The 71,351-nt window shown below is 43.5% G+C and overlaps 2 protein-coding genes across 3 annotated transcripts in view; one reads left to right on the top strand and one right to left on the bottom strand.

Moving 5' to 3' along the window:
• Window positions 1–26,506: 26,506 nt before the first annotated feature.
• HAP1 (huntingtin associated protein 1) lies at window positions 26,507–56,785 on the top strand. 2 transcript variants are annotated; one of them, XM_063300714.1, is made up of 15 exons: window positions 26,507–26,768; window positions 35,072–35,148; window positions 35,490–35,606; window positions 36,542–36,642; window positions 37,881–37,989; window positions 39,819–39,897; window positions 43,359–43,489; window positions 44,998–45,072; window positions 45,952–46,086; window positions 46,996–47,066; window positions 47,447–47,668; window positions 48,680–48,978; window positions 50,634–50,852; window positions 51,601–51,703; window positions 53,876–54,711. In XM_063300714.1, exons 1-15 carry the CDS (start codon window positions 26,630–26,632, stop codon window positions 54,045–54,047), a joined length of 2,049 nt encoding a protein of 682 aa, XP_063156784.1. In that variant the 5' UTR covers window positions 26,507–26,629; the 3' UTR covers window positions 54,048–54,711. The 2 variants fall into 2 exon arrangements, with proteins under 2 accessions (XP_063156784.1, XP_063156783.1); XM_063300713.1 differs by lacking the exon at window positions 53,876–54,711 and adding an exon at window positions 54,855–56,785 and having other exon boundaries at window positions 26,519–26,768.
• Window positions 56,786–68,246: 11,461 nt separating this feature from the next.
• Window positions 68,247–71,351, bottom strand: part of LOC134496334 (serine/arginine repetitive matrix protein 1-like) — a 5,548-nt gene continuing 2,443 nt past the window's right edge. The window contains exons 2-6 of the mRNA XM_063302066.1: window positions 71,182–71,351; window positions 70,373–70,625; window positions 69,738–70,045; window positions 68,740–68,789; window positions 68,247–68,445 (exon numbers count right to left, since the gene is read on the bottom strand). The exon at window positions 71,182–71,351 is cut by the window's right edge and continues 67 nt beyond it. Coding sequence (XP_063158136.1) covers window positions 68,351–68,445; window positions 68,740–68,789; window positions 69,738–70,045; window positions 70,373–70,625; window positions 71,182–71,351 — 876 coding nt within the window. The 3' untranslated portion in view covers window positions 68,247–68,350. The remainder of the gene's footprint in view (window positions 68,446–68,739; window positions 68,790–69,737; window positions 70,046–70,372; window positions 70,626–71,181) is intronic.

Genomic DNA, 71,351 nt, shown 5'->3' on the forward strand with positions numbered 1-71,351 from the left:
CACACCCTTGAGATCTGGTGACCAAGGGAACAAAGTTCATCTCCCTTCCGCCTGGCCAGCTGGTGTGAACAAGCTGGTACGTGTTGTTTTATACATTGCATCAATCTTTAGGCACACGTGATACTACAGTGAGGAGTCCCTGGGTTTCCATTCCACGTTTCAAATGAAACGAGTGACATGAGGGTGGAGGGAATAAGATCTAAGTAAGTGGTGAGAGAGACTTGATTCTTCAGGCTTCCTGGATCCAGCTGTGGACCAGAAATGGGGTCTTAGAGATATTACTTGCCAAGACATTTTGTTGTCTGGCACAGAGCAGCAAATTGTGCCCAGCCCCCATCAATATTTATAGTATAAAGCCAGTGATTTACTTTGGCATGTAGGAGAGAACATCCCACAAGTCTTTCTTCTCCAACTCCAGCAGTAAAAATATGGTAATATCAAATAATTCCTTGCTGCCCTTCATTTAAGAGCAGCTGCCTGAGCCAGCTACTTCATTCTGCCTCATGCTTCTACTTGTGAAGTAGGGCAAGGAGAACAAACCAACTAGAAATCAAGGCTTTTAAGATTTGGAGCTTTGTTATTTAGAACAGGATTATTTAGTTCTTATTCTGCTTCTGATAGGAATGCCTGCTTTTTTCCCCCCAGGTGTGGTGCAGAGTTTGAATCCTGCTCCATTCAAGGCCCAGTGCTGTGTTTTCTGCATGATAGCTACATCGTCCCTGTGACACCTGCCAAGCTGGACACAGCAGGACCAGAACAGGCACACGCAGGCTGGAGCCCTTCTAACAGCAGCCATTCCCTCTTTCTTCTCCAGAAAGAGCCAGCTACATCTCCCTCAACCTCCAGCAAGTTTCAGAAACAGCATGATGCCACCACTCTCACTGGTGAGTATTACTCTACTACCTGAAGACCAAGTTCAGCTGTATCTCCTGAATACCTGTCTAAACTGTAGAACAATGGGGTTTGGTAGTGATTTCCTCTCCTTAGAAAATACTGGGAGCCGTAGTCCAGCAAAAGGGGATCTGACTTTTAGTAAACTCCCAAGAATTCCCAAGATGGCTTAGAAGATACTGTGGAGAATTAAACTCTGCAAGGTCAATAGCAAGCTGTGGTGTGTAGAAGTGCCCTAAAACAGGAATGATGAATCTGTGAACCTCCATATGTTGCTGAACATTTCTTAGGAGTCCCAGCCAGAATGAAGACCGCTGAAAGTAGTTTAGCAATATTTAGAGGGCCGCAAGCCCCCTATTCCTACTTTTACAGATGTTACTATTTACATCTGAATTATGTAAAATCAGAATTGACTCCTTGTGAATTTATATTTGACTCCACAATCCTATACTGTTTATAATGCTCTAATGATTTCAGAGGTTAATTTCCAGGTAAGAGTATGTAGGAGCCTTCCCCATCATGACATTGTCTAGATGTGATGGGAAAAATAATGTATAGGAATGATTTAATTGTTATCAGAAATCAAAGTGGCTCTGATAATCCTGTTTTGAAGTTTCAAAGATCTGTCCAGTTACTTCTTGTTGATTTTTAGTATAGAATGTCCATAGACAAACCATGAATCAGCAATTAAAAGCAAGAATGTATGCAAATAAAACCATCTTTAATACAGCAGAATAGCAAAAAAAACAAACACACAAGCAAATCCCAAACCACAACCCATCCTCTGATGGAAGAGCTACAAATGTTTGAAGGTTATGGTTTAAAAAAAAATCTGGTAAAATAAATAAAAAACGCCTAATATTAAAATTGAAAAAAAAAAAAAAAAGGCAGTGTTCTAAAGCTAAGATTGCATCTCCATCAAAAAGGTTCAAAACATGGCCAAGTTACTGCCAGGATAAAAGGCTCATCTTATGTAGCTGGTTTGGGTTACAATGGATGAAAAGCAAATTATTAATTATTAATTTTACTGCATTTTTAATCCCACTTACGAGACTGCCTGCTTTAGGTAGAGAAATGCTAATGGGTAGCAAAAAAGGCAGATGTACTTAAGTTCTGTTTGGATTTCAGTCTTTTCCAGCAAAAAGAAATGTGTTCCATCAGGCAATTGTGGAAACCTGACTGAGACTAATAGCCTAATGCTCAGGGAATGTCTGTTGTATTTTAATGAGCTTAAAACTCCAAGTCCAGCTGAACTGTGTTCAAGGACAGTGAGGAAAATAGGTCATAGTCTAGTTGAATGTTTCGGTATTACTTTGAGAAATCCTGAAGAATTGTCACAGTGTCAATTGGCTCTATATTCAAACCAGTCAGTTTGACTTCAGTACCTAGGATCATCCTAGAGCACTTTGAAATTAATACAGTGATTACCAAGAAGCAATGAATTTATCAAGGAATGTCCCCAACTAAATATTTAGCTATCTAGTAACTTGTTTAGTAGATTGTAGGAAGGTTATAGTTGCTATATATCTCAATTTCTAACACATTTGACAAAGTACCCCATGGTATTCTGATTTGCGAGCTAGTTAAGTATGTGCTAGATGTCATGACAATAAAGTAGGTATATAGCTGACTAGATAATCTTACTCCAAAAATGTTTATCAATTGTTCTTCCTCAAACTGGAGTGAAATGTCGAATGACATTCCCTAAGGTTCAGTCCTTGGCCTTTTACTCTTCAAACAGGTTGAAAGAAAAGGAATGTTTATCAACTATGCAGATGGTATAAAAAAGAATGCATAACTAATACCCTAGAAATAAAATTAAAAATAATCCCGATAGGTTAAAGCAACGGAACAAATAAAAGTTAACAGAGGCAAAGTTAAGGCACTGAAATTAAATATACAAATAAAATACAAATAAAAACAAATAAAAGTTAACAGAGGCAAACTTAAGGCACTGAAATTAAATATACAAGTATGGAATGGCTTGATAATAGTACTTTTGAAAGACAACTTGGCATAGTAATTGATTGGAAACTGAATATAAGCCAGCAGTGTGATGCCACTTCAAAAAGTTGAGTGGAATTTTAAGTTGGATCAATATAAATATAATTCCCTAATTATGGGACGCAAATGTTCCGCTTTATTCTGCTTTGGTCAGACTCTGCATATTGTGTTCAGTGCTGGGTACCACACTTCAGGAAGGATTCAGACAAACTGGAACAGAGTCTGGGAAAAACAGTGAAGATGACCAGAAGACTTGACCAAAGCCCTACAAAGAGAGATTGAAGTAATTGGAATAATTTGTTGGCAGATTGCTGGGAAAGCCTTTAGCCCAGGAGAGATCAGAAAAGTCACACACACCAGGCATTTCTATAAAAATAATTTTATTTACAGAAAGCAAAACATATTTAAAGGACTTAGCTCTCATTGAGAGCAAGCCTGGCTGACTACATGCTGGCAGACAAGAGAAAGAGGAACTGAAACAAGTCCGGGCAGGTTTCTTCCCCCAGGGGCAATAATTAACATTCAAAAAGGGGGCAGTTGATTCAACCTCTGTATAGCACCTTAATCTGTTAGTAGGAAAACCATTACCACTCCCCTTTTTATACTATAGATTAAGATGCAAACCAATCTTCTTTGACAACTCTTTGTGTCTTGGTACAGGAAGAGGTTTGGTTAAAATATCAGTAATCATGTCTTGATTCACAATATTTTAACATTATTTCTCCTTTGCTTATCATATCTTTGATATATTGATATCTAATATCGATATGTTTTGTTCTATTTCTGCAGGCTTCAGATTTTGCCATAGCAATGCAAGCTTGATTATCCTCATAAACAGTTATAGGCTGGTTCACTTCCATGCCTATGTCTTTTAACAAATGTTTAAACCATGTAACCTCATTACAGGTTTGTGTTAGAGAATAAAACTCTGCTTCTGCAGTGCAAAGAGCAACAAGTGTTTGTTTTCTAGAATGCCAGCCTAAGCTAGATCCAGCAAATTGAATTAAAATCCCAGAAGTGGATTTTCTGTCACTGACATCTGCTCCCCAGTCAGAATTGGCAAAAGCCTGCAATTTCTCGGTTCCAGAGGCATTTAGCTTCAGGCAATAATTCTTTGTTCCTTGCAAATACCTCATTAACCTCTTCAATGCTGCTTTTCCAGTAGATGTAGGCTTCTCTACCTGTCTACTTAAAATGGCCACAGAATTTGAGATATCTGGGCGAGAATGATTTGCAATGTACAGTAAACTTCCAATTGCAGATCTATATTTCTCTGCCTCAGTTAATTGAGTTTCTCCTATATCTTTCTGAAAATCTGTTATCATCGGAGTAGAGACTGGTTTACAGTCTTGTATATTAAAATCCTCTAGGAGCTTTTGAATTTTACTACGTTGGTTTAACAGAAAGCTACCATCCTTCTCCCTGTGTACTTCCAGACCTAGGTAATTTGTCACAACTCCAAGGCTTTTTAATATGAAATGGCTTTTCATGCAGGCTTCAAAATCAAGCCTTTGTTTTTCTGTTGATGTGAACAGCAGCAAATCATCAACATAAATGCACAGATACATACAGCCTTGTTTGTCTTTCTTCATATATACACATGGATCTGCTTTTCCTTTTTCAAAACCAAAACTCTGCAGTTTTTCATCTACTTTTTGGTTCCAGGATCTAGCAGCTTGTTTTAACCCATAGATTGACTTCTGCAGTTCACAGACTAGATTCTCCCCTTTTTCATAGCCAGGGAGTTGCTGCATGTATAATCTGTGGTCTAAATCACCATAGAGAAATGCAGTCTGAATGTCATAGTGGTTAACTGACATTCCTTTGACTGCAGCAACTTTTAACAGTAATCTAATTGATTCACCTTTAGTAACTGGTGCAAAAGTCTTGTCAAAGTCTAAATCTTTCCTTTGAGTGAACCCTTTTGCAACTAACCTTGCTTTATATTTTTGGATTTTGCCATCAGCATCCCTTTTCAGTTTGAAAACCCACCTACAACCCAGACAGCGTTCATTGGGAGGTAGATTTACCAGTTTCCATGTTTTATTTTCTTTCAAGGATGCTAATTCCTGTTGCATGGCAGAATGCCAATTTTGTGCAATCTCAGGTGGTAAAGCATTCACTTGTTCTAAAGACTCAGGTTCCGTGAATATGTGAAAAGCCTTTACTGTTTCAGCCTGAAAACGTGATGGAGGAACGCCTTTATTACTTCTCTGAGATCTGCGAGGTAATACAGGGCTTAAATTTTGACTCCTATCACTTTCCTGAGAAGCATCTGTCTCATCAGACAGATCTTCAGTTTGCTTTTCTGGCTGAATGTCCTCATCAGGCAAAAGATCACCATCAGCAAGTCCTTGCTGTTCTCTTGTGGTGGTCAGATCAACTGGAGAGCTAGAATTTAATCTCCCCCAGTTTTGTTCAGCAAAAGAAGCGCTTTTGCTAATTATTAATTTCTCTCCCATTATGAACCTGTAGCTCCTTTGGCTTTGTTCATAGCCAACAAAGATGGCTTTCTTTGTTGTGGGGCCTCCTTTCCTTCTCTGCTGTTTTGGAATGTGAACCCATGCAGTGCTACCAAACACTCTAAGATGGTTTACCTTTGGTTTCACACCATAAAACAAATGGAATGGAGTGTCCTGAATCACAGAGTTATACAATCTGTTTTGTACATAACAAACAGTTGATAAGGCCTCTGCCCAATAATTAAAACATAATTGTGAATCTTTTAGCATGCATTTCGTTGCATTTTGCAAGGTTCTGCCCTTTCTTTCAGCAACACCATTTTGCTGAGGGGTGTACGGGTTAGAAAGAATTTGTTCTATCCCCTTTTCCACTAGGAACCTTCTGAATTTGTGAGAAAGGTATTCTCCTCCTCTATCACATTGGAGTGCAGATACAGGCCTAGGGAATTTTCCATTTGCCCATGTCACAAAACTTTTAAATTTCTCAAATGCCTCATCTTTATGTTTTAAGATGTAGATAAATGTGTATCTTGAGAAATCATCAGTGATGGTCATTGCATACCTTGCATGTCCAAGACTTGGAGCAAAAGGACCAATAATGTCAGAGTGTACAATTTCCAAAGGTCTAGTTGTAACTCTGTCACTGTGCTTACAGGAGCTTTTAGTGTTTTGCATTCTTTGCAAACTACACAATCTAAGTATTTGTCACAGGGTTTTATCTTTAGGTCAGCACACAGCTGTGGCATTTGTGCTATATACTTGAAATTAGCATGACCAAATCTCCTGTGCGTCAGGTGTACACATTGGTCATGATATGGAGTGTTGCCAACTGCAGCCTTGCAGCTTGGCTTCCTTGCATTTTGCACAATATACAAGGAGTCTTTTAACATACCAGTAGCACACAATTTCCCATTTTTTTCGTATCTCACAACCATTTTTCTTAAATGTTATGATATACCCTGTTGCAGCCAATTGTGCCACAGATAAAAGGTTTGATTGTAAATTTGGCACATACAACACACCTTTTACAGTTTCTCCTAAGCAGGATAAATACAAGTCACCTTGTCCCATAATTTTGGTCACAGACCCATCAGCCAAAGATACACTTTGTCTTTCCGTTTTAGACAGTGACACAAAAGAGCTTTTACAATTACATAAATGACAATTGGCCCCAGAATCTAACACCCATACATCAGAATTACCCTTCTCAGCAACCTGTGCAATTTGGGTTGTCTGAAGAGCCTTCTTCTGTGTTGCCCTTGTGTTCTTCTTCTCTGTCTTTCTACTCTTGGGTCTCATGGCACAGTCTCTTTGCAAATGTCCAGCTGAACCACAAGTGAAGCATCGCTGGCTGGCTAGCGCTGTGGCCTCAGGTTCCTTTCCCTTCTTTTCCCTCGTTTTCTGGTATTGCAGCTTTCCAGAAGAGATGGGGGGGGGATCTTTCCTCTCTCTTCTCCCATTCAGCGCTGTGTAACATACGATGGGGTGAGGTCTGCTTCAGGCATAGCCTCCAGGGTACAAATCAGTGTGTCCCACGTTTCATTCAGTGAGGACAGGAGGATATATGATTTTGTGAGAGGTGTAAATTCCATTCCTCTCTTCTGCAACTCAACAAACAGCTGCTGAATATAATGCAGGTGCTCAGGAAGGCTATCTCCTTCTGCAAGGTAGGCTCTGTACAGCTTTTTTGTCAGGGTAACTTTACTCCCTGCTGTTGCCTTTACATATAAGTCTCTCAAAGCATCCCAAAGTTGCTTTGCAGACTGCATGCCTCGCACGTGGACTAGCTGATTGTCCTCAACTCCCAGGATAATGGTGGCTCTAGCCCGCTCATCCTGTCTCAGCCATTCAGCACTGGGATTTGGGGGGTTTTGCTCACCAATTGGCAGCCAAAGATTCTCTCTGCGAAGATACATCTCCATCTTCAGGGCCCAATTCAAATAGTTGGTCTCTGATAGGCGCTCCAGAGGCATCGCTGAGGGCTGGGAGGTAGCCATGGCTTCTTCCTTCTTTTGCAAGTCACCTCAGCTGGCTTCTTTGTCCTGTAGACCGGCAGTTGCTGGAAAAACTCCAGGCGGCTCCAAAGAAAATCTTCACAGGTCTTTGCTACTTGCCTTTAAATTGTGCATGAGGTGTGGAGCTGATCTCTCTTTTCTCTCTGGGTTTTACTGGGCTTACTGGGCTGCTCACTGGGCCCATAACCTGTTGGCAGATTGCTGGGAAAGCCTTTAGCCCAGGAGAGATCAGAAAAGTCACACACACCAGGCATTTCTATAAAAATAATTGTATTTACAGAAAGCAAAACATATTTAAAGGACTTAGCTCTCATTGAGAGCAAGCCTGGCTGACTACATGCTGGCAGACAAGAGAAAGAGAAACTGAAACAAGTCCGGGCAGGTTTCTTCCCCCAGGGGCAATAATTAACATTCAAAAAGGGGGCAGTTGAATTCAACCTCTGTACCCGGCCAAAATGATTAGAGACAATAGCACCTTAATCTGTTAGTAGGAAAACCATGAACATAATTAGCCTTGAAAAGAGAAAGCGGGGGGGGGGGGGGCGATATGATAGCACTCTTCAGATGCCGGAAAGAATGTCACACCGGAAAGGGGCAGGACCTGTTCTTCTTATTCCAGGTTGCTGGATATAGGATAATGAATTTAAGCCACAGGAAAGCAGATTCTAGTTGAACGTTCGGAAAAATTCTTTCTAATAACAAGAGTAGCTGAAAATGAAACCAATTATCCAGAGAGTGGGAGGCTCTCCTTCAGTGACTGTGGTCAGGCAGAGGCTAGAGAGCAATCTGCTGGAGATACTTTTAATTAGGATTCTTGCACTGAACAGGTGTTGAGTTGGTGGCCCAAATGATCCCTTCCAATTCTCTGATTGGAGATCACAAAGGAACTTGAACACCCTTCAGTACTGTGGATTGTAATGGTGGAGGGAGAACATCTGTATTCCAAACACTAAAATGTTTTGAGTGTACCCTGTTCTAGATCACCTCTGAAGCGAGGGAGAGACTTAAAGGAGGTCCTCCAGAGATGATCCATAATGGACAGCTGTGAAAGGCTTTATCTATTTATGCTATTTGGGTGTGACGGGGGTGCATTTTGGCCCCCGCTTCATTCAACTTTTATGTCACTCTATGGTTGAACTCCTGGACACCCCAGATTTCATGCACCTAAGATTGTGAGTTGCAAAATCCCCATATTATTTTATGTAGACGATGCTGCCGTTATCTCTTGTACAGCTGTTGGGCTTAAAACAGGCTGGACATAAATTACCAGAAATCGTATCTCATGGCTTTTGCCAAGAAACCAAAACAACAAATCTGGATAATTGAGCAGAACAGGATTGAACAGGTACACTCCTTTAAATATCTAGGAGTAGTCTTTTCCATGACAGGGGATCCTGGAAACCTCATCATGAATATATCAAGCAAATGGCATTCAGATCTCCACAGACTATCAAAAGGTTTTTTTACTTCAAAGGAGGCAAACTGCTACCTCCAGTGTTAAAGCTTTTTGAAGCTAAAACACTAGCCCAAATACTTTATGTAGCTCAAGCTGGCCTATATATGAAATAAGACACTGTAGAGGTGATACCATACAAGTTTTTAAGGTCTTCATTTGCTGTACCCCAGGCAACCCCAATGCACTAGTCAGGCTTGAGTCTGGGGTGCCCAGGATATGAAGGTCATCAGCAGGATACTAGTTTAAACTTTTTTCCTACAGGGTTGCTACCACTAGTCTTAAGGTAAAGGTAAAGGTTTCCCTTGACATTAAGTCCAGTCGTGTTCGACTCTAGGGGGCGGTGCTCATCTCCGTTTCAAAGCCGAAGAGCCGGCGTTTGTCCGTAGACACTTCCGTGGTCATGTGGCCGGCATGACTAAACAGAATGCTGTTACCTGCCTGCCGAAGCGGTACCTATTAATCTACTCACATTTGCATGTTTTCGAACTGCTAGGTTGGCAGGAGCTGGGACTAGCAATGGGAGCTCACCCAGTCACGCAGATTCAAACTGCTGACCTTCCGATCGGCAAGCTCAGCAGCTCAGCGGTTTAACCCGCAGCGCCACCGGATCCCTCCTACCACTAGTCTTACCTGACAATTATCTTTTACTATGGACAAAAGTAGAAGAACAAAAATTAAGAACATCTGGAATGTCTGAAAATTCCTTATTAAGGAATAAGGCCAAGAAGCTGGTGTTGCAAAGATGGACGACATTGAATACCAGGCTGAAGTCAGTTCACTCTCTCAGAGCCCCAGAAGTGTGCTAGACACAAGCTCTGGGGATCCATATTTGTACCCACTTACTTCCTCTAGCTTGAGGAAGGATATTTTCAGAGCACAGCATCCTTCCATCCAAGCTATTATTGGGCAGGTATGCCAATGTTCCCATATATCAGCGCACATTTTATACCCACTGTTTGCTTTCAGACTCAAACCACAAAACCACCTACAGAGTAGCCGAAGTTATTGTTGCAGCAGCTAAAACAAGGCAACAATTAACATCAAACATAGCTTCATAATTGTTTCTCATTCGTTTTCATTCAACTGTTTGATTTGATGTAGTTGTTTCTATTGCCAATCTTTGATTGTAAATAACAAATTTGATTGATTTTTGCTATTCATATGCCACCCATTCCCAAAGTCTTTTGGTTGCTAGGGGCCAAGGTTTATATTTTGAAGCATGCCTAACAAGGCAAGGATCCTTCTTTTGGGGGGCTGAAAAGTAAAAAAAGACTGAAAAGAAGGAAGGACAATTTGGGGCCAAACCAATGGCAGCAATCCTTTTCAAATACTTATTTTACTACTTAGCACCTCACTAGTGTTTATTAATGTTTATCAAGTTAAAAATAGTCAAGACCTGCTCTGTCAATTGTGCAAATTAGGGACTGAGATAAGAATAATTTGCTTAACGTTTGCGTTAGAGCTGCAGCCTCGGTCAGGGATTTCCTGGTTCACAGTTTATTTAGCCTTTATGCTGCATCATCCTTTGAGGATACTGTGTTAACTACCAATAAGGAAATGAAATAGTACGTTATTTTATAGAGATACTGTACAACCTTTCTGTCACAGTAAGGGCAACTGTCAGTATAGCTCTCTGCCATCTTTACCCTAGATCCTTTTTTTCTTGGGCTCAAAATCAATACCTATTATATATTATACACACACACACAGACACACACAGTGACCGGGCTGGTAGGGTTTTGTTAGCTGGACAGGGGGTTGCAATGGTTTTAGTGTGTGGTGGAGGTTAGAGTCGGTTCTGGATGACTGGAAGTTGTTTGGTCTTTTTTGGAAGGCCCCCTGATTATCTCACTGGGACTCTGATGGCTGTGGCTTTGGTACTGGTGGTTTGGAGTTCCTGGCAAAGTTGGGCTGCTGGGACCCTCGATTGGCTTCCCAGCTGCTTTCAACTGTCAGGACTGCCCTTGGTGCTGGTGCCAATGGTCAGGCTTTTGAGGAAAGATGGCTAAGGTGGAGCTGGGGTGGACTGGGCTGGTGGTCAAGCAGTGCTGCAAGTAGAACTGCCCTTCAGTTGAGGACTCCTGCAGCTGCCGATCAGCTGTTTGGCAGAGTGTTCCCGGTGGTGGTGCTGTGACAGCAACTCCATCAGTCTGCCTTGGGAGGTGAGTACACAATGGAGATTGGAGCAGCAGCAACCATGGTGGGGCTGGTTGTGTGATGTCAACCTTTTAGGTGGACCAGACTTGGAAACCAAAGTTATGAATACTAAAACTACTGTTATTCTGTTAGAGTAACAGAACCTTGCAAGTCTGAAAGCACTTCCCCCTCTCTGCTTTTATCTGTGAGAGAACTAGGGAGGGTCAAGTCTGGGATGCTTTTTCAAATTACATTTCTGCTTTGGACTCAGATTTCTCTTATCTGTTGTCTTGGTTGTGGCTCTTCCTCTTCTTCCTCAAGGTTATTCTCACAGCCCATTACATGCAGAAGAAGCAACAGTGGTGTGTGTGGAGTTGCTGGCTGGCCACTGGGGAAATTATCCTCTTGGCTGCTTGGTGGTACACCTGTCATGGTGGCCTCAAAGAAGATTCTCCTCTGTGCATCTGTCCTGTTGCCCAACTTTAGGCAATCCTCTCCCACGTTGTTTGGTGGCTGAACAAGCCGGCTGGTCTCATCTAGTCTTTGGATGCCTGGAAGGCTGAGCATGAGGAATGAGGATGGCATCAGTTTGTGTTTGGAGACTATGAAGGTGTGGGTGAGAAAAAACAAGTTGGAGCTTAACCCTGCTGAGACTGAGTGGCTATGTGTTCTAGGTCTCCTTGATCTGGGAATTGGAGTGTTTCCACAATTGGTTCCGGATGGGGTGGAACTGGCCTGTCCTGACTTAGTGAGCAATCTGAGGGTCTTCCTGAATTCAGAGCTCTTGCTTGAAAAGTAGGTGGCAGTTGTGGCCAGGTGGGTCTTTGCACCACTGCGTCTTGTGCTCCAGTTGCGCCCATTCCTGGACCAGGAGGCCTTGCGTGTGGTCACCCACACCTTAGTGACTTCCTGATGGGACTGTTGCAACATACTCTACATGGGACTGCCCTTGAGGACCATCCAGGAGCTTCAGTTGGTCCACAGTGCAGCAGTGTGGATAGTTATGGGTTTATCTCCCCGCTGATATACGACGGGCCCCAACTCTGCTTATCTTTAGAAAAGCCGGTAAGACCTGGCTTTTTCCTCAGGCATCGATAAAAGGTAATTAACCTGTTTGATTGCCTTTTTGTATTTCAGGTTGCTTTTGTAATGCTGTGTAATAATTTTTTCTGTTTATTGTTTTTGTTGTATGTGTATACCACCTAGAGTCACATTATTTGAGTTGGGCAGCCCTATAAATTGGTTAAATAAATAAATACCCTTGAAGCAGTTCCCATTCACTTGAAAAGAAGGGGGTGTTGCCAACTAGTAAGAACTATCCCCCCCCCCTCCATCTTGATCTGAGCCCTTTGCAGCATCTATTGAATGTATTTGGTGGAAGGGGTTGGCTGAAAAGTTGCCAATCCCCACTGCGGAATGAAAGCCAGCCAAGCAACGAGCTAAAAATCAATTTTTTAAAAAAACTGTAAACCCAGCCAATTTAAGGACTTACTTGTCACATTAATTGAAAAACAGCTAAGCCCCAGGACCATATTCCTGCACAACTGAATGCCTTTTGATTTATTTCTGAATCATAATGCGCAGGATTGCACTGTAAATTTGGTTCATCCACACTGTTGGTTTTTAATGGAGTCTGGGAAACAATAATGGGTGGAGTTTCAAAATGCATTAAGCAGGACCACTGCCAGCTCTGCAAAGGCTGATATACAGTAACAAGGGTTCAGGGGCAGCTACACAATGCAAACATTTTCTTGGGGATAATATACAATTTCTGAGAATCTTGCCATTTGTTTTGCCCATGTTGGGTGAAGCAGAGGAGATGTTTAATCCATCTGGAAGGAGAGCCAGTTTTAAAAGCCTGGACGATGCCTGTGGGATTCCCCAAACCCAAAGCAATCTAAACAAAACTTCTGGCATTTCACTGCTTGGTGCAGTTCCTTTTCTTTATGGATACTAACTGACTTGAAGTCTGAAAGCATGGACTATTTGTAGGAAGAGAATAATTACAGCATTACTATTCACTAACATCCGCTGGTGAAAATAAATCGAAGCCACACAGAATCTTGTGGCGTATCAAAAACAGTTACGTAATGGCATAAGCTTTCTGGACAGCAGATGCTAGGCATTTTATGGATTGTAATCCACAAAAGCTTATGCTGTAATGAAGTTGTATTTAGGATGCTATAAAATTCTTTATTATTTTTTCAGTAATTATGGCTACTGCTCTGGTAACCCCTCCCACCCAAAAAAGCTGCCAAATGCAAAAATTATTTGCTCCTCTCCTTCTCCTTCTTTCCTTGAATATTATTTTTATTTCATTCTTAATTATCTGCCAACAAGCAGGGGTTGATTCCTGGTGACTGCACAGTGCCCAAGCAACTTTATAATTTCAGCCTCCTACGATGTGGTGTGTGTCTTTGTGTGCACAGCTGTTGTTGTTTATATCCCTACTAGCTCCCCCAAAGCAGAAATTTCACAGGCTGTTCTCCCTCTGCAGAGAAATTCAGTAATGGGGAGATTTCATCTATCACATTTCTGCCTCTCATGTATCCATTGGCAAATAATGGAGCTTTGTCAAAATAAAAGGAAAAAAAAAGAGTGGGCAAGCTGGTCTAAAGGCATGGAATTCACTCAAGGGTATTCCAGAAACTAAGTTCTAGTAAGACATTGTAAGACAAGTCAGTGTGGACCATTCCCTTTCACAAAGAAGTTACTCTAGATCACTGTTTTTCAATCTTGGCAACTTTAAGATGTGTGGGCTTCAACTCCCAGGATTCCCCAGGCAGAATTCTGGGAATGGTCCACACATCTTAAAGTTGCCAAGGTTGGAAAACACTGATCTAGATGTTGAGCGCAATCTTTGCAAGCACAGGCTTGCAGTTCTCCAGGAGATTGCAGGGTGCCACTCCCAGGAAACTGTTTAATAGCCAACTTTGAATTGAAATGAAGTATCTTGCAGCTGAGTGTCGCGGATTACAAAATCTTTCTGATTGCCCCTGTGGTTAATGCTGGATGGCATCATTGTAAGTTGAACTGACCTTGCATTTGCTTCTAGCAAGGGGTGGGTAACCATGGCTGGTAGTGTCCCAGCAACTACTTGTTCCTCCTTTTTGTCCTAATCTTCTGCAGCTCCAATTATGTGGGTAGCTCCAATCATAATATAATATCGAACAACAGAATGGGATCTTGGAAGCTATCTACTCCAACTCCCATGCTGCAAGAAATGCAGAAGCTGTCTCAGCTCTGTCTGAAGCCTTCTGGTGGGGGAAGATCTCACCTCTGCTGCTTACATTCTTTTCTCCAGGGCCCAGGCAGAATGCAGATTTCTTCCATTTTCCCCATAGGATTTGTTTTTTGTATCCTTTGATCATTTCCTTCCTTTCTTCAGATTTCCAAGGAATATAGAGGACTCTTTGATAACCTCTTATTCTTTACATCAAATCCTCAGTAGAACAGGAAGTGTTTCATATCTTCACCACCAGGAACATGATCTTACGAACTTATTGACCTGCCAATGCTGGCTGGAAAGTTGGTCTAACATAACTGGGGGATGCCAGGCAGGGAAGGCTCTCTTGAAGTCAAAATGTTAGGCTGTTTACTTTCTCTCTTGGGAGCTGAGTAATCTTTAAGAGAGTTGGAAACTGTTTGAAAGATGCTTGGTGTATGTTTCTTTTGTCCTGCTGCTGTTTCTGCCACTCTTTTTAAAAGATTACCAAATTCTGCAAACCCAGTTTACTGGAAATGAAGTATACACATGCAGTAACTCCTTATTCAAACCGAGAAAACCTCTATTTCTTGCTAAGCTTATTTGCCCATGAAAACCCACAAGGGGGCAGCAGAGTTCTTCCTTTGCAAGCATTGCCTAGACCAGTGTTTCTCACCCTTGGCAAGGCTAAGATGTGTGGACTTGAACTTCCAGAATTCCCCAGGCAGCATGGGAGTTGAAGTCCACATATCTTAGTGTTGCCAAGGTTGAGAGCCACTGGTCTAGACTGCTTGATGATAGTCGTGGGATGAGCAGAGAAACAAAAGTGAATTCTCTTTGTAGATTAAGTTAATTTTTTTTAAAGTATAACTTAATATTTTAACTGTTAAGTTAAACTGTTTGCATACAAGCCACCCCTTTGGTTTTGAGTAAATTTCCACTGATCTGAGCTTAACTTCTAGTGATTTCAGATCCATATCTATATAGTTCTCATGGTAACAATATAAAAGAACCTTCCTGGGTTTTCTTTTTAATTTTCCCAGGCCTGGTATTTCCTTGAGTTCTTATCAAAAGTGGGCAGATACAATTATCTGAAAAATACTAAAATTAATAATAATGGGCAAATATAGTAGTTCAAATCACTTTGTTGTAAGCCACACTGATTTTCTTTACAGAGGTTACAAATGATTCAAATGCCTAAGAGATAAATAAGCAAATCACAAATTTTAAGAGATCTTGCTTTTGATATTCCATTATAATGTTTTGCAAATGTCTTTTCAAATAATCAAGTTGGAGTTGCGTAGTGTTGTGGCCAAACCCTGGCTCATCTAAAGTAACCAAATCACTTTGAAGATACAACATAATTTTACTAGGGATGCAAACAATACAGCGTACACTGGGTTCCCAGAAAAGCATTGACAATTTGCTGGGCAGTCCTGATCAAAAGCAGAACCACAACCTACTACATTTCAAAGATAAGACAAAGAAAAAGGCAGACACAGTATAAATTACAGCATGATATTGGAATGTTTTTGATAAACCTGTCTGTATGACCTTATTATTTAGCGCTTGCTAGCTATACTATCTCTGAGGTATGGCCAGTGAATGTAAACAATTTGGTTTACTGGGCCACAGATTCCTGACCTTCTTCGCTAGCTTGCTGTGAATATTTCATTACAACGTCACCTTAAGGCATTCACATGTAATTGTGGAGGGGGGGGGATTTCATAAGTTTTGTAGGGAATGTAGCTCACGTGTGTGGAGGGATACCTTTTACCACCACACTAGATTGTCATCTACTGTTAATCTCTGGTTTGCTCACCTTTCGTGTATTACAAAATATCAAATTGGCTTCGTTTCATTCAAATCATGGTATAAATAGCACACTGGATGAATTAGTGCAACATAGTAAGCTGAAATCAAGAAAATCCTGTGATGTTCTATGGCCAGGCACATCTCAGAGGCAATTCAGCTGCTTGAGACCAAAGGCCTTGCCTCACTTTCCCCTTTGCTGACCAAACCATCTCTCCTTGTGTCTCCCCATCCTTCCTCATCAGAGCTCTGTAACAGCACCAATGTGCCTGAGGTGGAAATCATCAGCCTCCTGGGGGAACAACTGCCATTGTATCAGCTCCGGGCAGACACAGTGTTTGGATACGACCATGGCGACTGGATTCACACACCTCTGGTCACCTCTGATGCTGCTAGTTGCCTCACACCCAAGCAGATTGCAGAGACCCTGGAGTATTTCTGTAAGTAACCTTCTGGGAGAAGTCAAACCGGTCTGTAACAATAATTCTTAGCTTTTAAGGAACACTTTTTCTGAGTCTATGTACCTGTTCTTTTGGACAGCTACAGCTACTATATGAGGTAGGCTATTATTATCAGTGTGGTGCAAAAGGAAGAGAAGCTGGGTGTCAGCTGTGAGATAGTGATTTGCCTACAGTTGTGTCCAAGAAACTCACAGAGAACTGAGATGAGGCTTCAGCAGAGCATTGCCCACTTCCTAACATCTATCCTCTTATGCTACTCAGAGAGGCATACCTCTAGGGGAGTGTTTCTCAACCCGGGCAACTTTAAGACGTGTGGACTTCAACTCCCAGGATTCCCCAGCCAGCACGCTGGCTGGGTAATTCTGGGAGTTGAAGTCCACAGGTTGTAAAGTTGCCTGGGTTGAGAAACACTGCTCTAGGGCAATTGCAAAACTCAACTGCTGGGCTTTTTGACTTTCTGGATCCCTGGCATGGCTTATCTTTCTTGTTTGTGTTTTATTCGTTCAGTTGCTTCCGACTCTTCGTGACTTCATGGACCTGTCCATGCCAGAGCTTCCTGTTGGTCGTCACCACCCCCAGCTTCCCCAGGGACGAGTCTGTCTAGAATATCATCCATCCATCTTGCCCTTGGTCGGCCCCTCTTCCTTTTGCCCTCCACTCTCCCTAGCATCAGCATCTTCTCCAGGGTGTCCTGTCTTCTCATTATGTGGCCAAAGTATTTCAGTTTTGCCTTTAATATCATTCCCTCAAGTGAGCAGTCTGGTTTAATTTCCTGGAGGATGGGCTGGTTTGATCTTCTTGCAGTCCAAGGCACTCTCAGAATTTTCCTCCAACACCACAGTTCCAAAGCATCGATCTTCCTTCTCACAGCCTTCCTTATGGTCCAGCTCTCGCATCCATATGTTACTATGGGGAACACCATTGCTTTAACTATGCGGACCTTTGTTGTCAGTGTGATGTCTCTGCTCTTAGCTATTTTATCAAGATTTGTCATTGCTCTTCTCCCAAGGATTAAGCGTCTTCTGATTTCCTGACTGCAGTCAGCATCTTTGTAATCTTTGGATTACAAAGTCTTTCACTGCCTCTACATTTTCTCCCTCTATTTGCCAGTTATCAATCAAGCTGGTTGCCATAATCTTGGTTTTTTTGAGGTTTAGCTGCAAGCCAGCTTTTGCACTTTCTTCTTTCACCTTCATCATAAGGCTCCTCAGTTCCTCTCCGCTTTCAGCCATCAAAGTGGTATCATCTGCATATCTGAGATTGTTAATGTTTCTTCCAGAGATTTTAACTCCAGCCTTGGATTCCTCAAGCCCAGCATGTCGCATGATGTGTTCTGCATACAAGTTGAATAGGTAGGGTGAGAGTATGCAGCCCTGCTGTACTCCTTTCCCAATGTTAAACCAGTCCGTTGTTCCGTGGTCTGTTCTTACTGTTGCTACTTGGTCGTTATACAAATTCTTCAGGAGGCAGACAAGATGACTTGGTATCCCCATACCGCTAAGAACTTGCCACAATTTGTTATGGTCCACACAGTCAAAGGCTTTAGAATAGTCAATAAAACAGAAATAGATGTTTTTCTGAAACTCCCTGGCTTTTTCCATTATCCAGCGGATATTGGCAATTTGGTCTCTAGTTCCTCTGCCTTTTCTAAACCCAGCTTGTACATCTGGCAATTCTCGCTCCATGAACTGCTGAAGTCTACCTTGCAGGATCTTGAGCATTACCTTACTGGCATGTGAAATGAGTGCCACTGTTCGATAGTTTGAACATTCTTTAGTGTTTCCCTTTTTTGGTATGGGGATATAAGTTGATTTTTTCCAATCTGATGGCCATTCTTGTGTTTTCCAAATTTGCTGGCATATAGCATGCATTACCTTGACAGCATCATCTTGCAAGATTTTGAACAGTTCAGCTGGGATGCCATCGTCTCCTGCTGCCTTGTTATTAGCAATGCTTGTTAAGGCCCATTCAACCTCACTCTTCAGGATGTCTGGTTCTAGCTCACTAACCAAAGCTATCCCCGATATTGTTATCCTTCCTATACAGGTCCTCTGTATATTCTTGCCACCTTTTCTTGATCTCTTCTTCTTCTGTTAGGTCCTTGCCATCTTTGTTTTTGATCATACCCATTTTTGCCTGGAATTTACCTCCAATGTTTCTAATTTTCTGGAAGAGGTCTCTTGTCCTTCCTATTCTATTGTCTTCTTCCACTTCCGCGCATTGCTTGTTTAAAAATAATTCCTTATCTCTTCTGGCTAACCTCTGGAATTTTGCATTTAATTGGGCATATCTCCCCCTATCACTGTTGCCTTTTGCTTTCCTTCTTTCTTGGGCTACTTCTAGTGTCTCAGCAGACAGCCATTTTGCCTTCTTGGTTTTCTCTTTCTTTGGGATGTATTTTGTTGCCGCCTCCTGAACAATGCTGTGAACTTCTGTCCAGAGTTCTTCCGGGACCCTGTCTACTAAGTCCAGTCCCTTAAATCTATTCTTCACCTCCACTGCATATTCCTTAGGAATATTAGTGAGCTCATATCTAGCTGATCTGTGGGTCTTCCCTAATCTCTTTAGTCTGATCCTAAATTGTGCAAGAAGAAGTTCGTGATCGGAACTACAGTCAGCTCCAGGCCTTGTTTTTACCGACGGTACAGATGTCCGCCACCTTTGGCTGCAAAGGATGTAGTCAATCTGATTTCGGTGTTGTCCATCTGGTGAAGTCCACGTATAAAGCCGTCTCTTAGGTTGTTGGAAGAGAGTGTTTGTTATGCAGAGTGAATTGTCTTGGCAAAATTCTATCAGCCTATGTCCTGCTTCGTTTTGTTCTCCCAGGCCATGCTTACCTGTAATTCCAGGTGTCATTTGACTGCCCACCTTAGCATTCCAGTCTCCTGTGATGAAAATAACATCTCTTTTAGGCGTGTTGTCCAGTAGGTGCTGCAGATCCTCATAGAACTGCTCTACCTCAGCTTCTTCAGCATCTGTGGTTGGGGCGTATATTTGGATCCCTGTGATGTTAGATGGCTTGCCCTGAATTCGAATTGAGATCATTCTATCGTTTTTTGGATTGTATCCAAGCACTTCTTTAGCCACTTTACTATTAATTATGAAGGCTACTCCATTTCTTCTGTGATCCTCTTGTCCACAGTAGTAGATCTGGTGGTCATTTGATGTGAAGTGGCCCATTCCAGTCCATTTCAGTTCACTGATGCCCAAAATGTCTATCTTTAACCTTGACATCTCACCAATAACCACATCCAATTTGCCCTGGCTCATAGATCTTACATTCCAGGTTCCAATGGTGTGTTGATCCTTAAAACATCGGATTCGCCGTTCGCCACCAGCACCGTCGGCCGCTAGCCATCCTTTCGGCCTTGAGCTAGCTGCATCATCACGTCTGGGGCTAGTTGAACTCATCCTCTGTTCCTCCCCAGTAGCATTTTGACCATCTTCCGACCTGGGAGTCTCATCTTCCGATGGTATACCAACATATCTCTGGTTGTACTGATCCATTTAGTTTTCACGGCAAGAATACTGGGGTGGGTTGCCATTACCTTCCCCAGGGATTGCATTTAATCTGACCTCTCTGTCATGACCTTCCCGTCTTGGGTGGCCCTTCATGGTTTAGCTCATGGCATCATTGAGGTGCTCAAGCTCCAGCACCACAGCAAGGTAACGATCCATATTTAAGCATTTTTGCAGTACTCAGAAGACTAGCTCCTTGCCAAACCTTTTTTATTTAATTAAGCTATTTTTAAAAAAAAATAGTATTGTGATTAAGGAATGGGAAATGCTTCCCATGATTTTAATTAATGATTGGAAGTCTGTTAAAAGAACAAGAGTAAGGCCTGATTTTTCACAAGGGAAAGTGAGACTGATACCACTGCATTATATATGTTTCTGTGGAAATAACTCCGTGTCCAAGAGGATTTAGGAAGTGGTCTTGGTTCCTAAGTCATCCTTAGAACTCAGTTTTCACATTATGCTAGTCTAGAAACCATGGTTACAAAACCCAACCAGCACAGTCAGGTTGGAAAGACTCATCAACAGTGAGCCCTGTAAAATTTCAGGCAGCCTTTACTAGCCTTACTCCAAGGCAGCCTTTCTCACCCTTTTGACCCTGGAGGAACCCTTGAAATATGTTTCAGGCCTCGGGGAACCCCTGCACATTCAGGCTCAAATATAGGCCAGAAGTTACAAAATTATTATATTCGTTCATGGGTAGGCCTGTATTACAGGCATTCACACTGTTCTTAACATAAAGATTGAAACTTACCTCTTTAATGTCAAGTTGCCCAAATCTGAAATAATTTTTTAAATAAATTGTGATCTCCCAGGGAACCCCTAGTGACCTCTTGTGGAACTGTAGGATTTCATGGAACCCTGGTTGAGAAACCCTGCTCCAAGGTGTTGTGGACCTTTATGAGGCAAAGACTGTCACGAGGACCTATTAATCTCCTTCACTTGGTTCTGAATTGCCCATTTGCTGAGCCTGCATAATAAGTTGAATCTTAAGGAAACTAAACACACTAGGTTTGTATTATACCCGAAGCCACCCCCCCCAAAAAAAATTTGTGGTATTTGTGATGTGGCTTGTAAACCATCCCAGCCACCTCTGCCCTGCTGCTTTGTGAACTTTTTACATGGTTTGTTTTGATTTCAACCTCTGAGTGCTAAGTAAACCTATGAAGATGCTTTCTAGTGAATTGAACCATTGAACTGTTTTTTAGTCCAGGCTGATCTTCTGTGGGGAATAAAGAGGCTGGGGCCTTTTCTAACTCGCATTATTTGAAATTTTCCAACTCCTTCAGAGGTGAAAATGTTATGCCATACATTGTTTTTACAGTGCTTTAAATTCTTTTGTATTTTAGTGTGTGTGTGTGTGTGTGTGTGTGTAGTGTGTACACACTAGTGTACACACACACACATCCTGTAATGACAATAACATCTGGAAACTGTTACCCCCATGCACGGCATCTGCTCTGCTGTCTTTAAGCCTAGCACCACTGGTCTCTTGTCTCTCTTCCATAAAGAACAGCAGCAAAGCTAATTTTTCTTTCATTCCATTTTTTCAAAACTCAGTTTTAAAAACCTGGGCAAAACCTTTCCATCTGCCCTCTGATATATTTTTTTAAAGTGTTGGTTTCATTTGCCAATTTAAAAGCAAGGAAAAATTTCTACATTTCTTTCCCCCTTGAGGACTGAATGCTACTGTACTTATTTATTCATTACCTCTCCTCCCTCCTCACCTGTTGGAGTCTCTGGGCTGTGAAGGAGGAATTGTAGGAAAAGGGTATCTTGGAATCCGAGGCTGTAAGTCCCCGCAATGACAATCACGAAGAAACCGAAGTAGTAGGGTGCTCTGGCTTTCAAATTGGCCTGCCAGCTCCCATTGTGGACTATTTATTTATTTAAGTCTGTTAGCTGCCCAATGGACTACCTGCAGTGAAGGTGCAAGTCAGTCAAGTTATTCTCACACCATATCAGGCAACAGGCTTTTCCTCACAGTACGTGGGCTCTTGTGCCCAAAATGTATTGACGGTTCATAAAACCTCCCATCTCCTGCCTGACACAGCACTCTGTACTGACATTAACAACATTAATTTTGGAAGCATCACTTTATTTCGTGCAATAAATCCAAGATGCCCCACTTGGGTTTTTCCCCCCTTACCTACATTTCCTGCCCTGGGTCACTTTTGGGAATTCTGGCAGGTGAGCCTGACTTCTGGAATAACTGAGTTTGGGGACAAGGACATTTTCTGCAACAGTGAATTTTTAGCACTGAAGGAGACTTTGGCCTGTCTCCCTCCATTACCTCTTTGCATCTGTGGGAGCTCCTTTGGCACCCACTTGGCAGGCTGTCTAATTTCTATGTTTTCAGAATTATATTAACTGGAATTACTTCTAAATGGCAAGGAATGTACTGTTTCTGTTCTTCCCCCACCACCATCCAGTGTGCCCCTTGTTTATCACTCTCTTTTGTGTTCACTGTTATACAGTACTGTATATCTAAATCATTGTTTCTCAACCTTGGCAACTTTAAGAAGTGTGGACTTCAACTCCCACGATTCCCTAGCCAGCATGCTGGCTGGGGAATTGTGGGAGTTGAAGTCCACACTTCTTAAAGTTGCCAAGGTTGAGAAACACTGACCTAAATACTGTGTGGTGTGGTGATGAAGGTGTGGGACTGACACTGGGGACACCTAGGTTCAGGGCCACACTCAGCTATGGAAGTTCACTGGGTGACTTTGGGCTGCTTGTTCTCTCTCAGCCCAACCTATATCACAAGGTTGTTGTTGCTGTGGGAAAAAAATCTGAGGAGGGAGTGCTACGTACGCTGCCTTGAGCTCCTAAATGAAAGGTGAGATCTAATTCTAACAAATGAATAAAAATGTCTTGACTTAAGATGTTGAAATTTCTCTTCCTTCCTCACCAATCAGATGCCTTCCTTGCCAGCTCTGCTGGCCCTCAACCAATATCCTTATTTCTCTTCTCTCCTCCTATGCTCAAAGGTCTTTGCGAGTTAATCTCATTTTAACAGATCAACTCAGGAGATTTCTAGACCTCTGTAGAATATACTTGTATCTGAACACCACTGTCTTCTTACTGCCCTATTTATGCCCCTTTCTGTGTTTCCTCACTGGAAGACCTGAAGGACCAGGTTAGGGACAGATCGCCATGGAGAAAATCTATGTGGTCGCTAAGAGTCAAAAATGACTTCTTGGTATGTAATCAGTCGATCTGTGTTCCCTGCTTCTATAAGTGACTCTTGTAATGAAGGAGGCAGCTTCATCCTTAAGGACAGTTTGACAAACAACCCTGTCCTTCTCAAGTGTCTTCAAAAGTAACTTTTGAACTAGAAAGAGGGAGCCATATCCATAGTCATACTGTTGGTTTGGGAAGGATGGCCTGATTCCCAATGAAATTAAAAAAAAATTATCTGGTCTATGTCACTTTAGATAGCAAGTAGACGTGCATATGATTAAAGATTGATTGTGTGCCATCAAGTTATTGTCGACTCCTGGTGACCACAGTGATAGATTTTCTCCATGACAATCTGTCCCTAACCTGGTCCTTCAGGTCTTCCAATGGTGCACCCATTGCCACTATAACTGAGTCCATCCACCTTGCTGCTGGTCATCCTCTTCTTCTCTGTCCTTCCACCTCTTCCAGCATTAGATCCTTCTCCAGAGAGCTTGGTCTTCGCATAAGATGTCCACAGTAGGATAATTTGAGCCTCATGATTGAAGGTTACTGCATTGAAATAAAAATTAATAAAGTCCTTACTTATAATAACGTAGTATGTCAGAATTCTTCTTCCTGACCTCAAGATTTCTATGTGCAGGGGCCTCTTTTTATATAATGTTTATATGAGGACTTCTGGGGGGAAGATGGTAGAGTCTGATGTCTATTCTGTCACAGCAGTTCTGCTTACCTGCTGTTTGAAGTTACTTCACTAGATGTAGCTGCAACCCTAGGAATGCTTGTGTTTGTATCACTCCCTAGATTGTGAAGACAGTCTTTCCCAACCTTTGGTCCTTCAGATATGTTAGGACCTCAGCTCTAGCCAGGGTTCAGCCCAGTTGAAAGAACAGCCTTTCAGTCCTGTATTTGGGTCAGCATGAGTAATTGTGATCAGAGCTGCTACAGTCAAAATTGGCCACAGCTTCCAACCTTGTGATTGAAAGTTTCTAAAAAAAAGGCCTAATACTGGGCCAACTCTACTTTTATTGCCACCTATTGATCACTCTCTCCTTTGAGCTGCATCCAGCTGCCATCCTCTAGTCTATCCTCTTCATTCCCGTTTTGTGCTTTTTGCAATTCCTTGGTGTGGAAGGGCAAGAGCCTTGCCCAGAGGGCAGATGTCCTAGATACCCCTACACAGAGAGACCCCCATCTGAAATACACTTCAGGGTTTATTCAATGAATCAATTGTCTTTATTCAAGGCACTTAAACAAATAAGTTAAAAACACCATTCCAGGAGTTCTTTTAGTTCTTTGAATTTTCCCACACACTCCTATTTTCTAGGCCAGAGTTTCTCAACCTTAGCAACTTTAAGATGTGAGGACTTCAACTCCCAGAATTCCCCAGCCAGCAAGTCTATGTAAACAACCCAGCAAGCTGGCTAGGGAATTCTGGGAATTGAAGTCCAAACATCTTAAAGTTGATAAGGTTGAGAAACACTGTATTAGGCCATTGACAACTATGGATAAAAAAATTCATAGGATACAATAGAGGAAACATTGGAGGACGGGCCAAAATTGTCATTTTGCTCTCAGGCCTCCATTTTATAAATATGTCCTGGGGAGGACTAGAATGTGGAAGGATGGTGTTCAACAGTGTAAATATGTGTTTGGTCATGACCCCTTTCCTAAACTATCTTTCTTGAGATCCTCTGGCAGGATAAACAGATTATGCTGAGGGAGACCCAAACAAAACAGCTAATTTTGGAAGGCCAATGTGGTGCTATTGTAGAGGGTAGAGGGAATGGCCTTGAAGGACAGGAGGAAGAGCTGCTACCAAGACAACCGTCAGATAAGCAGGGCTTAAATCTGTGTCAGGAAACTAATTTGAGAAAACATCTTAGGCAAGCCTCCCCCTTGTTCACAGCAGTATTGAAAGATTCTGTTACTACAGCTGTTTATGACAGAAGTAATCCTGACCTACATGGCATTGGTTTCTTAGTCCAATCTACCTTGTAGGGCTGACAGCTGTAGAAGACTTTCCTTATTTACTCAAAGCCAGCTTGACAATACATGTCAGGATTACAATCAATCTAATATACTTCTGAGTCTCCTGCTGAGGGTCTCTGACCCAAAGGCAGCCCAGCTGTGTAGCAAGAAGCCAAAGCTGGGGGTAGTGGGCTTCGGATGCTATTCAAGGCAGGGGAATGAGAAACAAAAATCTGGCTACTTATTTGTTTGTTTTTTATTAAAGTTAGCAGACCAACAATTTACAATAAATCATAAAACCCAAATTAAAATCAGACACCTGTTTAAAAAAGATGCGATTTTTAGGAGCTCTGTCCTTGAAGTTCCCTGTGCAAATTCCTGAAATGAGTAAAAGCATCAATAACCATGACAGTTGAAGTTCATGGTGGATTGAATTTTGCAGATTAGACCACCACCCCATTAGGGTTTTCTGCTTCTGCCACTAACACATCTTACATTACCCTTTGTCCAGCATGTATAACAGATCTTACCAGCCTCTCCCAGTTATTCACAGCCCTCTCAAAACCTAGGGTGCCCCATAAATGGCAAACACTGGTTGTGCTGACTGCCTTGCCTTTTGTTAGCAAAACCTCTCTTTTCACCAAAACGTCCTCCCATTATTAAAACCCAAATGTAATTCATGTGCAGCTGCCTTTAAACGTTTTTCATATTGCCTGATATGTCATGACTGCTAGAAGTTTTGGTTCTGCAGAAACATTTTATTAAGTGGCTACGTTTGCTTGGTTCTGCTTAAAAAAAAAATCTACCCCTTGGGAAACTTTTACACGTTTCATTCATCCGTAAAGGCAAGATAATTAACGTTTGGCTTTTAATTGCACACTTCCCAAATTTTCCCCACGCTGCTCTGCGAACTGATCCATGCTAGTGAGTTAAAAAAAAGAAAGAAAATAAATGCTAATTATTCGGGCCTAATTCCGAAAAAGAGTGCGTTTATGAAATGGCTGAAGTCGCACCAACCCACCCTCCCATTCAAAAATACTGCAGAATGCCGGAGCTGGGATGGACCACTGTGCTGCATAACAATAGGGGGAAACTAGCTTTACCCCCTCACCCACAATACGTTTGCTGTTTCCATTTCAGCTCTACTAGCCAATTCTAGCCGGTTCTCCTGTCAAAAGCTTTTACTTTCAGCTCTTCCCTCTTTTTCTTACCCCAGTATTGCGGGGTCAAGCTATTCAGCTATTTTTTCCCCTATCTCTCCGTTCCCCCGTTTTGCCCGGGAAAGTGGATTCTTCCCAAACAGGTGGACCGCAGATTCTATAAATGTATGTAGGGCGCTGGCGGCGTGGTAAGTGGAGGCTGTAATGCAAATTAGCGGGCTGGATCAAAGTGAAGGTTTCTGAGCCGAGCGAGACACGCACCTCTCTGGCGCAGCTGAGAGGCGTCTGCTTGGCTTTGCCTGTTCCTCCTCGTGCAAGGTGAACGAGCGAAGGGATCGGATCGCTGGACTCGCGCGGTTAATGTTGCCCACCGAAGCAGAGACGTTTCTGGGCTCGCCCGGGATGGAGTTCTGGATCAGCCCCGCCACTTACGATGCAGTCAACGGGAACACTGACCTGGGCGGTAGCGAGGATCTCATATCCCAGGAACTGGAGGAGGGTAAGGAGGAGGAAGGGGGCAGGAGAGAGGGGTGCTGTTGGCCTGGACCTTCAGCCTTCTCTTGCCGGTTCCCTCTGGAGGAAAAAGCTGCTGTGCTATCCTGCTCCCTTTTATCTTTCTCAGCTGTATCTCTTGACAGAAGTGCAGTACTTGGAAGGTGGGTCTAGACTGGTGTTTCTCAGCCTTGGAAGCTTTAAGGTGTGTGGACTTCAATTCCCAGAATTCCCCAGCCAGCATGCTGACTGAGGAATTCTGGGAGTTGACATTCACCCCTCTTAAACTTGCCAAATTTGAAAAAAAAAACTACTTTAGAAACTCGACTTTCAGCAAAGTTATCATCCAGGTGTATCAGACTATAATTCCCATCATCCCCAGCCAGCACTGTGTCTAATCTTGTAGTCCAGAGTATTTGAAAGGCTCCAGTTTGGGAAAGGCCAGTCTAGACCTGCTGGTGAAGTGCTACGAGTGGTCCAGAAAAAGAGGCAAGTGTGTGTCTGGGGTAAACTCTTTGTAACCCACTTGCAGAACAACATCCTGGTGAGCCTGCCTGCCTTGCTCTATAGAAGATTGCCATTTTGTTTCTCTCTGGATTTGCCCTTATAGCTTTGATGATTGCCCAGTTTGTATAGATCTGCAGATTGGTGCTTTCCCCATCAGTTTGCTTTCAAGGCTGTAATATTTTATTTCTGTTTGCCAAGGGTGTGATTAAGTAAAGTACAACTTACTTGGGTGGAAAAAGTAGCTGCCTACTCTGTTGTTTTAACCAAGCCTGCACAGGATTGGTTGGAGATAATGGGAATTGTAGTACAAGACCTTGAGAAGGTGCCAATTTGGAAAGCGCTGTTTGTTATTGTTTCTTTCCATCCATTCTTAAGCTGTCTTATCAGAATCTCATGGGTCCTATTTAGACAGGCACAGGGAAGAGAGAAATCTCAGATTCCTACCTCTTGACTGTTGCATTCAAACTCTATCAAAGTCATGTCTCCAAACCTTGATTTTTTTAACCTATCAAAATAAAGCAGGAAATAGTAATCCTTAGAAATAAATCCAAGCATCTTCTTTAAAAATTAGCTTCATAGGCATGTGTGTGAGGAAGACTTCCTTTTTATGCTATTGCCAGCAAGTGCTACACAGAGTAACAGGGCAAGTTCTGATATTTGATTGTGAAAAGATTTTAGAGAAAGGGAGCAGTAAATGCAAAATCTTAAACCTTCTTGGCAATTATTGGAGGGATTCTCCTAGACAGATAACCTTGCTTCTAAAAAGGGAGAGAGGGTTTAATGTCATTTTTCATATTGAGAGGGGATGGAAACACAGAAATAGTTGAAATGTGCAGGGGCAAGTCTTATAAGAATGTTATCCCTTTAAATTTAGGGCAATCAAAGATGAAGCACATTTTTCATTTTTTAAAAAATGTGAATGATTTTCTTCCAACCTGGGCCATTTTAAACTTTGCAGATCTATGTGTGACCCCAATGGTGTGTTTGGAATGAGTAAAAAAATGTGCATTATACAAATTGGCTGTCTGCAGTTTTTCTGTTAAGTGTACAGAAAAACAGTGTTTGTGTCTGTGTTTTGTTTTTGCTGTGCTATATGAAGCTTTTAGTTCATAGGAATAAATCCACACATTAAACTTTTGATTACTTGCCATAGTATTACTTGCACCTAGATATTTGTTTGCTTCTTTAATGAAAACAGACAATGCAAGTAAAAGTTCTTATGAACGTCCACTTGAAATGGTTCATTGATACATTCAGTGCATGATGATATTTTGGCCTCTGATTGCTGAGCATGCTTCTGCAGACCTGCATTTTCACTGTATGTTCTGTGATCCTTTAAGAAAGTGTAGTATAGCCTTTCCATTTTAAGAAATACTCTGAAAGAAGGCTGACTTCCTAACCATTGTGCAGCCCATGAACTCGTCGTCTGTTCATATGTGGGACAAAGCTCCATTGATTTAGCTGTGGAACCTGAGGATAATCTGATAGATTATAGCCTACTGAGCAGGTGGAACAGCCTTACAAATAAATCCAGAGATGATACTATCTTCTAGCAATCTTTTCCTTCCATTTGCCTATATTAGTAATCACCTCTGGAGTAAAAGAGGGAAACGTGTTTTTAAAAACATAGCTGCTGATCACAAGCTCCTACTTGCTTCTCTCAAATTATTTTCTTGTTAAGCAGGTTACTGCAATGTTCTTTTACCATCAAGGCAGGAAATCTGTACAGCCATCTTATTTTTTTTATTAAACTATTATCTCAGGGTTATAATTGAATACTTTTATTATCTGAGCATAATCATAGGTTATAGGAATGGCTTTAAAATTGGTTGCTTTGTTTGTTTGTGGGGAACTGTCATAGCTATTTCTGTAGAAAAGTAGAAGGCAAAAATACCACTTTTGTTGTTTAGTCGCTTCCGACTCTTTGTAACTTCATGGACCAGCCCACACCAGAGCTTCCTGTCGGTCGTCAACACCCCCAGCTCCCCCAGGGACGAGTCCGTCACCTCTAGAATATCATCCATCCACCTTGCCCTTGGTCGGCCCCTCTTCCTTTTGCCCTCCACTCTCCCTAGCATCAGCATCTTCTCCAGGGTGTCCTGTCTTCTCATTATGTGGCCAAAGTATTTCAGTTTTGCCTTTAATATCATTCCCTCAAGTGAGCAGTCTGGCTTTATTTCCTGGAGGATGGACTGGTTGGATCTTCTTGCAGTCCAAGGCACTCTCAGAATTTTCCTCCAACACCACAGTTCAAAAGCATCGATCTTCTTTCGCTCAGCCTTCCTTATGGTCCAGCTCTCGCATCCATATGTTACTACGGGGAACACCATTGCTTTAACTATGTGGGCCTTTGTTGTCAGTGTGATGTCTCTGCTCTTAACTATTTTATTGAGATTTGTCATTGCTCTTCTCCCAAGGATTAAGTGTCTTTTGATTTCCTGACTGCAGTCAGCATCTGCAGTAAAAAATACCACTACTGATCTAAAAATTTTCTTTTCATGGGGATGCCTAATAAGGTCACACCTGTAGATCATCTGTTGGTAACCTGGCATATGGCCTCACTGACTGGAGGTGATAGGAATTTTAGATCAGCACATCTGGAGGACACTGGATTCAAAAAGCTGATCTGGAACATCCACCAAACCTTAAATCAGCATCCCATGGGTTCCATCTCCTGTAGCTTTTCTTCTCTTGGTCCAGACTTTTGTATTTGAGAAACCTGATGCTGCTTAATAGGCTAAGCATTGGATTGATTGACTATAAAAAGTGATTAGCAATAGTATATCACCACCCCTGTTTTACTTTGTGACAGATGCCCCTTGTCTCATTTGCAGTGAATGTACTCTAAACCATTTTAAAAGTCCACCCTTCTAAAGTATTGATAAACTATCCATGCATTGTTGTGATGGAAATTAAATTCCTTTGAGAAAGATTCAATAGCCCCACTCTACTACTGTCATATACAGGGGCACAGAGGTTTTCTCCCAGGTCACTGTGAATTTGAGCTAAAGATTTTTTGGTTTGGTTTGGTTTGTCCTATCATCTTGGGGTCTATTGTCAGCCTTGCAAGGTAGTCCAGGCAAGAAGCACACCCAGAACTACTAGCTCTATCTTTATTGTAAGGCTACATTAACAGAACCTTGCAAGTCTGAAAGTACATCTCTCCCCCCTCGCCTTTACAGTCCAAGAAAATAGGGAGGGTCCCTTCTGAGATGATTGCCACACCCCCATTCCTTCTGAGCGCTCAGCTGCCTCATATCTGACCGTTGCCTAGTCTACTGCTCCTACTCCTGTCTCCCAGGGTCATTCCCACATACCATTGCATCTACTGAATGTTATATGGTTTGTGTGAAATGGAATTTGGTTGTGGCTTTTTTGGTGTAATCTTGAAGAGGAATTACATATGCTTAATTCTGTCCTGAGACATGGGTTCATTTTACAGACTTAAGGTTTTCACTAAATCTACATTTCTCCCAGAGCTGGAAAGGCATCATTGTCTAGTCTAATTACCTCTCTAAGTGGCATTTTAAAGAATGGCAAGTGTTTGAATGTCTTTTAAGTAGCTACTTCTTTCAAGAGCCTTGTGAGGTCATACCTCTTTTATTCCCATATAACAGCTGAGAATCCTGAGGATGATATATAGCACCTTTCCCCAACCTGGTGCTCTTGGGATGTAGTGAGATGGGAATTCTGAGAGTTTCCAACTTGAAGGGCATTTGGTTGGGGAAGGCTGGCATATAGTAAATCAGCCTTCCCATAGCTTGGGTATCCTGTGGACTTCTACTCCCAGAATTCTCAGCAATATACAAGCTAGCTGGGGAATTCTGGGAAGACTCACACATTTTGGAAGTGTCCAGATTGAGGAAGGCCATAATAAATTATCTGCTTATCTTGTTAATGAGAGAACATGATCTGGAATTATGTAAAGGGAGCAGCATATAGTTACAGCGTGCAAACTATCTTCTTCCATGAGGATGGGAGCAGGAAACTAAGGAACTAAAAGCATATTTAATATACTGTGACAGGTACTGTGATCGTGCCAAGTACAAAACTATTACCATCTTGAATTTTACATTTTATATTTGGTATTTTTATATTGCTATTTATATATATTTATATTGTATTAATTTCATATTGTACTGTTTTTACTGATCGTTATTTTATTATCTGTAAGCCACCCAGAGTCATTGGGTACGAGATGGGCGGCAGAGAAATCTGGTAAATAAATAAAATATTTGTAATCTGTTTCTATAGGCTTTTGCTGTAGCATTTTCACTGAATTCAGTGCAATTCTTGTCCATAGTATTTATTCATTCTTAGTCTCAGTTACTGAGACTAAGTACGATAACATTCCCTAAAAAGTAGAGTTGTTAACCTGCAAGACATTGTTTAAACTAATGTTTCTATCTCAATCCAGCAATTTCCCCTCCACCCACCCCTTATTTTTATTTCCAGACAGAACTTGTTGGCTTTGTCTGAATTAGAAAAGATTGAACTGCCACCCTCTTTCTGAACTTCTGGGGCAGAGACAAAGAGGATGATAGGAGGGATCTGTCCATGTTGGACAGATGCTATGCATGGAATAGTCAGGCAAAGAAGGCCTCTAAAACTTGCATAGCTGCTTTGTTTATCCATGCTCTGCTGGAAAACATTCATGCTCCAATTATTTCCAATTATGGTTCAGTTGGATGCTGACATGCCATATAGATCCCCTATGGAGCGAGGGGGAGGTCCATAGACATGCAAGCTGGAGGACTGTCATGGTGCCTCTGTAGAGCAGGGTTGTGCCAATCAGTACACAAGCAGAAAGGGAGGAAGGATTAGCTGGCTTGTTAGAATAGCAAGTGGATGGAATAGGACAGGATGTTCCCTTGGCCTCTAGGACTCGGAATCATAACCACTTTGCTGTGACTTGGTGGTGCATTATGCATCATCCAGCTCCAGGAACAGCATAGTGTAATGAGATTTAATATCATCATAGATACCCTATTAATCCACTTACTGCTCATCAGATATGTAGTGATAAATTTTTATTTTGCCATCTTTGTAAGATGCCCCTATCAATTAAGCATCCTGGCAGTGAACAGCAAAGCAAAATGGAAGCAATAATAAGAACAACAGTGCAATACCATCCAGGATGAATGACTGCAACTGAGCTGAATGAACATTGGAATACTACAGTTTTAACTGCCTTGCAGAATGCAAGGAGAGAAAGGACAGAAATTGCCTCCAGGAGGGAATGGATTTCAGAGCAGGGGAGCTATAATGAGTAAGGTCTGCTCCTCAGCCCACCCTCCATGCAATCCTTACGGGGAAGGGAGTCTCCACAAGCTGACTCTAGCAGTTCAGACCATTGTTTCTCAACCTTGGCAGCTTTAAGATGGGTGGACTTCAACTCCCAGAATTCCCCAGCCAGCTTTGCTGGCTGGAAAATTCTGGAAGTTGACATCCACCCATCTTAAAGCTGCCAAGGTTGAGAGATGCTGATTTAGGCTATATGGGGAAATTGAGTTCTGGTAAGGCCATGTCTTCTGTATGCCAGTGCTGGTCTATAATGGGCTTATTTACCTTTAGGAGGCAGATTTAGGTCTGCAGGTAATACGCAATCCTTGCTAATCCATTAACCAGCCCTAGCTTTGCCAAGGGGAGGGAGATCTTATTTAGGGTGTTAGCTAAATAGCTAAATCCCATGAGCCTTGACTCTGTGATAATTCCCTGGCTTGTAGTGTGTTGTGTAAAAACTGAAAAGAGGTTTCAGATTATTTTATTTTTTTCAGAATCCCAATGGAGCACTTGAAAGGGTAAAAAGGCTGCACAACAGTCTTAGCAAATTCTGCTTGAGCAAATTAGAGAATTAGACAAACATTTACAGCCTAGTCTGGTGGCAGTGGTTGTTGCTTATTGTTAAAAAAAAAAAAGCTAAAGTAAACCAAAAAGTAGATTGTTGCTTATGTTCAATCCATGACATTTCCAGTTATTGCTGGGAAAGTATTATTAAATATTATTGGGTTGAATTTGGAAAGTTGTGATATGGGTGCAAGACTCCTTCAGCATTTTAGAAACCATCAGGGTGGTACCTGTTGCCTTTGATAATGTTGAAATGTTGGCTGAATTGTGCCTACACCTCATTAAATTACCTTGTTTTCCCCTACAAAGAGCCAGATCTGTTCCTGAGTTAAGGAGCTTTGGACACCCTGCTGGGGTGGGGGGAGATAAATTATGAACATTTAATTGACCCTGACAGCTGTCCTTGGAGGATAAATGGGACAAGGATGATGGCATGGCGTAGCTTTCTGTGGCACCCCCAAATGTCTTTCTCAAACCTGTCTTACTCTGATTGTGTTTCTCCATTCTTTCTTTTCCAGCTTGAGGCAAGGTGTCTTTTGCTCAGGATGATATGCATGCTCAGCAGAATAAAGCAAAATTTATCTTTGCTAGGAATGAAATTTAATCAATTAATTAAATTAATTAAATTCAGTCACTCCCACAGTAAACTTTTTTTTTAACCTGGCACTAGAAACATCTTGGAATATTTTCTTAAGCTGTTAAAATATTGTTAATACTGGATGCCAAGTACTAATGGCTGAACTGAATTAGCATTCTACGTAGTGGCACTGCAGAGATGCAAACACAATTTTACAAGTGATGTAAAAGCCCTTAAAATTTCTCATCTGGAAAATCTAGGTTCAAATCAATTTAGTGGGGGTCATTGTGGATTCAGCATTGTACCCACTGTATTTTTTCAGTGAAGCACGGTTGGCTATGTTAACATAACACACTAAGCCATAACCCAAGGTTACAAATTACAGCGGCTGGGCTCACGCAGCAAAGTGAGTGAGACCAACAAACCATATTAGGACTTAACGTGATGTCTGAATCGACCCAGTGTATTAGTGTTCCATGAAACCACAGAGCTAAACCAGACTTTTTCACACTTTTTCAGAACTTGGTACCTGTTAGTTAAAATTGGTCAAGAGGCAAAGCTCTAGTGATAGAAAATTGGCAGTGATTTTTTCCCCTTAGTTTCTTGTGGAACACTTTGGTTTTGCAGATGACAGTTGAAGAAGAAAAAAAGAGCTGCAGTGGGCATTGAACTTAGCATTCTATGTATCTCTATTTTTCTGTTTTCTTTAGTTTTTTTTAAACAAATATTACCTATTATGATATAGATATAAAATATGCTAATTGCCTGTTGAAATCCCAGCCGATTAATTTACTGTATGCAATGCAGATGAATGCAAATGTTCTTATTATGTGTACATTATGCAGTTTGCAATTTGCTTCAGATCAATGGAATATTTACAAACCTTTTCAAAAGTTATTGAATTTCATACATCGGATCCTGTGGGCATCTCCTTGGATACCTGCCAGGCTCCCTGCCCCATCTGGTTTTTTAAAAAATTATTAAAAATAAAATAGGAAGCTTGCATGCTGTGAAACTGAGTACCACCTTCCAGCATTTCTTAAAGCCAAAATGTAAAGAATCATAGAAAATAAAAATGGTCTGTGGCTGTAGCCCAGTGGTTGTTTAGAAGGTGCCACCTCCCATCACCCCTTCCTCACCAAGCAAAGGTAAGCTGAAATAGCATTGGGGGGGACAAGAGGAATCTACAGAGCAAGCTCCCCAGTTTCCCTTCTAAATCAATGGGACTTCTGTGGCTGCCCGTGCTCACCATGGCATCCATTTCTGAATGCTCAAGCCATGATGTGAAACATGTACAGCTGGCTCTCAGTCTACATTCCAAAGTGCCTGCGTCTCTGATGTGTGCCATGTTCAATCTCTCTCTCTCTGTTTTTCCTTAGTACTTTGCTCTGAGCGAGTTGGCAGGATCACCAAGACATACCATGACATAGATGCGGTCACCACCCTGCTGGAAGAGGTATCTTTCACCAATTGTTCTTTCAGAATCTCGAGTCAAAACATTGTGCAGCAAGCTATAGGTGGCACCAAGCTCAAGGCCGTTTGGGGCTTTCCCAACAGCTGATCATTGTGACTGTTGGTTACGGAATGGGCAGGAAAAACTCCACAAGGAGGGTCTTGGTTTAGGGTGGATGTGGAAGACACAAAGAGGAGAAGAAACCAATTTAGGAGTGGTGAGCACTGAAGGATGCAAAGTTGCTGAGATGGTGATGATGGTAGAAACCAAAGCAGGTAGCATGTGTGATGAGATGGAAGCTTGTCACATGAATCTCTGCTCCCCTGTCTTTCTGGTCCTCACAGAAGGAACATGATCTGGAGTTAGCAGCTCGCATTGGACAGTCGTTGCTCAAGCAAAATCGGAGTTTGTCTGAACGCAATGAACTCTTGGAGGAACAGCTAGAATTAGCAAAAGAGGAGGTAAGGAAGAAGTCTTTTCTGCATGTGCAGAATGTTGACCACGGAAGAAACAAATAAGGATCAGGGAATGGTAGACGCTGAATTCTTTTTCAAAAAAGAGGCATTTGGAGAGCCAAGTCAGGGGTTATTTGAGGCTGGCTCAGATTCTCGGATGACCAGTGTAGTTGAATGATAGTTTAAGGCAGGGTTTCTCAACCGTGGCAACTTTAAGATGTGTGGACTTCAATTCCCAGAATTCCCCAGCCAGCTGAAGTCCACACATCTTAAAGTTGCCAAGGTTGAGAAACCCTGGATGAGGTTTTATAGGCTTCATTCTTGTGGTTTATACCTCATTCCACTGTTTCTCCTAGAGTTCTGGGCAGCCTACTGAATTCTCACCCTGTCTCCAATTATTTTTACAATAGCTTGTGAATAGTTTAAGGTGAGAAAGCAGCTGGCTAAAGTCCCATGGCTGGCTTCACAGTCAGTGAGGATCTGAATTTGGGTCTTCAAGTTCCTGGTCCAGTATTCAAAACCAGCCGTTTCCAGCCTGTTGCTTGCTCAGTGTGCTGGCTAGAAATTCTGGGAATTGGAGATCCAGCACATCTGAGGTGCACCACTTTGGGGGAGGCAGGGTTATATGGTGTGGAGCTTTAGGTCTTGGATCAGCACTGTGAAGTTCCTAGGGTGAGTTTAGGCCAGTCACTCCCTCTCAGTCCAACCTGCCTTGCCGGGATGGTGTTGTGGGAAAAATGAGAAGAGGGAGGGCTGTGCATATCAGCTTGTGTTCCTGAACAGAAGGTGGAATATACTGTAGATCTGACCAACAAGTAAATGTATGCCATGTTCAGGAGCAGTACGATATATGCCTTCCTAAGTGCGCTGCAGTATACTTTTCCCTGTGGTTGAGTAAATAAAATACTTATCTGAGCTTTTTGCTGCTTCTCCCTCCCAAGATAGCTCAGCTGAGACATGAAGTATCAATGCGGGATGATCTTCTCCATCTGTTTACCAATAGCACTGAAGACAGTGAGCCAACTTCCATCATTTCTACCCCGTGAGTATTTAGGCAGGGGGATAGGACACCCCCTCCCTTCACCCCCCAACCCCCCCCAGCACAAGGGTGGGAGAGAGGGGATGGGATATATAGAAGCTCTCCAGTTCGTTTAGGATATCATACTTTTTATGTATAAAATAATCAGATTTTGATTAAATGTGATATTTAAAACTTAAAGTGAGTGGTGTTTTTCCTGCATGTAGCCAACATGGTGGGGCAGTGAAGGGGGAGAGATGCCGCATCAAAGGGAATAAAAATGTTTGCCTTAATAATAAGTTTATTGTTGTAACCATAGTTCATAATGTGTAATGTACCATAAAATACAATAAAATAACTGTAAAATTGTAAAGTAATAAAAATAGTATTAGATGTAAAAAGGTTATAGCAAGATAAAGCCAAAGCTGCAAGTAAGAACTTAAGAAGTATTTCTAAATTTAAATGGCAGCAGAGCAAAAGCAGCAACTTGGTTGCTGACAGTTGTGAACATGTCTGCTTGCCTTAATACTAGGAACCTGTATAATTGGAATGCTTTGAGGGTTTCACAATGCACAAGGCAGATTTCACCAACCTTGTTCTCTTCAGGTGTGTGTTGACTTCAGCACCAATCATTCCCTGCTAGCTGGCTGCAAATGAAGAGAGTTGTTCTATCACATACTCTTCTCCCTCCCCCCGAGAACTGATTGGGTTGTGAGGTTTCCTGGTTTCAGTTAATTGCAACTGAAATTAAATATTGCGCAGTTGCAACCAAGTGTCAGAATTTAAATGTAAACATACGTTTTGCATGGTGATTTAAGCAGGTGGGTGGGGAAGAATTGTCCAAGCATCTCTTCCCACCTCCACCCCCATTTTCTCTCTCCCTGTCTGGGGATTAAGCAGGTTACTGCAATGGATTAAGCCACCATTCTAACCATCTGAGACAGATGGTTGTCAACACTGTCATCTTCTCGCTCAGCCATAATGTGATTTATTCGTCATGGTCTATGAACCCAAACATTATGCTATAAATCCATGATTCACCTGTGACTCAAGCTACTGTGGCTTATTTAATAAACCATCTTTAAAACAAACCCTGTATGAGCTAGTCCCTGACTAGCAATGGCTCTCCAGCCTTTTGGGCAGGTGGCTTTCTAGCCCTATGAAGAGATGCTGGTGACTGAACCTTGGACTTACCACATGCAAAGCTCTGTGACTGCTATGGCTCCATCTACTCTGCTTATTGTTCACCTTTTCTCCAATAGGTTACGAAGGAATGAATCTGCCCTTTCTTTGCAGCAGTGTTTCCAGTATGATGTACTCCAGCAGAAGCTTAAAGGGCTGGAAGAGGAGAACCAGAAACTGCGTACTGAAGTGAGACTCAGCTGCCTTATATTGTGTGCATGTATGTGTGTATGATCATCATGCGTAGGGATGTGGGTCTAGACGTAGCCCCGTTGCATGAAGAAAAATGATTGGGTTGCAAACAGAGTTAACAGGATTATTCTTGGGAGCCAGGTGTTCTATCATGCAGGATCAGGCATTTGCTACATACTATAAGGCGGCCAGTTTCCTTCTAGTGTAGCTTTTTAAATAGCTATTATAGTTCTCTTACGTAAAAGAAACTGACTTGTATGTTGATAATAAATTAGATTTGCTTCCATATGGCTGGATCCCAGCAGCAGCAGCAGCAGCAGCGTAAAACCAAATTGCAAAGTTTTTGATGGCTTGGAATCTACAGATACTTTTATTAGACCCAACCAAAATGCCACTGAAAAGTGTGCAAGCTTTCAGTTCACTAGAATTCTCTTCCTAGATGCAGATTTCTGGAAAATTCAGTCTTGTACATTCTAATTACATATGCAGTGCCACTAAGTCTTCACATTTTCCCCAAATCTGGGACACGGACCTTCAATCTAATCTAAGCCTAGTGTCTAGTCCTATAATTTGGGGGATTCTTCCAAAAGAATTTGCACCAGCCTCCTATTTATCATCCATTACAGTATCAAATTATTACATTATCAATATTACAGTATTATGGTATTAAAATATTACAGTATCAAATTGTGAAACTTGGACTTTGAGGAAGGCAGATAGGAGAAAGATAGATGCATTCGAATTGTGGTGCTGGAGATGACTACTACGCATCTCATGGACAGCAAAGATTGCCAACAAGGAAGTCCTAGACAGTGTCAAACCAAAAATATCCAAGATCACCAAACAAAAACTGTCATACTTTGGTCGTGTTATGCGAGCCACCTCACTCGAAAAGACAATTATGCTGGGATTGGTCAGTGGTGAAAGAAGAAGGGGCCACCCTAAGACTCACGGCTTGACACCATCAGAAGGGACACTGGAATGACTTTGATGGAACTAAATGAAGCTGCAGGAGATAGAAAGGCATGGAGAACATTGATCCACAAAGTGACCGAGAGTCAGACACAACTGAACGGATGGACAGAGAGAGACAGTATCAAAATTTTGTAGGGCTTTTACCTTAGGCAAGCTAGACGCACTGCACTCAGTAGTCCTCTTCAGACACTGCAAGAATATGTGGAGTCCTGGCTGCTCTCTGAGCTTGGTTGTTTGCTTGCAGACATTTCATTACCCAACGAGGTAACATCACCAGTTCTCTTTTACTGGAACTATAAGAATGTTCCAGTGCACCAGCCCTATGTCCATGTGGGGATGTGGCTGAGCCACATGGTCCTCTGTTGTCACCTTTACGAGGACTCAAGGATGACTCTCATCTACCCCGTCCTGAAGACATTTCCAGGCAGAGGGCACAAATTCTATTTGTCGCTCCTCTTATCTGATAAGAACCCCAGTATCTCCTCCCAGGTTGCCCTGTTTTCACCTCTCTGCTGTTCTTCTTACATGTAGTTGAAGATTCTAATTCTCATTTCTTTACTTGTATTTTATGTTAGGTTATATTATTCTAACATTATTGTACTTTTATCCCTGTACTTTTATATTTCATTCTTATTCTTCGTTATATATCTTATATTTACTACATGTGAATAGACGTATATGTATATATTTGCTTGCTTTTTAGGTTTTAAATCACTGTTTTCTGGCCTTATGGCTGTAATAAAGGGGTTGGGCTGGGTTGGATTGGGTTGGATTGGATTGGATTGGATTGGATTTTCCCCAGATATTGTTCCAATAGTCTCAAATGGTAAATCCTTGTCTTTCTACCTCAGGCTACCAGCATTGCCACAGAAACATATCAATATGAGGAACAGGAGCAGAAGCTGATGCTCGACTGTGTGGAGCAATTTTGTAGGTTTTTTTCTGGAGAGGGAAAGGGTGATGTTGGGAAAGATGGGGACAATCTCTCAACAGCTTTAAAGTGCTTCAAGTTCTGGTAGAAAGGCTACAGTAGAAGACAAGACTGATTGTAGCTGACTTTATGTTCTCCCTGTCTCCTGAGACTCAGCAGTGCTTTGAAACGAAGGTGATTTCATTTCACTTTCAAATGCTCCCAACTGATTAATTCTACTATACTTTCCCATCCTGTTGGCCTGTGGCTGCCTTGCTAAGAAGGGATATTGATTGTATTAATCCAATATGTTTGGAGGGAATTGGGCTGGGGAAAGTTGGCATAGGCCAAGCCATGAACAGTTTCTTCCATGTCTGATGTCAATAACAGGAAAATAATCTATTACTGTATCTCTCTACTGATATATATGTGCCAGCACAAACATACATGTCTCAGCAGGTGGTCGTACCTAACTGATCTTGCTGGACTCAGAAACTAAGCAGGGTTGGGCCTAGGTCCCAATTAAGATTTGAATGGGAAGCTTCCAGGAAATAGCAGAGCTGTATCCTAGACTAAGAAGCTAAAAGGCATCTTGGAACAAGGCAGTGAAAATCCACTTCTCTTTTATAGCCAAGAAAATGCATTGTTGTATCCATGTAGTCACCCAGATTTAATTTCAACTTGAGGGCATCTTTTACCAGTAGGCATAGATACAACGATAGCTCATGCCTAGTGACGTTGTTGTTTATTCGTTTAGTCGCTTCCGACTCTTCGTGACTTCATGGACCAGCCCATGCCAGAGCTTCCTGTCGGTTGTCAACACCCCCAGCTCCCCCAGGGACGGGTCCGTCACCTCTAGAATATCATCCATCCATCTTGCCCTTGGTCAGCCCCTCTTCCTTTTGCCTTCCACTCTCCCTAGCATCAGCATCTTCTCCAGGGTGTCCTGTCTTCTCATTATGTGGTCGAAGTATTTCAGTTTTGCCTTTAATATCATTCCCTCAAGTGAGCAGTCTGGCTTTATTTCCTGGAGGATGGACTGGTTTGATCTTCTTGCAGTCCAAGGCACTCTCAGAATTTTCCTCCAACACCACAGTTCCAAAGCATCGATCTTCCTTCTCTCAGCCTTCCTTATGGTCCAGCTCTTGCAGCCATATGTTACTACAGGGAACACCATTGCTTTAACTATGCGGGCCTTTGTTGTCAGTGTGATGTCTCTGCTCTTAACTATTTTATTGAGATTTGTCATTGCTCTTCTCCCAAGGATTAAGCATCTTCTGATTTCCTGACTGCAGTCAGCATCTGCAGTAATCTTTGCACCTAGGAATACAAAGTCTTTCACTGCTTCTACATTTTCTCCCTCTATTTGCCAGTTATCAATCAAGCTGGTTGCCATAATCTTGGTTTTTTTGAGGTTTATCTGCCAGCCAGCTTTTGCACTTTCTTCTTTCACCTTCATCATAAGGCTCCTCAGTTCCTCTTCACTTTCAGCCATCAAAGTGGTATCATCTGCATATCTGAGATTGTTAATGTTTCTTCCAGAGATTTTAACTCCAGCCTTGGATTCCTCAAGCCCAGCATGTCGCATGATGTGTTCTGCATACAAGTTGAATAGGTAGGGTGAGAGTATACAGCCCTGCCGTACTCCTTTCCCAATCTTAAACCAGTCTGTTGTTCCGTGGTCTGTTCTTACTGTCGCTACCTGGTCGTTATACAGATTCTTCAGGAGGCATACAAGATGACTTGGTATCGCTAAGGAGGCATACAAGATGACTTGGTATCCATACCGCTAAGAACTTGCCACAATTTGTTATGGTCCACACAGTCAAAGGCTTTAGAATAGTCAATAAAACAGAAGTAGATATTTTTCTGAAACCCCCTGGCTTTTTCCATTATCCAGCGGATATTGGCAATTTGGTCTCTAGTTCCTCTGCCTTTTCTAAACCCAGCTTGTTCATCTGGCAATTCTCGCTCGATGAACTGCTGAAGTCTACCTTGCAGGATCTTGAGCATTACCTTACTGGCATGTGAAATGAGTGCCACTGTTCGATAGTTTGAACATTCTTTAGTGTTCCCCTTTTTTGGTATGGGGATATAAGTTGATTTTTTCCAATCTGATGGCCATTCTTGTGTTTTCCAAATTTGCTGGCATATAGCATGCATTACCTTGACAGCATCATCTTGCAAGATTTTGAACAGTTCAGCTCGGATGCCGTCGTCTCCTGCTGCCTTGTTATTAGCAATGCTTGTTAAGGCCCATTCAACCTCACTCTTCAGGATGTCTGGTTCTAGCTCACTAACCACATCATCAAAGCTATCCCCGATATTGTTATCCTTCCTATACAGGTCCTCTGTATATTCTTGCCACCTTTTCTTGATCTCTTCTTCTTCTGTTAGGTCCTTGCCATCTTTGTTTTTGATCATACCCATTTTTGCCTGGAATTTACCTCTGATGTTTCTAATTTTCTGGAAGAGGTCTCTTGTCCTTCCTATTCTATTGTCTTCTTCCACTTCCGCACATTGCTTGTTTAAAAATAATTCCTTATCTCTTCTGGCTAACCTCTGGAATTTTGCATTTAATTGGGCATATCTCCCCCTATCACTGTTGCCTTTTGCTTTCCTTCTTTCTTGGACTACTTCTAGTGTCTCAGCAGACAGCCATTTTGCCTTCTTGGTTTTCTCTTTCTTTGGGATGTATTTTGTTGCTGCCTCCTGAACAATGCTGCGAACTTCTGTCCAGAGTTCTTCCAGGACCCTATCTACTAAGTCCAGTCCCTTAAATCTATTCTTCACCTCCACTGCATATTCCTTAGGAATATTAGTGAGCTCATATCTAGCTGATCTGTGGGTCTTCCCTAATCTCTTTAGTCTGATCCTAAATTGTACAAGAAGAAGTTCGTGATCAGAACTACAGTCAGCTCCAGGTCTTGTTTTTACCAACTGTACAGATGTCCGCCACCTTTGGCTGCAAAGAATGTAGTCAATCTGATTTCGGTGTTGTCCATCTGGTGAAGTCCATGTATAAAGCCATCTCTTAGGTTGTTGGAGCCTAGTGACAGAGGTAGAAAATAAGAGTGAATCTGTATTAGATAATTATTAATTTAATCTCATTGTCTGAATTTGACTGTGGCCACACTGGAGCCAACTTTACATGCTTAGTAAACAGGTTTCAATTTCAGCATGAATGCCAATGGCCTCCTGTGTATTTGAAGCATTTTTTCCCAGCGTAATGATGTTATAATCACATGCACGTATCGCATGGAGTTAACCATTAGGCAAGGGAAAATGAGCTCTGTCTGTGTATTCTCCCGACAGTCTGGATGCCTGAGAGAGTGGTGGGGCTAGAGCATAAAATATAGGGCAGAAGAAAATAAAAGTTGATCCACTGCTGTGCAACGCAGAATGTTGCTGAGTCCTTCACAAGCTGCGTTCCATGCAGCTCTGTATTCCAAGTAATGACATTCCATCTCCTCTCCTTTAGCTGATGCCAGCCGGGAAGTTGCCGTGATTTCGGAGGAGCTGGCTCGCAAGACAGAGGATACAATCCGGCAACAGGAGGAGATCAGCCAGCTTCTAGCACAGATTGTAGATCTGCAGCAGAAATGCCGTGTGGTAAGCAGAAGAACTGAGCAAATGTGGCTGGCTGGCTGGCTGGCTGGCTTCCTGCCTTCCTGCCTTCCTGCCTTCCTGCCTTGATTTATTTGAATTTATATGGCCTCCCATCTCAAATGCAAGACTCTGGGCAGCTTACAACAATTAGAAATAAGAATAAAAAAAGAATACAGTATAAAAACATAAAATCATATAATAAACATAAAAAAACTATATAAAAACTGTATAACATAATCAGCAGTGGAGGTATAAAAACAGTCAGGAACATTCAACGTAGTCGCTGCACAGGCTGTGCTGCTCACCCAGATCCTCAAGCGTGGTGACACAGCCGTTTCTTTGAGGCTTTATGAAAGCCAGTAGGGTTGGGGCCAGTCTGATCTCCTGAGGGATGACATTCCAAAGGGTGGGCACCATGGCAGAGAAGGCTCTCCATCTCAGTCCTGCCAGATGGCACTCACTAGCAGACAGGATCCAGAGTATATGCCAGAGTCATTAGCCCACTCCAGTCTTACTGTGTCAGTAACAGTTCAATTCAGTCAAGAGGTATATAAATGTAATTAATAATAATTGATAATTCAGGAAGAGATGGGTCAAATTTTATGGGTTGTAGTGGAACATTCGTAGCATATGTTACTCTGTGCAGTCCTGAAGCCTAGATTCAGGATAATGATCTAACACCATCAGCACAGAGAAGACATCCAGGCTCAAGGTAGACAAGGAAGCAAGTCTGAAATGTCCTGAGAAATCTGTAAATTCTTTAGAAAGGAAGAAGGATGCTCTTTTTGCCTTTCTTTTTCCACTTCAAAAATCTGTAGCAAGTAGGCAAAGGCCCCTGTGGGTGTGTACGGAAGAACCTTTTCTGAGACTCACATGTTTCTTTTTGTATTCCTTGTGTTAGCTTTTATTCTTCCTCAGTAAAGCTATTCAACACACATGTTAAGATAGCACTAGGCTAGTAAAATAGCGTTACTTTTGGCTTACCCCAATGAATTAATGTAGCAGAGCTAGGCAAGCTGATGCCAAATGTTGGGGTTCAGTCGCCATCAGCCCAGCCAGCTTGGCTAATGGCAAGGGACTGTGGAACATGTGGTCAAAAACATCTGGAGGCACCATCCCATTTTTCCCCAGCCAACTAAAAGATACCTTCCAGTTTAAGTTGCTTTTATAATATCTGATGTACAATTTTCAAATAGACTAATCTCTTAGAAGCTTTCGGCTAATAGGTTTGTTAATAGGACTTGAGACCGATTGTTCTTAGGGAGGCAAGTGTTCTACTTGGCCTCCTTGCCTATTTTCTGGAATTTATCAATGCTTTGGGAACAAATCATGCATTTTGAAGTTATTATACTGCAAACACCATTGTGTGCATGCATTTTTGGAGGGTTGAGTAATTTATTATATCAAATGATTCAACCAAAAAAAATGCATACCCCTAGCAGTATAAGCCTGGCCAAGGATGCTGGAGATAATCTTGGTGATTGTTTTTGTCTCCTTCCTTTCTCCTCCAGTACGGTTCTGAAATGGAGCAATTGCAACAGCAGCTCACTGCAGCCAAAGAGAACCAACGGCAGCTTCGCAGAGAGGTGTGTCCCTTGAGCAGCCAAGGGGAGAGAGAAAGCGGGGGGAGAGGTGGCAGCTGCATTTACCTGGGATGGAAGGGACAGCAAGTAGCTCTGAGCTATATATTATCCCAAATGGTTTTATGGGAATCTGTTATGGATTTCTGTACAAAGAGTGCAGCGTTTGATGTGGCGGGGGCAGTGTCAGAGAGTAGAGTTGGGCATTGAGTGTTGTTTGGGGGTCACATTGTAAAAATAGGCAATGCCAGGGCAAAGCAGGCAGCTGGGGCAGAACAGAAGTATGATTTAATTTCATATAATTAAACTTACAGTAAATTAATTAACATGTGTAAACCCTGCATATATATCATTTTTCCCCTTCTGCCACACTAGAAGTTACATCTGTCCTATTTAAATTGGGGTAAAAATTGACTGGTAACTTCAGAAGGAGGAAAGAGCCTACAGAAATATACATCCAAGTGCCATAGAAGTGCACAAAACAAATTACTCTGGTAGTACCAGTTTACAAAATATACCAAGACATCTTAGTTAGATATCTTGTTTATGTAGTACCCTGGTTTTCAGCTTCCTCCAAGCAGAAAAAAATCATTGAACCCAGTTGTCTCCAGTGTAGGCCCATCACATAGCAAAAATGTCAGGAAATCATTGTTTACTCAGGTGACAGGTGGAAATGATGACTCAAGTGTAATCACCTGCTTTACATCAACCTCAGCGGGCAAGCAACTCTCAATTGCTGTGTGATTGTGGCTTGCAAAACCGCTTAAAACAGCTCCGTGGGGGGGACCCTTGTTTTTCGTTAGTGTCTCCTCTTGCGTGCTTGGCTTGGCCCCCTTAGACTAGACATTACTGACTTTTTTCTTCTATTCTGCGGTGTCATTTCAGCTCCAGGACTTACAGGAGAAATACACAGAATGTGAAGCAATGTTGCATGAAGCTCAGGAAGACATTAAAAACCTCCGCAACCGCAGCCTGCCCAACAGCACCATCCACCACAGTTCCCCCACCTTCTTACCCCTGGTGAGGATATATAAGGCATATATGTGGGGTGGGAGAAGACATTCTGGAGTGGAGGAACAATGGAGCAATAGAGGCAACAGATGATGGTGACAAGGAGTTTATTTTCTCTGTCCCACTGCTCAATATAATGGAGAGCGAGTCTGGTGTAGTGGTTAAGGCACCAGGCTAGAAACCAGGAGACTGTGAGTTCTAGTCCCACCTTAGGCATGAAGCCAGCTGGGTGACCTTGAGCCGGTCACTTTCTCTCAGCCCTGGGAAGGAGCCAGTGGCAAACTACTTCTGAAAAACCTTGCCAGGAAAACTGCAGAGACTTGTCCGGGCAGTTGCCAGGAGTCAGCACTGACTTGAAGGCACAAAAACAAAACAAAAATGTCTCAATCTTTTAGGGAAGGGTAACCTCCAGTCTTTACAGAGGAGGGAACATGTGGGGGTGGGTGGGAAGCACATCTAGGAATGTACTTAAGAGTTCAATTTTGTCCAAGATTCAATTGCTGGAACTTGTTTGGTCTTTGGATGCAGGTGTTAGAGAAACAGCATCTCTGAGTAATGACCAGGAGAGCAGTCGGTGACTCAGTTTCCACAGCACACTGAATCATGATTTCTTCAATCATGGTTTAATGGATAAATGTTTGTTAATTGGGGACACAGAATATTACGCCATAAACCATGGTTTGCAGAACTGGATTAACTCATGCTAAAATTAAACAAGCAAACATACTATGGCTGGTGGTGATGTGTCTCTCTGGTAAGAGTTTAGGAGAACAACACTGTTCTGCTCTCTAGTCTCACTTGGGGGAGCTCTCCTCTACAACAGGAACAGAAGAGGGGAAATACCTGCAGGAACTTCCTGAGTATTACTACTTTTTGCTACCAAAAGGGAAGTCTGCCCATGGTTACTTTTTGTTACAGGATTCCTTGGCTGCAGAGATCAAGGGCACAATGAGAAAAGGGATGGACAGCTGTGGGTCATCTGAATACAAGTGAGTGGCGTACAAGGTAGCCTTCACAGGATGGCAAAAGGCCTGGATTTTAAAAAATGGCTATAGCCACAGGGATGCACCATGATGATGAAGCAAGAAGTAAAGGAGGCTCATTGTCAGGAGGTGACATTGTGAAGGAGGAGCTGAAGGAGCACCAAACTTGGGGAATTGAACTGACTGAGGCTCCGGATAGGTGGGGCTTAGAATGTTTCTTGGGTCTGCAGGCAGTAAAGGGTGTGATTTTATAAAAACAGCACTGGGAAACAATTAGAGCCTATCAGCAGTTAAAGGATGTTACTCTTGAGTCTTTTGACAAAGAGAGTGACCAACCTTCTCTTTGATTTCTACTACTGATCACAGTATTTCCCTCTGTTTTCCAGGGCCTTCCGGCGGGTGTTTAAGACAGTAAAGGCCGTGAAACAAGCAACAAGGGCCAAATCAGGAATGGCAACACCACGGAGTCTTCCCCCAGGTTCTCCCAAAGCAGCTTCAGTGGTCTGCAGTCACTTTAGCACACCACGCAACAGCCACTATGGTTCAGATAGCCCCGTTAAGCTGGAAGAAAAGAGTGTCCTGGCTCCTGAACGTCTGGGTGATGCCCAGTGAGTATCAGTAGGACCTACAGGAACACAGCCTTGCAAATCCTGTAGGAGATACCCTATGGTTGGGTTAGCCCAGCCTTCCTTCATCTGGAAGTCTTCAGATGAGTTGGGACTACAGTTCTCAAACTATAATTCTGGAGATTATCATCCCAAAATATCCAGAGCATGCTCTTAGGAAGGCTGGGTTAGAGCTTAAAGGCCAAACCGGCACAATTTCTGGCTCACCAGCCATGGATTATGCTAAAAGGCCTGTTTTTGTTCTTACTGAAACCAAGGCAAGGTCCCTCTACTGGTTCTTTCTAATCTATTATTGCCATATCTGTCTCCCCCATCCAGTTTTAGTAATAAGCGCCTTGGGCAGGGATCTGTCTTTGGGAAAACCCTGCTCTTTATGTCTGTCTGTCTGTTGATCGATTGATTGTGGTCAGTCTGTGCTTCCCAAAGTTGTTGAACTACAGTTTCCAGAATCCCCCATTGTTACTATGCAGATTGGAGCTGCGAGGAGTTTCAGGTAGTCCTCGACTTGCAACCACAATTGGAACCAGAATTTCCATTGTCAGTTGTTGTGGTTATATATCATGTGACCGGATCCGATTTCATGACCATTTTTACGGTGGCCGTTAAGTGAATCACCACAGTCATTAAGTGAATTTAGCTTCCCCAATGGGTGTTTTTTGCTGGAAAATGGCAAAAAATGTTGCAAAATGCAGTCATGTGACCAGGGACTCTGCAACCATCATAAATGCGAGCTGGTTGCCAAGTGCCCGAAATGCAATCATGTGACCATGGTGGGAGTGTGATGTTTTGCGATGCTTGGAAGTGCTTTACAGGCTGTAAAACACCCATTCTGAGGTGGTTGTAACTTCGGACCATCATTAAACAACCGGTCGTAAATTGAGAACTACCTGCATAGTTCAGCAGCATCTAGAGAGCCAAGATTCTCCCCTCTGATAACATGCTGATGATGGTGCTTTGAGAATCAGATCAGCTTTACGGCTTGTTTTATTTTAGCCAGGGCGTGGCTGCTACATCAGGGACACCCGGCCACCATGTCTTGGAAGCTGCTATCCAGTGTTTGTCTGCTCGCCAGAAAAACCACAGCACTGAGCATTCATTCTTTGAAATGGAGCGTGAATGCAAACTGAGGCGCCTGGCTCGGGAGGCAGAGGACTTCAGTGGGTTTCTGACCCCCAACGAGAGCATCACATCTACCGGCACCAACTACTCAGGCAGCTCTGGGGGTTCTGGCACCTCCTTGGGCTCCTACTCTTGCTTCCCTGACAAGCTTCAAATCATTAAGCCCCTGGAAGGTTAGTGGGAAAGGGCAACCCAGGACTCCCCCTTGGAGAAACAGCTTGCTCTGGTTTGTTCATTTATCACATGTCCTTTGGCTTTCTGATCTAATTATCGTTAGAAGGCCTTTTCTAAAGAACAATACGGTCCTGAGAGTGATCTTCTGAATCAGCAAAAGGGAAGGGAATCTCTGTGGGCAAACCTTAACTGAGAAAGGAGGGTACCTGCCAGTTGTTCCAAGATCTGGATGGGAAGAAGAATATTAAAGAACAGTGCCTCCGGTTTACAGTGGAGAAAAACAGAGTGCCCTGAGTATTGAACGTCTGGGAAATCAAATCAAGGCTACCGTTCCTGGTTCAGTGAACTGGCAATAAAATAGATACCAAGGCACTGGGGGAGGCAGCGTTACTATGGGACCCGCTAGAGTGGTTCAGTCTTAAAGGGTGCAGAAAGATCAGTCTCTGTGCACCTGATGCTTCACAATCCTTAGCGGTGAATCCAGTGCATATTTTAGAGGGCAACACCCCAAGGTTGGTGGCAGATGCAGCAATGAAACAGAGAAGATCAGTAGCCAGTTTGCATAATCTACTGTTGCCCTGTTCCAGGGTGATCGATATACAGGTGGTCCTCATTTAATGACTACTCATTCAGTGACCATTTGAACTTACGACAGTCGGTCGTAGTGTCCCCACGGTCATGTGATCGCAATCTTGGCGCATGGCTCGTGATTATGATGTTGCGGCATCCTGTGGTCACGTGATCACCATTTGCAACCTTCTTTGCTGGCTTTCTGCAAGCAAAGTCAGTGGGGAAGCTGACAGGAGGTTGCAAATGGTGACCACGTGACATCCTTGCTTAATGATCTGCAGTGATTCGCTTAAAGATGGCAACCAGAAGTGCCAGAATTTCCATCGCTAAGCAGCGCGGTCACGTGACATCATACTTTATGACTGCGTCACTTAGCGATGGAAATTCCGGTCCCAGTTACCATTGTTAAGTGAGGACAACCTGTAGAGGGAAGTCACACAGTCTTCTTGCCTTAAACCTGGTCTGGCTTTTTGTACTGGCTGGCAGCTGTTCTCCAGGTCTCAGGCTGAGAGAAACCTTCTATCAGCTGTTGTCTGGGAGACGTTCAGCTGCAGGTGTCGGGGGGGAACCAGTGTCCTTCGGCCTGCAAAGTTGTATGTTCCGCTTTGAAGCCAGGAGTGGGCTACCTTTGGCAATTAGAGTCACACTTAATATTTTTGGAAAAGAAAGGCCAAATGAGCAGTGCTTGCTTTCTTGTACACACACAGCAGGCTTTGAGGGGAGCGGTTGTTTCCTGTTTATTTTAAGTTATGTTAAATTCCTTGTAAGGCTTTTACTGGTTAGGCTTCAATTTCTATCATCATTGAAGGCAGGCTACAATAGGACTGGCCATGTCAGAAGGGAGCAGGGCATGCTGATCTTTGCAGACATAGGATTGGACTGGGTGTCCGGCATGGGGCTTAAAACTTTCAGGACTCCCTCTTGCCTTTCTTGTGTCATCCACGTAGTCTGGGAATTTCTATTTCTCATTGTAACTTTGGCTTGGAATTCCCCCTGCTTCTTTTTAGGCCTGCTGCAAATGGTTTTTGCTGGGGTTTGCCACTGGCTCCAGCAAACTCAAGGAGACCTCTGTGCCTTCTCTTAGGCTCCGTGACCCTGCACCACTGGCAGCAGCTGGCCCGGCCTCACCTGGCGGGAATCCTGGACCCTCGGCCTGGTGTGCTTACCAAAGATTTCCGGCAACTTGACACTGATCTGGAGGAGGTCTACAATCTGAATGACTTGGAAGAAGATGACATGGATGCCGGTGTCTTCCCTTCCCTTGCTACCTCAACACCTGCTAAAGCCAAAGAAAGGCCAAGCGGTGAGTGGGCTGGGCTGGGCTGGGCCGGGCCGGGCCACGCATAATGGTGTACACCAGCTTGTCTCAGCCTGTGGAAGCAAATCCTGATTTGAAAGTTGGCGAGCATCAACCCACCTTTCCTGCAGGGAAGCAATCATGGTTTATTGGCAGTTGTGATGGTTGGAAGACTACAGTATGTGCCCATTGGTGAGGTCCAAACTTAGCATTGTTTGTAGATACCATGTGTGTGTTGGGAGTGTTCCTTAGCAGTGAATCAGATGGTGTTAGGAGACTGTGTGGGAGGAGGCTTCCTATCCAGGAGTGACGTTCTACTGGAGAAAGTTGAAACCTTTAATCCTCTAGTTCAGTGTTTCTCAACCTCAGCACCTTTAAGATGTGTGGACTTCAACTTCCAGAATTCCCCAGCTAGCCATGCTGAAGTCCACACATCTTAAAGGTGCTGAGGTTGAGAAACACTGCTTTAGTTTTGCAGAAGAGTCATTCCCAGCAGCTTCAGCCAGTCTCATCCACAGCGAGGGATGCTAGGAGTTGTAATTCAGCAAAATCTGGGGGGCCACAGGTTCCCCACACCTCCTCCAGCAGGAGGTAGTTTACCATAAATCATTGCAGACAAATTGGATAAAGTTTAATTCCCTGTTGCTGTTCACAGAAGCTTTTCCCTCCAGTGTTCCCCTTCATGTTTGTCCACCTCCATGATGCCCCTCCATTCTGCTCACTCATTAACCCTTTGTTTTCCTGTCCCGTTTAGTTTTTCACTCCGTTAACAATCTGCCCCAGACCCCGCCTACTTTCACCATCACCACCTGTTGCATCTTGCACCCTAGCAACGAGGTTACCATGGTGACACCCAGGTAAGCATCCTATTGCCCCTCCCTTGAGCTTTCCAGCCATCTGTTGTTCTCCTACATGGCAAGGCCATTCCCTGTATAAAGGGTGTGTGTGTGCGTGTGTGTGTGTGTGTGTGTGCGTGCCTGTGATTTTTAACCTGTTGTCTTGCATCCTTCCCCTTCCTCATTGTCAGATCGTGACTTTTAGGCCTTTCTCCTGATACGGGCAACTCGTACCGCCCTGGGCACTTGATGGGAGCCCTGAAGTAAGAAATCCTTGCTTGCTTTTCTTTCTATCCAGCAACAGAACTTCCCTCTTTGATTCATCTCCTCCGGAGTGACCCTGGCTTGGAGAAAAGGGAATCCAAGCCCACTGGATGAAGGCTGGAGGGAGGAGCAGGGCCTTGCAGAAAACAGAGAATGAAAGTTGCTGGAACTGGGAGGAGGAAGTTATAACTCCTAAGGGCTTGGGTTGACTTAAAAAGAGTTCTGGTGATCAAGCCTGTCCAGAATGTTGGCATGATAAACAGCCAGTTTATATTTATTTTTAAAAAGGCATCCTGCATATGCTCATGGGCATGTTGCTTAACTGTCTGACGGCCAGAGCTGAGGCCGAGACTTGGTCAACGAACCCTGGTCTAAGATGCTGGGCAGCCTATTAAAATTCACGGTGGGCTAATAAAACAGAGTAGGCACCTGTCTTCAGTCAACATTAATGTTTGACGCACTTGCTAAAGTCCTTCTGCAGAGGCTTTTAGCTGCTCCCCTCTCCCCTTGTCTTCCTACCCACCTCTAGTTTGAGGAAGCCAAAGTGAAGTTTCCTCTCAAGGTTCTTAGTTCAGAGGAATTGAAAGAGCTGCCCTCCCCCACTTTGGAGATCTTCCATCCAGGCCTTTTTCTTTGCTTGGTTAATGTTAAGAAGGTTATCGTTGTGCTGAAGGATAATGGATTGATGAGGATTTGGGTGATAAGCAAAGCAGGAGAGTCTCCTTTCTCCTAAACAGCTCATCATAACAAAAGAACAAGGAGATGGATGAACAAAGGGACTTATTTATTTAAGTCAGTTTTCCCCAGCCATCCACTAGAAAGTATTGGACTTCAGCTCCCATAATCCTGGGTTACATGGAGATCTATGAATTTCTCCCACAAGGTTGTGACTGATTGCGCATGACTAGCTTAAACTCTCAGCCCAGGTCAACAAAATCCAACTGCTGTGTCCAGATCACTGTATTATGATTTAATTAATAAACAACGGCAGGGTTTCCATGGTTTGCTGAACCATATATTACTCAATCTCACTGTAGCCTGACCTATAGCAATTGGCAATCCTAGCTCCTCTTGGCCTTGATGGTTAGGATGGGCAGCTAGATTCAGCCTCTCTGGGAAACCAAGATTTTAACCCGCTGTTTTTTTTGCAAAGCAAACTTCACTGCTAACCTCTCTGCATTTCTGCAAACTAACTGGTATGAGTTCTGTGGTGCTGACCTTCAGTGCTGGGTCCTCAGCTGATCCTGTCCTCAAAAAGCTAAGGGCATGGGGAAATAGCTAGCTAACAAACTACAAAACTAATGCTGTCGAGAGCTTTTCCTAGAACAAAGGTGGGTTGGCCAGGAGCCACATTTAATATTCAGGGGCGGGGGGGCAAGGAGCCATTCTGCTGAGGAAAATTATGTCAGTGGATGGTGTCGCATCTGTGTCTGGGATCCTCTATTTCTTCTAAAGTTTCAGGTGTTTCTTTACACAAAGCCTCTTTCAGGATTTATACAAAAAACAACTGGAACCTACTGATAATATATACAGGGTGTACTAGAAGTCAGGCCCCCTAGGCCAATCACAATATGTTTTATTAATTGATATTTTTAAAGAGAAAATGTTCCTGTACTTATGAATGTTCAAAGGACGTGTGTCAAACAGTACAAAGTGCTTAGAAGAAAATTTACATTGCATTTAATGTAATTTATACAATAAATTGTCAGCGTGACTTGATTTTTAGTACACCCTGCGTGTATATGTGCATGTATGTGTATAAAAAGTATATTAGTCACCTGAGGGGTAGAAAGAAAGGGGTTTAGTGGCCACTAGTTGCCCACCTGTGGCCTAGATATTAAAAAACAATTGCTGGTAATGTCAGGAGAGACTCCAGCTTTATGGTTTGATGGTCAGAGTGTTTCTGTCCTCAATACCTTTTCCTATCAGGTACCCCGATGGAAACATCTGTGTCTTGGCCTGTTCCTGGATAATAAGAACAGGTGCCTGGTTTCAGGTACCAGGAGCTGCGGCAGTCATGGCATGGCATGGCATGGCATGGCATGGCATGGCATGGCATGGCTGGGGAATTCTGGGAACTGCAGTCCCAACACAGCTGTAGGGGACCAGGTTAGAGAAGGCAGTCCCTCCCCTAACGCTGTGGAAGTGCCAAAGGGCAGTGCGTCATGGTTGACACGGTCTTCCAGATTCAGTACTGTTGATTCCAGGCTGTGTCCTAGTTCAGTCCCTTCTTTCGTTTTGCAGAAGCCCCTGTTAAAAAGAAAAGTCGGGTGGATTGGACCTTGTGGGCCAGACCTGGTAGTTCTCAGCCAGCCTTAAGGGCACACCTGGAGGCAGCCGCTGCCCATATTAATTGCAACAAGCCTGCCTCGGTTATCCGAGAGGGAGCCAAGAGGAGCCCTTTTATTTTTTTAAATGCTCTTGATATAATTAGGAAGGAAGGAACTCAATCAAGCCCCAGAATGTTCCCACTAGAACAACTCTGTTTTCCCATTCACAAGCAGGAGCAATTTGTGGAAAAGGAGTGCAGATAATAATCCCACATCCGCAAGGCTGTCCTCTGCTTTCACTTTGCAAACTGAACAGAAACGGGCGGCGTGAGCTGCTTTCTCCATTTGGTTTGTTCCATTATGTGCCCCTTTCCTGTTTTATACAGGGCCCAAGTAATCATGGGCATCTGCACCTAGTTGAGAAAATATCGTGTAAGTCAGAAATCCCCCTAAATAGCTTTCTCTGAAAGGAACTTCCCGGTTGCCAGAATTCCCAGCCAGCACAGGCTGAGAGGCTGTCGCAGAACAAATCACGGTGGGTTGGGGTGTATGTGTGCAACTGAGCACCTAACCCAAATGTATCCAGACCTTTAGACTGAATGTTTCTGTTTTTTCTTCCTCCTCCTCCTCCTCCTCAGTCTTTATAATACAGTTGTGCCCTCTTGTGGGCCCTGCACGGGGCTGAACCTGCCTTCCCCTCCTCAGCCCCCCCTAAAGGAACGACCCAGGCAGGAAGAGGAAGCGCCAGAATCCCCTCTTGGACTGGTGGCGTTACTGGCAGAACAAGGCATTTCTGCACAGAGCCAAGGAGGGGCACCCATGGTCTTGCCCCAGTTTATTAGAGATCCAGCTCCCTCCTCCTGGCTTTCTCCTTCCTTGGCTTCACTGTGGCACTACCGCTGGGACAGCTTTGCCGATCGGACCTCAGGAGTGTGTCCGCTGCAGCGCAGGAAACCAGAGAAGCGCCGGGATAGCATCTTCAGCTTGAACCTGGTGGAGAAACTGCAGCAGCTGGGGCTCAACAAGGTGTTGGCTAGAGGGGAAGCGTCATACATAACCTCACGTCTGCAGGAACTCCACCAGAGAAAGAAACGTCCCTCTGGACTTAGCAACTGGCAGGATCTGACACCGGTGGGGCCTCAGTGAAAAGGAAGGGGAGTCCTATCGCCTGCTTTTTGAAAGATGGACAAAACTCAGTTATGTGGCTGGAGCTTTGGGAAGTTTGGTGCACTGGGATGAGGGGCCCAAAAGTTCTGTTTAGAGCACTATTTTCTCCATTGCCTGCAAATCATTCTGTTGTTGGCATATCTACTACAGGGGTACATTCCATCTCCGCATCTCCATCCTAGGAATTTCTTCTCCCCTCCCTCCTCCCCCCCATTGCTGGTGGGACACTTCAGTAGAAAAGGCTGGACTGGGCAGGAGGAATGAGACATGCTGAGTAAAACTGCTTTGAAGCTGATAACGACTTTTGGACTTTGGTGGTATCCCCACCCCCACCCCCATTTCTTCCACCTTTTGTGTCAATCTCATTCTTCTACAATTGCACAAGTCACAGAGACTTCTGGATTAGGAGGCATGGGGTAGAAGGAGAAGACCAAACCCTTGAACATCACAGCTAGAAATGGTAGTGGACAGACTGAGTATTGCTGAAAAAGAACTTTGTCGGGGACGAGAAGCAAAGATTAGCATAAGAGGAAAACGCGCCAGCTTTTCCACTTCACCTAAGCTCATTGTTTTGAAATGGGATCTCTTTCCACCTATCTCTGTCCCCTTTATATTTCTCAATTTCTACCGAGATGGCAGGCTAAGTAGAAATTTGGGTGGGAAGTTTTATTTATTTTATTGGGGGGCTGATTGAGAGTACTCCTTAAATCCAATTCTCTTTTACTACCAATACTGGTGTCCTTGACCTTTGTTAACTGTGACATGGTTTCTGTGTCTTTATCTTGCTGAACTCTGGGGAGATCTTCTCACCTAAGACATAATCACAGTTTATTGTAAAAACAGTGAAGAAAGTTCATCAGGCTTTGGTTGCAGTTATACTTCCTAACCAAGGAATTGTTGCTTTTTCCTTTTTTTTTTTGGTGTCAGAGCATGTTCTTTTGGGAATGTAGAGTTCCCTGCTTCCTACTCTAGTTGAAAAATTTCCAGCACTTTATTCCCCCTTCCACTCCTCTGTAGTTTTAATACAAGCTGGATCTTTGTGTGTTTCATCCATGCTAAAGCAGGACTAGACCATGTTCCTCCCAACTCCTCTTAAACTACTATTCTTGTTCTTTTCAGAGTTGGGCCAAGTTTGCAATGGCTTCCACAGGTGTTGTGTTTTTCTTCTCTTGAAAAGGATGCCTGCATTTTCCCATTTATGAATGTTAAATTAACTCAACTTCATCCCTCTTGGACCTGTCTAGTTCTCTACTCCTTGCATGCTTCTGTACATGTGCTGCACAAAAAGCCTTTTGCACTCCTTCTCTGAAGGCCAGGATCACCAGTTTGCACTCTTCCACATTCACAGTTGTCTTCCTGTGACTCCCTTGGTGAAATTAAAAGATATTGCTGTTGCCCTGAATAGTCTCATATGCTTTTATCTATATACACACATACATTTACACATGTACCCTCTTCTCCTGTTGGGAAAGCTGAGCTAGATCATATGCTTCACCCACTAATGTGGCTTGATTTAACATAGTGCTGAAACCACCCACTGTGGTTTATAAATCATTGTTTATTGTGGTTCAGTGTTATCTCTGAACCATGCTGACAAACTGTGGTTAAATGAATTATGGCATAACATGGCCAGTAAACAGAGGTGTCCTATTTTGATAAGAGTAGCTTTGAAATTTGAAGGTAGGAAAAGCGATCTTAGAAGAGATACATAAGAAGCAAAGATATCAAGCTGTTTCTTACAAGAAGATCATAGCCTCATATCCTGGACACTTTTCAGGCTTTGGGCATTTAGAAGAATGCCAGAAAGCCCTTCCCTTGTGGGAAAGGGTAGGGGGGTAATGTAGAAATAAAATGTCTTGGCCTCTTCCGTACACATTTCTTGACTATACTTCTAGGTGATTCTGATATTTTCGTCCAAGCTGTCTAGAAAATGCCACACTCGGGGAGGTTGGTTAGACAATGAGGGGCTGCAGTTGTACGATGTCTCCACTGGAGGGCAGAGTAGGTGAGAGGGAGAAGCAGGAGATTGAGTAGGTGCAACTGCTTGATCTAGCCAGCAGAGGGCTGTAAAGATTCATTGCAGCAAAGCAAGATCCTTTGGACCAGCCTGTCTGGGTTTAACACTTTCTGACTTGGAATTATCTACCCAAAAATATGAATGCCAACCCTCCCTTTGATTACTCTCTATGTGAGGGAACCCCAGTTAGCCATAGGGTACCACATGTAGCATATTTGTTCACACACAGAATACTTTCATCTGAAAGAACACCTTCATTTGAAACTTTCCAGTGGATCAGTGCTTCCAAACATAACTTTTGCCCAGTGGAGAATGTCCCTAAAATGCAGTTTCATCCTCATTGCAAACTTAATTAGATCAGCACATCAAAGTGGTCCTCACTTGGAACCTGCCCCCCCCCCAAGTTTGGTGAGGCATTTTTTTAAAACACGGGAGATCAATCATTCTGTGAGTACAGTTGAATTGGAGCCTAGAAGGTGAGTTGTGCTCAGGTGGCTACAGATAGGCTAAGATAATTTACCTTTCCCTTCCTCCAAATATCCAGCAAAGGGCTTAGCTTGCTTCTATTCTCCTCCAAATACATTAGTCTCCAACAGCCTCTGTCCAAGGATGCTGAATTTAGTGCTGATATCCCTGGAGCTTCTCGCCTCTTGGAAGTGGGGTCCCATGCTGCAAAAGCATTTAGAGCTGACCTTGGGGAAGGAATGAGTGACCCATTAAAGGAGGACTTGTGGAAAAGATTACACACTCCTGAGACAGAGGAAAGACGTGAGAAAGAAACTCAAAAACAACCCCACTTTTGTTCACTATAAGATGAAACAGAAACTTGGAAAGTTTCTCTCTCACTACAATAAAGAACATTTTTGGAATCCTTGCTGTGCCGCCTTCTTGACCTGGCCTACCTTGAAGGGCTGGCACGTGCATAACATTGTTTTTCTCTAAACTTGATTTTAAAGAATATATACCATCAAACCTGCTTAGGAGTCATCAGTAACAGCATTTAGGAGAGGATTTTTTTTTTAATCCATTCAACCATGTCTGATTCTCGGAGACTGCCTGGACAAGTCCCTGCAGTTTTCTTGGCAAGGTTTTTCAGGAAGTGGTTTGCCATTGCCTCTTCCTTCCTAAGGCTGAGAGAGGGTGACTGGCCCAAGGTCACCCAGCTGGCTTTGTGCCTAAGGTGGGACTAGGAGACATGGACTCCCGTTTTCTAGCCTGATGTCTTAACCACTGAGGAGAGGAATACTCCAATATTAATTCCAGCTTGGTTTGCTAATTCCCTTCAGACAGATACTGCCTACCTGCCTTGTAGTATCTAAAAGACTAGGTGCTGTCTCCATGTCGAACCTGCCTGCCTCCCTTCCCCATCTTTTCAGAGGAGCAATCTCATCAGAGAGAGAATGTTGCAGCTTGCCAGCATTCATAAGCCCCAGTCTCCATCCTGCCTCAGGTACAGTAATTAGCAGGCCCACGGCTTAGCGGAAAACTCCATCAGGCCGGTCGAACGTTCCTGTTCCTGGCACCCTCCTGAGGATGTTAATGAAGGTGGCCCCTAAGTGGAGAAAACAAGAGGCTCAAGGTTTTTGGTTGCTTCAGACTCAGGGTGGTCCTAAGGTGCAACAGGCCCAATTGTCTTTGCAGAACTTTCAACCTGGCATTTGCACGCGTCGAGAAGCCAGTCTCTTGGTTCTGGAGAGAAGCGCCTTTCTCCTTCCTGCCTTGCCTTGAATACTTAGAGTTTGCCTTTACACAACAGGCTTAACCTAGCTACTTATCTTCCCTGTGTTCTGGGTTTCTGTAATACATTGAGCTATAAATCAGTGTTTCTCCAGCTTGGCAACTTTAAGATGTGTGGACTTTAACTCCCAGAATTCCCCAGCAAGCTATGCTGGCTGGGGAATTCTGGGAGTTGAAGTCCACACAACTTAAAGTTGCCAAGTTGGAAAAAAAACTGCTATAAACTAAGCAAACAGGCTGTGTTTGTACCAGCTAAGCCACATTTAACCAAACCTAACACTAAGCTTAGCATGCTGTGCAAATACTGTATTGCTGCTAGGGTGGTATGTGCATGTATCCATGATGTCAAAGTAAGCTGTGGGAAAGAACCATCTCATGGCACAAGCTGGCATCCTTGTAGTTGTCGGTCAGGGCTAGGCGAGTCAGTGGCTCCTGATGGATTAGGGTCCCCAAAGATGTTTAGCTCATAAGAACACTGTTGAAAGCCTATTGTATATCCTGAAGCTATGGTAAATGAAGGGACTCCCTATTTACAAAATATCTGCCATGGTTACATGGTTAATATCTGTGCGAATATGGGTATCTGATGCCAGAAGTCCTACAGCTACCTTCTCAAGAGATTAAATTTTAATTGTTTTAACAATAGCTGTAATGAATGCCTATTCTAAAACACTCTCAGACTCATGAGCAGGAATGCAAAGATATCTGATTTATTAAAGAATAGTATGCAGGATCACAAAGAAAGCTGACAATGATAAAAGCGCGCCAAATGCAAACTAAAAACCCTCGGTGTAAATGAGATCCCTCCCCCCGTAGAATCTCCCCAAGCTCACAATCCCAGGTGCTCCTAACAGCTTCTGGTGGTCTGCGGGAAAAGTCCTTGAACAGAGCACATAACTCAAACACATTCCATTGAAATGAACATAGATACAGAGCTTGGTACAAGGTTTCACAGCAGCTCCCTCCCAAACAGAAACAAGCGTCAGCACCATGGCATGTGAAACGTTACGATGTACAGTGCACACTGAAACAGTGAACATGACATACTGCCCCTCCCAAAAGAAAGAAAACTCTAAGCAGCAGGCTTTAAAGGGTACACCAAGTGGAAATGGTGAATTAAATCAGGAGCATTAACGTGGCGAGCAGACACCCATTCAGGATGAGGAAAGTGTTTCCATCGGACCAGATACTGCAGGGTGCCTCGAAGCTTGCGAGAATCAACGACCTCCTTGACCTCAAAGTGCTGTTGGCCATCAATCAAGATCGGAGCAGGAGGAGGAGGTTGGGGATGCCAGCGGGAAGAGTGGTGGACAGGCTTGAGCAAGCTGCAATGGAAAACAGAGTGCAAGCGTTTCAAATTGTGAGGCAGATCCAACTTAACAGTAACTGGGTTGATAAGACCAACAATAGGGAAAGGACCAAAGAACTTGGGAGCAAGTTTTTTAGAGGGTTGTGGGGACTTGATGAATTTGGTAGATAGATACACTTGATCCCCAATCTTGAAATCATGTTGCAAAGAACGATGCTTATCGGCTTGAAACTTGTAAGCAGCCTGGGCATCAGCCAAAGCCTGTTGAATCACCGGCCAGGAATCAGCAAGCTTAACAGCCCAGTCAGAGGCAGAACATGTTTGGGGAGTGGGTTGTGGCAGTTCAGGGATGGGAACAAAGTCGTGACCAGAAACCACTCGAAAAGGGGTTTGCCCAGTACTCTGATGGACAGCATTGTTGTAAGCCACTTCAGCAAAAGGCAGCAATTCCACCCAATTGTCCTGATGGTAGTTAACGTATGCTCTAAGAAATTGTTCAAGGGCGGAGTTCAAAATCTCAGGAGATCCATCAGTCTCAGGATGGGACGAGGTGGACAGCGCCTGTTTGGTGCCAATCAATTTTAAAAATGATTTCCAAAATTGGGAAGTAAACTGTGTCCCTTGGTCGCTGACCAAACGGGAGGGGCTACTGTGGAGACGGTAGATGTGGATGAGAAATAGGTGAGCCAATTGTGGGGCCGACGGGATGGACGCACATGGAATGAAGTGGGCTTGTTTGGAAAAAAAATCTTTTACAACCCAAATGACAGTTTTCTTCTGACTGGGAGGAAGATCCACAATAAAATCCATAGAAATCTCCCAGGGACGGGACGGGCTGACCACAGGCTGCAGAAGCCCCTGTGGTTTCCCCCCTTTTCACTTTGACATTGCACAAACAGGACAGGAAGCCACATAGTCTTTTACATCGCGTCTCAAGGTGGGCCACCAGAATTGACGATGAACCAAATGCAATGTTTTAACAAAACCAAAATGCCCAGCAAGTTTATCATCATGGGAACGCTGTAAAATGTCAGGTCGTAAAGTTTCAGGTACATAAAGGCGGTGTTGCACCCATGCCAGACCGTTTTCAAAAGAAACAGTGTCTTTATTAGCTAGCAACCAAGTGTCAGATTTCAGCGTCTGGAGAAAGTCTTTCTGTAATTGGCAAGGAACTTGCACTTTCCGCTTCCCAGACTGGGTTGGGGGCGGGGATGCCTGCACACGGGTCTGGCTCCGGGTGACAGCAACTAAGCCCAGTTGTGGTTCAGTGAGAACAGTCCCAACCACATCTGCCACGTGGTCAAGGTCCTGAGGTAAACATGACAAAGCATTGGCCAGAAAGTTTTTCTTTCCCGGAATAAATTTTAACTGGAAGTTAAAGCGACTGAAAAATTGAGCCCAGCAAATTTGTTTAGGACTGAGATGCTGGGGGGTGCAGAGGGCTTCCAAATTCCTGTGATCGGTCCAAACTTTGAAAGGGCATTTAGCACCTTCCAGGAGGTGACGCCAGGCTTCCAAAGTGGCTTTTACAGCAAAAGCCTCCTTTTCCCAAACATGCCACCGGTGTTCAGTTTCAGAAAATTTTCTGGACAAATAAGCGCAGGGTTTTAAGTGATTTTCAGAATCTCTCTGTAACAATATAACCCCAACTGAGGAGTCAGAAGCATCAACTTGGACCACAAAGGGGTGTTCAGGGTCAGGGTGCTGTAGAATACGCTCAGCAGTGAAGAGGGTTTTTAATTTCTCAAATGTTGCCTGGCATTCAGGCGTCCAATTCAGCACTGCCCCAGGGTGTCTTACTTCGCATGTCTCCCCCAAGCCCTTGGTATGGAGTAAATCAGTGAGGGGCAAAGCAATCTCAGTGAACCCCTGGATAAATTGGCTATAGTAATTACTGAACCCGAGGAAACTTTGCAATTGCCTCCAGGTGCAGGGACATTCCCAACTTAAAATTGCCTGAATTTTTGCAGGGTCCATTTCAATGCCCTTGTCAGACACTCGATAGCCCAGACAGTCAAGTTGGGTCTTGTGAAACTCACATTTGGAAAGCTTGGCATAAAGTTTGGCATCTCTAAGCTTGCTTAACACCTGTTTGAGGAGGTGTTCATGTTCCTCCTCGGTTTCAGTGTAAATGAGAACACCATCTAAATAAACCAGGACCCCTTTAAACAAATGATCATGTAATACTTCATTAATCAATGTATGAAGACTCTGGGCGCCCCTGCCAACCCAAAAGGGAGGACTTTGTACTGAAATGAACCCAGTGGACAATTAAAAGCGGTTTTCCACTCATCTCCAGCTCATATGCAGATGCGAAAATAGGCTTCACGAAGGTCGAGCTTGGAAAAAATCTTGCCCTTTGACAAATGGGCTAACATGTCTTTCATTAGTGGCAGAGGATATTTGTTGCAGATCGAGATGGAATTTAACCCCCGATAGTCCGTACAGAGTCGAAGCGTGCCATCTTTCTTTTCCAGGAATAACACAGGGGCCCCAACTGGGGAATTTGCGGGTTCAATAAACCCTCTTGACAGATTTTTGTCAATAAAGTCCCGTAATGCCTCAAGCTCCTTCTGAGTCATTGGATAAATTTTTGGCTTGGGCAATTGAGTGTTGGGAACCAACTCTATTGCAGTGTCAGTTTTCTGATGGGGGGGGGGGGTAGCTGATCTGCTTCCATTTCCCCAAAGACGTCTGCAAAGTCTTGGTATCGATCGGGCAAGCCTTCTAAATGTGCCAAACATGCATGCACAGCATGGCAATTGCAGCCCTTCCAACCCCCGCACGTGAAGCTTTCTCTGCTGTAGGAGCTTGGTAAAACCCATCCTTAAAAGTCACAGTTCTGTGTTCCCAGTTTATATATGGGCTTCGATAGGTCAACCAGGGGATCCCCAGAATTACCCAGGGATTGCCAACAGGTGCCACTACAAATTTTAAAGTCTCACAGTGGCTGCCCATTTGCATTGCAACAGTTCCAGTGAAATGGGTTGCTGCCCCCCCCCCCCGCCGTTGAACCATCCAACTGTGTGAAGATCAAAGGCTGCTGGAGGGGGAGGCTAGGCAGGTCCAAGGCAGCAACCAGTTCAGGGTGAATTAGACACCTGGAACACCCAGAGTCAACTAAAGCCCAGACCTCTGTAGTCTTTGTGCGGGAGCCCAATTTCACTTTTACTGCTAAAGTGGGACAGTCAGCACTCACCATAGCATCCTTGCGCCCATCCTCCTCTACCTGCCCGCAGGCGCTCTTCATGGCAGGTGGCTGGCGTTTCCTGTCGGCTCCTTAGAGTCATCTTCAGCCTCTCCCGAGAAGTAGAATGCTTCCTCAGCATCGGCTGCCCCCTTGGCTGCTGTCATCCGCCGTGAGGGGGGGGGGGCAATTTGGCCGGCATCTTGCCTGCTCGATCTCCAGCCTTGGCTTTTGGGCAATCAGCTGCTCAATGCCCTTCCTTTCCGCATCGGAGACACTGACCCCTCACATAGCGCCGATCTCTCTCCTCTTCCCAGGCTCTATAGCCTGGCCGGGCAGCAGTTGCGGCACTTCGGGGTCCCCTCATGGTGGCTGGTGGTTTTTCAGGTCATCTGGTTTGCATAAAGGTATGCTGGGCGTGCTCAGCCTTGCTGGCCAGACAGATCCATTCGTACAATGACTCTGGGTCATCTCTACACAACGCCCATTGTAGGACGTCCCGGTTGAGTCCCTCTTTAAACCGTTCTATTAAGGTTGACTGAGACCAGTCGGGGATTTTCCCAGCTAAAGCCTTAAATTCCAGGGCGTAATCAGCTACAGACAGCTGGCCCTGGGTAAGATCCTTCAGCGCCTTCTTAGCTGTTGCCTTGGCCAGAGGATCCTCAAAATGCAGCTTTAATGCCCCCATAAAGTCCTCGAAATACTCAAGTTCAGGGGAGTCAGCCTCACTTAATTGAACATACCAGTCAGCTGCTCGACCCTTCAACTTGGTGGCAATGGCAGTTATCTTAGCCTTTTCGGAAGGGAAGTATGCTCCAAACTGCCTCATGTAACTTTTAGCATTGGTTAGAAAGAAAGATAACTTGGTTGGATCCCCATCAAACTTGACAGAAAAGTCTTTCACCCCAACTCCTGTTGGAGTGGAACCGGTGGCTGCTTGAGTGTTTGGGCCCCAGGTTACGGTAGTTGTCACTCTGCGGGGTGGAGATTCATCCCGGAGCCGTCTCCGGCCCCGCTCCGCCGGCGGTCCAGGTGGGAGGATGGGGGATGGTTGCGTGAGGCTGGGACCTCTGTCGTGCCTCCCCTGCCCCCCCCCAATGATAGAGACAGGTTTCTTAACATGTACTCCATCGATTCTATTTTGGCCTCCACCACTCTTAGCCTTTCAGGGGTTTGAGATTCCTCCCTCCCTCGTGTGTTAGGCTGTCTCTCCGTTGATACCGTGGTAGATTCTATGTCTGGGGTCAGTGGGAACCGATGCTTCCAGGACGCCTGGGACGTCCCAGCTGGGGTTCTCCCATTGCATCCCAGGTGATCAACTCTGCGGGCAATTAGCTGGGTGCCGGTTGCTCTGGTTCTCCCCCATCATTAGATTCCTCCACTTCAGGGCTGGAACTCGAATCCTGCCGGAAATCTGAAGGTTCTGGGGTGAAGCTCAGTTCTCCGCTCTTGACCGTCGACTCAGGCATCAAGCTAGCCGGCTCCTCAAGTCCCCCAGTCGTGAGCTTGGACTCGGCCATCGTTAACTATTTTCACAAGAAACTGATCTTGGTAGGAGCTAACGGTACAACTTTGGTGATTCTCAGCTTTATGTAATGAATGCCTATTCTAAAACACTCTCAGACTCATGAGCAGGAATGCAAAGATATCTGATTTATTAAAGAATAGTATGTAGGATCACAAAGAAAGCTGAGAATGATAAAAGCACGCCAAATGCAAACTAAAAACCCTCGGTACAAATGAGATCCCTCCCCCCGTAGAATCTTCCCAAGTTCACAATCCCAGGTGCTCCTAACGGCTTCTGATGGTCTGCGGGAAAAGTCCTTGAACAGAGCACATAACCCAAACACATTCCATTGAAATGAACACAGATACAGAGCTTGGTACAAGGTTTCACAGCAGCTCCCCCCCCAAACAGAAACGCACGTCAGCGCCATGGCATGTGAAACGTTACAATGTACAGTGCACATTGAAACAGTGAACATGACAATAGCCATGTTTCGGTCTAAATTAAGTAGCTGGCATTCTTGAGCTATAGTAATTTCTGAGTCTAGTGCATGGCTTATGAAGTTCAGTTGAAATGACATTTTCAGAGTCAGTTTTGCACTTGGTTCCATCTGGTTAGTCTTGAGGATCTTGTAAAAATCAATTTAGATTCTGCAAGGTTGAAATTGGCCCTCCCCCTTGTCCCCCTGTAGTTGGGTCCTTATCTAAGGGACTGAATAATGACCAACATTGGAAAGCTTTTCCTTAACCCAGCCAACCCTTCTGTGATTTAGATTCTGGGTTTCTGTAGGACATTTAGCTATAAGCTAAATAAACCTTTACAGAAGGTGGTTGAAACTTGGCTTTTCCTCAAGCATTAGGGCCAGGATTTAGGGAGCCCAATATATGTATGTTTGTTTTTATGGAATTGTTATGTAGTGCTTTGGTTATTTGTTTCTTGTATGGGCTTTATTTTAATTGCTTTAGTTTTTTATATTGTTTTTGTATAGACTGTTCACCAACCAGAATTACGTATTTGAGATGAGCGGCTATGTAAATTTTCTAAACAAACAAAACATTCTTCCAAACTGTTCATTATCCCTCTCCAGGAGTGGGTCTTTTTAAGACTCCCTCGCCCCGTCTGTGTTTTTTATTAGTGGGACAGTCAGGTTCTTATAGGAAAAAGCTGTATCTCACAGTTTTCCACTTGTTCTTGTCATGCAACTACAGCAGTTGTGGGACCAAAGACATTCTTTAAAAATCATAACATTTTTTGAAAAGTCTTTTCTGTGACACTTTTGGCTCAGGTCTATTATTGGAGCACATTTACCCAAAGTCGTGTAACAGCCATTTCTGAGAGATGGGGGGGGAGGTGATAGATAGATAATAGATATCTCAGCACCTTTATTATAATTTCTAGGTTACCTTGGCATAATTCAAATGGTTACAGTTGATACACATCTGAGGCAATGTTTGTAGGGTAGATTCCCCTCTCCTTGTGTAGATCTTTAGTTGCCTGCAACTCTGCTCACCAACTCCACTGTTTCTTTCCTTCAGTCAGCCAGCCAGCCAGCCTCTCTCTCTCTCTCTCTTCCTCCTCCTCCTCCCCATTTAGCAACTGCTCCCCCTATTCCACAATTTGCATAACAGTGCAGTACTACAGTTGCAAAATGATGACTTCTGGGCCAGAATTTCAGGGGATGTATTGTTTGTGTGTGTGTGTGTGTTTCTCCACCTGAATCCAGAGACAGGGCTTTGAAAAGGCTACATTGTTGCATTTCTGATACAAAAGTTTTAGAAAGGAAGGGACCCCATTCCAGTGAGTTTAGAATTCATTGTATAGATGTGCTCAGGCTGAAATGTGCCAGTTTTTAATCTGGCCTTATGCATTAAAATAATTACCTACCCAGCAAAAAATAGTTATGCATCCACCCAAGGCTAATCACAGCATTCCTAACTGCTTTTCATTTAATAGGAATCAAAATTTCTTTTCATACATTTGCATGTAATTTATGATCAATGTCATAGAAATGTTCAGATACAAAGGTCATTGTAACTCAGTGTCCCATTCTGTTCATTTTTCTCATATCAATTGTGCTGAAGAAAAATTTAGAGAAATGAGTAAGGCAGGGGGTAGGGAATTGGGGAGGGGAAACAGGCTGGGAATGAAGAAAGGGGAATGTGACCCAACAGGAAGGAAAATGAGTTTCTAAGGGTAAAATTTTCATAGTAGTAGACAAGGAACGGTGGTGTAAATGCTGCTTAAGATGTAGCTTCAGAACATCTCTCCCACACAACTTTTAAAGGTTATAATATGGTTTGCATGATGGTTGCAGTGGGGGAAGAATATTGGGTGTATTTGTGTATTTGTGTGTGTGTGTGTGTGTGTGTGAGAGAGAGAGAGAGGGAGAGAAAGAAAAAGAAAGAAAGAACAAACAAGTATTTGTGTGCTTCTACTCCCAATTCATTTGTGTTTAGACAAGTGGAAAAATGCAGGAATTAAGAGGATACAGAAAGTAGGATGTTGACTAACAAAAGGTAAAAAGTAGAATTAAAACATGAAGGGTTTTTTAGGAGTCAGATGATTTTTCATAAACCTCTCCTTAGGGAATAGTGTTTAAAATCACTCTTTAAAAAGGCATCAAGACAAGGACCAATCTTTTGTGGCAGAAAATTCCTAATGTTGATTGTACTCTGGGGCCAACTAAGATGCAAGGTGTGGAACAAGAAGAGACATTGATCATGAAGAGGCAAATGTGAGAAAAACAAAGATTTTGTAGAATGCATAATGGAGAGAAGGGTTGTTCCTTTCTCACTGGAACCCTGTCCCCAGTAGGGTGGAGCACTTTCCCCATTGAATAGGCCTTCCTCATCCCTCACAAGGCCAAAGTTGATCAATGGCTAAGAGTGCAGTCTTAATGAAATAGCTAAAAAATCAAGTCAGGGGACTTAGAAACAGAAGTCTTTAAAATTTCTAGTAATCTGATCTGCACATGCATGTGAACTGAAATCTCATCATAGAGTTTCAGAGAGCTAATCTAGAAGAATGCCCTCTTCTTTGCAGCTATCAAACATGCCTCTTTTTGACCCAATTCCCCACCCACACCCCCTGCTTCACACAACCATTGTTAACACCATCCTCTGCTCAGCAAAACAACCTCATTTGAAAACCAGGTTTTTTTTACTATGGTGAGGTGGAGAAGAAGCTCCTCTACTGAAGGTCTGCCTTTGGTCAGCGTTTCTTTCCTTTGCCTCGAGACTTGCTCTTCCGCCGGCTCCCCCAGGAGCAGGCTCTGATAAGGGAGAGGATCTTGCTGGGTTTCCGGTCTGCAGAGAAGCAAGGAGACCAAAAGAAGGTGCTGCTTCATCTTCCCAAGAGGTATTGAGGGCAAGGGCAGACCCCCCCTTCTGTGGCTGGAGGTTGGATTTCTTTTTAAAATTAGGCCTGCCAAGGCCACAGGTAGGGGAATAACATGAAACTGAAACACCCCTGGGAATGCCAACTGTTAGGGGGACAAATGATGCAGGAAGAATGTGAGTTTGATGCTGGCTATCAGCTGGAGCAGACCTCAGAGATAAGCAGCCAAAGGGCAGGGGCATTTGGACGACAGCCTCTCCTACCTCTCCGGGGTGATTTCTTTCTGCTTTTTCTGCTGCTCTTACTGGTTTTCCTGAAAGAACAATTCCCAACAAACTCTTTGAATCTCTTCAAACTCTCTACAGGAAGCCCCTCAAGCTTTGACTTCTTCAACCACATTGAAAGTCTTGCTTTGAACCCTGGCTGCTTTGGCTGCAGACTCCCCCAGCCTGTGCTCTCTAGTTGTGTGCTGGACTGTAATATTCAGATTCCCAGCCAGGTGGCTACTCAACTCAGTGTGCCTTAAATATTAAGGAGAATCGCCAAAAAAAAAAAAGTGCTAGAAGCCCCACCCAGTCATCCTCAAGCCTCTCTTGCATCGTCTGTGCTAGGGATGCACAACTCTTGTCAGGCTGATGCCTACACTTGGCCTTTGAGATGGAAACAGAACAAAATCTTTTTTTTTTTCTGTTCAGAGTCTGTACTTGGTTCAAACTCCAGATAAATCAGATTTATGATTGAAATGTAGTTTATTCTCTTTCTTTAGAGTAAGCTTTCCCAACAGGTGCCCTCCAGTGTGTTGGGTTACACCTCCAGTTACTGTCTGGGAATGATGGGAGCTGTGGCTCAACACTTCTAGAGGGTATCATATCAACTGAGGACATCATGGCTGAATAGAAATGTGAACCTAAATCTTTCCAGTTCTAGTTCATCAGGAACACCAAGATGGGGAAATTATGAACCTTCCAGATGCTGCTGAATGCCAACATGAAGCATTTCCCAGTGTTGGCTATGCTGGTTAAGTTGCTGGGAGCTATCATTCAGCAGCATCTGGAGGACCCCAGGCTCCACTACTAATCAGGATACCTCACTAGCTTTAGCAGCTGTCCCCATCCCATCTATCACTTCAGCCATAGATTGTTTTGTGGTTTAGAACTAAAACCCTACCAAGAAAAGGCAAGTTCTCTTGACACCCCCACCTCCATCAACCTGACATCTGAGTCCTTTTTTGATTATGACAGCATAGAAATACACTTGATACCTGGTTGAAGAATGACTGCTTCCAGCCCTCTCCTTCCTACTGCCTCGGCTTTTGTGACTGGGGGGTCTTTCAAAAGGCTGTGGTGACCTCCTTCCCTCTGAAAGTGGGTAGCTGTCAAAGTCAAAGGCCTTTTCTTCACTGGCAATGGGAGACCAGCTGGGCACTTGGGAGCTTGGCTGGCTCCCCATGGACATTATCAAACTTTGTCTGCTCGTGACATCTTCATGGATAAGGCTGGGCGTTTCAGACGCTGAGTAAATACTCTGAATGCTCACTTTTTCTTCTAGATTGGAGGATCCTGCTGGACTCTAGAACAGACAAGGAACAGAAAGGTCTGAACAAAAAAATAAATCTTACTCATCTATCATTTTTGGAATGCTTTTCAAAGTAAGAGTGGGAAAGACTCCTGTCTGAAACCCTGGGGTGCCTCTGCTAGTCAGTGTCAATAGTATTGGGCTACTTGGACAAACAGTCTGGCTTAATATAAAGCAGCTTTTTATGTTCCTTCCCTTCCCTCTGTCAACACAGAGGGACTGTAAACTTCTTGGTTCCTTTGGGCTTATATTATTCTATGACATGCCATTCCACTGATAATATGAAAGCAAATAAGAGATAGTAACAGAAGGACAGTACACCTTTGACCTGTAGGGTGGAGTGGAGGTTTCATGTCTCCCGGGGGTTTTAACCTTGCTGTGAGATTTGGTGCTCAAGTCTGAAGGTGGCCGCAGCATATTGACCACCTTGACCCACAAGCCAAAGACATCTTCTTTGGTGCCAGGCTGGGGACAGAGCTGCAGGTAGAAGGTACGGCCACTTGCCAGCTTGAATCGCAGCTGCTTCTTCTCTGGATTGTGGAGTGAGATCCTAACCAGACACAGAGGGAAAAGCCTGCAAGATGGGGAGGAAGACAAGGGGACATGGAATATGGCTGACGCTGAGTTACACAACTTCTTCATATTTATAGCTAATAGAACACCAGTGGACAATCTGACAGTTTGAAAGCTGTTGTTTTTCTCAGTACATTTATTCAATAAAATAAAGCAATTTAACAGTCTTTAATAATATACTCTGCAACCCCTGTCTGAGTCAATGCAATGGCCAACTGAAATAATTAAATCCTCGCCTAGTGAATGAGGAAAAAATGTTCAAAATCTACAGTTGGCCCTAAATTTATTAAGCCCATGTAAAATGGCACTAAACATGTTATGTGAGAAAGAGTGACAGGTCCAAAATTATCTAGTGATGTCTAGGTCTAAACATGGACTTGGACCTGGGTCTTATCATTCGCTGTGCAACATTTTAATGAGTATGCTACACTGACTTGGTATATTTGATTCTTAACCCTACAGGAAGTATGTCATCCCAGTCCACAAGAAAAGATGCCCATCTATAGTAGAAGACTACACCTCAGCCTCTCCATTGCAGAGAGGAAAACTACACCCACCTGGTGAGCTCATATCGCTTAGCTGGGGGGCGGGGATGGGAGAACGATCTAAGCTTTGGAGGAGGCTCTTCAGGGGGATAGATGGGGCGAGCCAGAAGTAATATGTTGGGGACCAGCAAACTGGGGCTTGTGCAGGCTACTGCAACAGTCACCATCTGGACTTGATTGTG

The sequence above is a fragment of the Candoia aspera genome, chromosome 4 (assembly GCF_035149785.1).
Source record: "Candoia aspera isolate rCanAsp1 chromosome 4, rCanAsp1.hap2, whole genome shotgun sequence".
Taxonomy (NCBI): domain Eukaryota; kingdom Metazoa; phylum Chordata; class Lepidosauria; order Squamata; family Boidae; genus Candoia; species Candoia aspera.

Bases quoted from the DNA above. Each gene is read 5' to 3' on its own strand.
- HAP1 (XM_063300713.1), top strand. From the start codon at position 26,630: ATGTTGCCCACCGAAGCAGAGACGTTTCTGGGCTCGCCCGGGATGGAG. The intron at 35,607-36,541 runs GTAAGGAAGAAG...CTCCCTCCCAAG, and splicing joins TAGAATTAGCAAAAGAGGAG to ATAGCTCAGCTGAGACATGA. The intron at 47,669-48,679 runs GTGAGTATCAGT...GTTTTATTTTAG, and splicing joins GAACGTCTGGGTGATGCCCA to CCAGGGCGTGGCTGCTACAT.